This window comes from Lolium perenne, chromosome 5, assembly GCF_019359855.2.
Source record: "Lolium perenne isolate Kyuss_39 chromosome 5, Kyuss_2.0, whole genome shotgun sequence".
Taxonomy (NCBI): Eukaryota; Viridiplantae; Streptophyta; class Magnoliopsida; order Poales; family Poaceae; genus Lolium; species Lolium perenne.
In genome coordinates, this window is record NC_067248.2 from 113,070,556 (window position 1) to 113,142,644 (window position 72,089).

Below are 72,089 nucleotides of genomic sequence, written 5' to 3' on the forward strand. Positions count from 1 at the left end.
CTATTTGGTTTTGGCAAACTTAGCATTGGTCAATAGCAACAACACCCTGATGTTTAAATAAAAGAGAGAAATACACTTAGATATATTACTCTATTATCTCTATGCTTAGTATTCTAAAGTTAAAATTGCTTGTGCTTATGAGAAAGATGCATGATTGTTCTATCATATGTATATTTGTTTGTTTCCCTCAACCTTTATGCTTGCTATCAAACCTTGCTAGCCAAAGACCTGTATCGAGAGGGAATGCTTCTCATACATCCATAACCTTAGACCAAACCTATGCCATTTGTGTCCACCATACCTACCTACTACATGGTATTTTCTGCCATTCCAAGTAAATACTTCATGTGCTACCTTTAAATTATTCAAACTACTACTCCTTATTTGTGTCAATGTTCTATAGCTCATGAGGAAGTATGCGGTGTTTTATCTTTCAATCTTGTTGGGCGGACTTTCACCAATGGACTAGCGGCACATCCGCTTATCCAATAATTTTGCAATAAGAGCTGGCAACGGGGTTCCCAGCCCCAATTAATAACTTTCATTAATAATTCTCTTCACATGTTTTGCTCTGATTTATCAGTAAGCAACCTAATTTTGCAATAGACACTCCTCCATGGTATGTGAATGTTGGAAGGCACCCGAGGATTCGGTTAGCCATGGATTGAGAAAGCCAAGGTTGGGGGGTGTCATCCTTAATAAAACTAAAATACATGTGTAAACAAAAGAGAAGGGGGATGATCTACCTTGCTGGTAGAGATGCCGTCCCTCATGGGAGCCGCTCTTGGAAGGTTCGTTTGGCAAGGGGGTTAGACTGCCCGCTACCATTCGTTGACAACAACAAACACCGCTCAAAATCTTACTTTTATGCTCTTTATATGATTTCAAAACTTGAAAAGCTCTAGCACATGATTTAATCCCTGCTTCCCTCTGCGAAGGGCCTGTCTTTTACTTTTATGTTGAGTCAGTAAACCTATTTCTCTCTATCTCAAGCAAGCAATTTAGTTGTTGTGAACCAATCATTTATGCTATGATTCAGTTAATCATGTCTTTTATACTTTCTTGTTTAGTACCAATTTTATCTGAATGAATATGACTTTGAAGTTATCAATGATTATGAGGAGATTGTTATGCTTAAATATGGAAGCCCAGCTATAAATTCTAATATGAAAGCTTTGATTTAGTACAATCCGCTAGTAGTTCTCTGACCAAGAACAAAGTTTGCCATCACCAACTATGATTTCTTATGCACCTTTACTTGTGATTTCTCTTTACCTATTTCAAGATGAGTTATATGAGGAAGTTGTTTACTAGAATGTCTTGTGTGAATGAATATGATGCTTCTTGTCCGTATTTTATTTATCGACTCTTCACTCCATAAACATGTGGTCTTGTTCATCGAGCTCAGTTTCGCTTGGGGACAAGCGAGGTCTAAGCTTGGGGGGAGTTGATACGTCCAATTTGCATCACTATTTTGTATCATAATTTGCTGTTATTCATTGATATATTTCATATTGGGACACAATACTTATGTTATTTCATCTATTTTGCATGTTTCATCATCATTGGAGGATCAAGCACCGGAGCCAGGATTCTGCTGGAAAAAGCACCGTCAGAACGCAATATTTCGGAAGATCAACTGTGGAAGGAAATTTCACGTAAATTCCTATTTTTTCAGATGACGGAGGGAGCCAGAAGGGGAAGAAGAGGGGAGCCACTGTGGGCCCAGACCACAGGCCGGCGCGGCCCATGGCCTGGCCGCGCCACCCTGTGGTGTGGGGGGCCCACAGCCCCTTTCGCCTCCTTTTCTTCGCGTACTCCTTCGTCCCGAAAACCTAAGCCACAGAGAGGACCTCACGAAGGGTTACAGCCGCCTCTGCGGGGCGGAGAACACCAGAGAGAAAAGAGCTCTCCGGCGGGCAGGAATCCGCCGGGGAAATTCCCTCCCGGAGGGGGAAATCGACGCCATCGCCATCGTCATCGAGCGGGACATCATCTCCACCACCATCATCATCATCTCCACCATCTACACCGCCATCACCATCGCTGCACCTCGTCACCGCTGTAACAATTCGGGTTAAATCTTGATTGTATGATAGGGGAAACTCTCCCGGCATTATTCTCTACTTGTTATAGATGCTATTGAGTGAAACCATTGAACCAAGGTTTATGTTCAGATTGTTATTCATCATCATATCACCTCTGATTGTATTCCATATGATGTCTCGTGAGTAGTTCGTTTAGTTCTTGAGGACATGGGTGAAGTCTAAATGCTAGTAGTGAATTATGGTTGAGTAATATTCAATGTTATGATATTTAAGTTGTGGTGTCATTCTTCTAGTGGTGTCGTGTGAACGTCGACTACACGACACTTCACCATTTATGGGCCTAGGGGAGTGCATCTTGTATTCGGTTGCTAATTGCGGAGTTGCCGGAGTGACAGAAACCTAAGCTCCCGTTAGTATATCGATGCAAGAGGGATCGCAGGATCTCAGAGTTTAAGGATGTGGTTAGATTTATCTTAATTACTTTCTTGTAGTTGCGGATGCTTGCAAGGGGTATAATCACAAGTATGTATTAGTCCTAGGAAGGGCGGTGCATTAGCATAGGTTCACCCACACAACACTTATCAAAACAATGAAGATTATTAAACCACATGAAGCGAAAGTACTAGACTAAAATCCCCGTGTGTCCTCAAGAACGCTTGGTCATTATAAGTAAACAAACCGGCTTGTCCTTTGTGCTAAAAAGGATTGGGCCACTCGCTGCAATTATTTCTCTCGCATTTTACTTACTCGTACTTTATTCATCTGTTACATCAAAACTCCTTGAATACTTGTTTGTGAGCATTTACAGAGAATCCTTCATCGAAACTGCTGCCAACACCTTCTGCTCCTCGTTGGGATCGACATTCTTACTTATCGAAGATACTACGATACACCCCCTATACTTGTGGGTCATCACTGCACTCTGGCTCTAAATAAATACGCTGTAATTTGGATACCTGACAACTCTTTGCCGCGAGTATTTTGCAATTCATGGATGCGAGCCATCAAGGCCTCTGTCGAAGTTTTTTCTTCTTCGGTAGCCTCTACATCCCAAGAACGGCGGCGAAGGATTTTCTCGGCACCATCAAAAGGAGGGATGTTGTCTTCAGCACATCCATGGTTCTCCTCCTGAATGTACAACCACTTCTTGCGCCACCCTTGAACTGAGTCAGGAAGTTTGACGTCGAAGTAATTGACTGTGGGGCGAACAGAAATAACAACGCCGCCTATATTATAGGCGACATTGGGAGAGCCATTACGGCGACAAAAGAAAATGCGCTTCCATAATGCCCAGTTAGGCTGGACACCAAGGAAGGCCTCACAGAGGGTGATGAAAATGGAGATATGGAGGATTGAGTTGGGCGTAAGGTGGTGAAGTTGAAGACCGTAAACAAAAAGCAATCCACGGAGAAAAGGATGAATGGGGGCGGAAAGACCGCGGATGAGATGATCGACGAAACTTACCCGATACCCCATTGGAGGGGTTGGGTAGCTTTCTTCACTAGGGAAGCACACTGCCTTGGGTTTCTTGCTAATTCCCAGCTTCTTCAAGAGATTGATGTCCTGGTTGGTAATCTTGGACCTTTCCCATTCCGCGGTCCCCAGATATACGGCAGCCATTGATGATTCAGGCGTGCTGTGCTTGATCAACCGACGCGGTGGCATCAACAATGGCGCAGGAGTACAACTTGGAGAAGACGAGCTTAAGGAGTTGTGGGGCACATGAGAAGATTTTGCAGAGGAGAGTAGGAGAACGGCGCGAGCAGAAGTGCTCGAGGAAGAAGAAGGGGATCTTATATAGAGGTGCGGCGAAGCGTTGGACCGTTGGATGGAAAAAAGGTGCGGTAGATGATAACCACGTAGACACAAGGGTAAATAAGTATTTTAACACTGGAGAAGTTACGGAACGTGCGCCAGAAAAAGTGGAGAACGTGTGTCCCCCACTTGCACGACGTGTCAATCAGATGAGGAATTTGGACCCACAGGGCAGTGAGCGGAGCGGTTTTCGTATGCTTCCAATATAGAAATCGTGGCTACCATCAGCAATGACGTCATGGTGGTAAAAGAAAAATTCGACTAAGAAGCCGGGCGAGAATATCGACAACGTAAGATTATTTCGAGAGCTTTTGATCAAATACAAAGTTTTTGCCCAAACGCCCGGGGGATACTTTGGAAATATAGAAAACTTCGAGTATGACAAGATAGAAATGGCAAGAGCCTATGACCAAATGCAAGCATTTGTTCATAGCCTCGGGGGCTACTCCCATCGGGAGCGCTGGTCGCGCACCCGATAGATATGAAAATATCGAGAAGGATTACAAATATAGCAGCAGAGGATATAAATCTTTGGAGCCTACACCCAAGCACAAGTTCTTGGCTGTAGCCTCGGGGGCTACTCCCATCGGGAACGCTGTTTGCGTGCCCGATGAATTTTGATTAAAATAAAGAAACAGAAGTGAGCATATTCCGAGTTACACAGATAACTCTACATATACTCCCATCGGGAAGACAAAATAAGTCATCAAATATGACTCGATGAAATGTGCTATTCCAACAGCCGAAAAGCACTCGACAATATATTCTCAGAGCGCTAAGAGTCGCGAATAAATCTCTGAATGCCGCAAAACTTTGCGAAGGTAAGACCCCAGATCCGTTCTGAGCGGCGTGGCACCGTCTCTGACGGCGGACTGCTACTTTTTTCCGTATCAACAGATACGAAGAAAAATCCTAACGGACGCGTTAGGTACCCGATAAAATATGACTGTGACTCGAAAGAATGGTAAGACCTTAAGCGGCACCTGTCGAAGTTTACACCAGTATCCCGAGATCATGTCCAGGGACGTGATCTTGAAGTAGGTTTTTGCGGATTGCCACTAGAGCAGTTAACTAGTACCTGATCCGTCAGATGAACTAGCCCCAACTACGTACCGATATCCTTGTACAAAATAATATTTGCATATCGAAAGATTGTGTAATGAGTAAAATTGGAGATTTTCCCTGATTCTTCGATTCAAGAAAAATCTCGGGGGCTACTGACATAGGCATCCCCAATGGGCCTGCCAAAGATGGTACCCGGGGTTTACTAAAGGCCCAGGACTCGAAGAATAAGAAGACTCGGAAGCCTATTTAGTGTTAAGGAAAGATAGTTTGTATTAGGAAAGATAGAGATTTGTAATCTTACGGGTTGGGTACGAAACCCTCCCGAACTCTGTAACTTGTGTATTACGAAACCCTCGGCTCCACCCTCTATATAAGGGGGAGTCGAGGGACGAAGAAAGGATCGAATCTACTGTCAACAGAACCCTAGTTTTCATAATCGGCGAGTACTTTTCGGCTGAAACCTTCGAGATCTACTTGCCCTCTACTTCTAGCAAAACCCTAGTCTACAATCTGTAGGCATTGACAAATTAATCCTTTGTCAGGTTGACCAAGGTTGGTTTAGGAAAAGTCAAATCCAAAGGGGTAAAGTGGTGAAGATTTTATAAAATGGCCATATGACCATTATCATATGTAAGTTGAATTTGAATTCATCTCTGATTTGAATTGGGTTTCTTTGATTCAAATGGATGTGTTATTGATATATAAGTGTTTTACAAACAATGGCACAAGCCATGGTGGCCTTGGTTGAAGATTTGCAAAATGGGCCAACGTGTATGTGAGTGAAATTTGGAATTTTCTCACTATTTCATTTCTCTATTTGATTTGATTTTTCTTGACTCCAAAGTGATTCTTATTAGTTTAGGAACATTTCCAAACCATTGAAACATTCCAAAAGGTCTAGCTCAAAGATTTGCAAAAATGGCCATAACACATAAGAGGTGATAGGTCAATTTCCACTAATCTTGTAATTTATTCCCCTTGCTTTACTTGGGCATGGGTTAGGGTCCATTTAGGGTTAGATTAGGTTTAGAGATGGTTTCACACCATTTGGTCAAGGTATAAATACATAGGACAAGAATTGGGTATTATAGCTATGTGTCACATATGCCTCTATGCATATGTTGCATTTGATTTTTAATTTGACTTGGCTTGACCCAATTGGTGTTGTTGAGTGTTGAAATGGTATAGAGGAGTGATCCAACCATTCACAACATGTCTTAGGGTCAAGATTCTCAAATTCATAAATTTGCATTTTTCTCTCATATGCCTCTATGGCATTTTTAGTTTCTTTTTATTTTCTTTGGATTCAACTTGGATTTGGTTTGATAAGTACTAGGTAAGGTCTATGAAGGTTTTTTCCAAACCTCTCATCAAAGTAGAAAGGCCTAGGGTAAAGATTTACAAAAATAGCCATAGGCACATATACTTTGTTCTCATTTAATTTCCTTTTATTTTATTTTAACTTGGGTGATAAAAAGAGGGGTGAGGTTTAGGGTTTAAGATAATTTCAAAATACTTTAACAAGCAATCATGGCAATAGCACAAGAATTAAGCAAGATCACTATGTATCAAACTTAATTTAATGAAAGTTTTTGTTGGTTCCAAAATTTGGAACTAGGGAAATTCATTGGTTTGTTTTTGAAATTTTTGGGATGTTACAAACCCTTCCCCCTTAAACAAATCTCGTCCTGAGATTTTAAGAAAAGTTAGGTTCCTAAGAGAGATTGAGAAATTGGATTAACAGGAAAACATACGTGGCATGGTCTGAGGTGCTTCCTGAGCTTCAGTGGCAGTCATGTGGTAGAGACGGCCGTTGGTGTTGTTCTGGTTCCTTCTTCCTGCAAATAGGCGCTGTTGCTGAGCAGGTGCAGCGGTATTGGCGGCAATCTTGGCAAGCTTTTTGGGGCACTCATTTGAGTAGTGACCCACAACTCCACATTCATAGCAGTTTACAGTTGACTTGTCCTTCGGGGTGACGGGGATGGCATTGCTTCCAGTCCTCGGGCCAGTGTTGGTGTTGTTGTTGTTCCCATTGTTGATGTTGCTGTTGGGGTTGTTGTTGTTGTGGTGGCTGTTGTTGTTGTTGCCTTCGGGCTTCGGGGGTCCTCCGTTGTTGTTGGTGTAGTTGGGGCGATAATTCTGAGCAGGGGGCTTGTTGTGCCTTGGGGTGAATCCTCCAGAGGAGTTGTTGCGGTACTTCTGGGTACGGTGGGGTCCATTCTGGTTCATCATCCTACGCTTGCGGTTCTCATTGGCCTGATGCAGCTTTCCTTCCATCTGTATGGCTGAGTCCATGAGGGCTTCCAAGTCAGCGAATGGAATGTTCACTAACACAGTTTGCATCTCATCGTGCAGTCCGTTCAGAAATCTTTCCTTTCTCTTCTCATTGGTGTCGGTCTCATCCGGGGCGTACCTTGATAGAGTGAGAAACCTGTCGCGGTATTCCACCACGGACATCCTTCCTTGCTTGAGCTCGCGGAACTCGTCTCTCATCTTCTTGATCAGTCTTTGGGGCACATGGTACTTGCTGAACTTCAGCTTGAAGTCTTCCCATGTCGTCATCTGTCCCGCATTCATTGCACGGGCACTCGTCCACCAGGCTCTGGCAGGTCCTGATAGGTAGTGTGTGGCGAACAGTACTTTCTCTGCGGCTTCTACGCCCGCAACTTCCAGGTTGTTCTCCATTGTCTGGAGCCAGTCATCAGCGTCAAGGGGTTCTTCTGTCTTACTAAACATTGGGGGATTAGTTTTTTGGAAATTCTTCAGCTTCGATCCAGGGTGATCGTGGTTTCCCTGGCCTTGATTGTTCTGAGCTATCTGCTGTAGTGCAGATATATTGGCTTGGCGTTCAGCTCTCTCGGCTTCGCGGTCTTCCATCATCATCTGCAGCATTTGCATCATTGCATCTTGGGTGGCGCTGCGGGTTGGTGGGGCCATCTGAAGATTGAGGTAGATTATAAGATAAGAGGGATATTTCTATGGTTTGTTTGAGTTAAATTCAAAAAGTTTCAAAAGTTGAGTAGTGTTGAGGGGATAAAAACCAACAACACTTTTTCATTCATACCAATCATCACACATTACAAAGCTAACACACCGTTGGTTTTAAGAACCATTCATCGCTCTACGATACAAAGGGACAGATACAACTCACACCTACGATAGTGCTTTTGTGATACTACTCTTCATCTTCATGGGTGGTGTGCTTAGCGACCAGTGCGGGCGTTGTCTAACTCCTTGTGCGTCTTGTGTAGCAGGAAGTCCAGGCATGCGACATAGTAGTTCATCTCCGGGTGCGGTGGCATGGTTAGTGGTCTTCCCATGGGATCATGTATTGGGTAGTAGACAAAGCGAGTGTTCTTGATCTTGTTCTCATTTTGTCCGCACAGACGGGCAATTGCTTCTTGCATGGCTTTGGCTATTCCATCCTTCCAAGTGTTTCCCGTTACAGAAAACCATATGGTTTCCCATATTGGGGCTCCAAGCTTTCCTCTTAGATCTGCAGTAACTTCCCACCGAGGTGGTCCTCCCGATGGATGGTTGAGGGGTATTCCGAAGAACTCGGGATACGGGCGTCCTAAATATTCCACTAGTTGCTTCAAATCCTTCTCGAACATTAGGTTTCCTCCGTGGCCAAGCTGATAGGATTCACATTGGTATTCCATCTGTGAGCAATTTAAGATGAGTAAGTTAGAGAAGTGATCAAGTGTGCAAAATTTTATGTAGGATTACAAGGAAAAGTAGAGTATGGATCTCTTATTTTGGAAAAGATCTCAAGGATAAGAGTGAGAATAAGTTTTCATAAATATTCACTTCATTGGTTTTGAAACTAAGTTTTTCAGACGTCCATTCTAACTAGGGTCTCCTAAGGTCAACAATGGCTCTGATACCAACTTGTCAACACCTGGATTTTTAAGTCCAGATGCCTATTATGCCATTCATCGCACTCCCAGGAAGATTGTTGTTGCGAGACATAACAGTTGAATATCATAGAGTCATCATTTATTACAACACATAATCGTCTTACAAAGGGGAGATCACATGATCCAATATTACAATAGTAGTTGATCTATTGATCAACGAACATCACCAATAGCAGAAGCGAAGTAGTAGTGGACTATCTAATCCACATGCCAACGCTTGACGTCAGGAGCAGTCCTAGTTGTCGTAGACATCCTGTTGTCCATCCTCTTCGTACTGCTGTTCTCCTTCATAGTCTGGCCATTTGAATAGCCAGGGACAAAGCCATGAGTACTTTAAAGTACTCGCAAACTAATACTAGTGTAAGCACTATCAATTTTAGTAAGGGGATACTAATCTCTAGGTTTATTTGCATAAAGCCAAGTTTATTTCATAACCATTTAGTAAAGACTCTTCATTTGCTAAACTAACTCAAGTGGGAACATTAGTGTCATTCCCACAACTCTGTTGTGATTCAGTTCAAAGTCACCATTCACCTTTCAAATTCAAGTCACAAGTCACATGTCATATTTTTGAAAAGAGCCTGATGACGGAACAGTATGGCCTTTCCAATCGTCCATAACCGTGGACACGGCTATTCGAATAGTTCTACACTCTGCAGAGGTCGTACACTTGTGCCACAATATTTGCAATAATCCGTCAGGGTTAACTGGCCCTGATTTATCACACTCCGTGTGCGGACTACCAACCATAACTTTTCACTTACATACCCTAGTATAGGCACCTCTCCCCATGAGCTTGGCCTCCCAGTGAAGACAAACCGTCACACAGGAATCGCACAGGCTTGGGCTGGACATTCACCTCATTTCACGTCATTTCACATCAATTCAATTTCAATGGAGGCAGCCTCGGCATAACCCCTATGACGCTTGTTTAGAGGGAACCCATACTAGAGCACATAAATTTCTAGCTAAGCCCTTACCCATGTGGGGTATTCTAGGGGTACTTTCAAATTAGAATGGTATCGCATCCGAACCCAACCATCAGTTTTCGTAAAAATTCACCAAGTCATTCACAAGGCATATTCACCTTCAAAATCTTTCAATAGAATGATTCATCATTCCAAGGTTTTCAAAGTCATTTCATTTCACATGTTCCCATCTAGAGTAGTCAATTTTATTTGTTAGCACTAGCAACTAGTCATGAGGGGTGCTAACTAGCTTGTAATGCTCTAGGCTAAATTTGATAGTCTTGTACTACTCTATATCTAGACCCATTGAATCATGAATCAAAAAGTACTTTGATAAACAAAATTTAGTAAAGCTTGTAAAGTAAAAAACTTGGGATAGGAGCATTAAGCATAAAGTAAAAGTAATGAAAACTTGGGATAGGAGCATTAAGCATAAAGTAAAAGTAATGGTGCCTTGCTCTTGTAGAGCTTTGCCTTATTCTAGTTGCATTGGTAATAGCTTGCCTTGATTGGTGAGGTGATCAAAGTTTTCTTGCTCTTCCTCTTGGTAGAAGACCTCCTCCTCTTGATAGTCTCCGGTACTAGTGTCTATAAACGAGTACGAGGATACAATCACCAAACAATACTTAAGTACTCTTAATTAGCCTTAATGGCTCACTCAAATGATCTAGCATCACTACTTAACATTTATTCCCATATTATGCTAGGGTTTCCTTATTTGATATTAGGAAAATAATGTCCTCTCATTGAAAAGGTGGATTAGGGTTTCTCTGTAGTTTGAAGAAATAATTTCCTCTCATTGAATCTTATTAAGATTTAATCTTCTCAAATAACCATGTATGATCTCATGTTGACCCAGGTCAACACTTCACACCTATCATTTGAGAGAAATGATTTAAATGAGATTCATCATCTCATGTGATTTAAATAACCATTGTAATTTAAAAACTATTTTGGTTTAAATTCCACAAGTGAGCAAGTATGAGCCTAAGCAATAGAGGTCATCACATTACTTCATAACACTTGAGAAACTGATTTAAATGAGGTGCTACACCTCATAGATTTAAATTCCTAAAATTTGAAATAGTTTAAATGGACTAGTATTGACTACATAGCCAATATTTTGCTTCTAGCCCAGGATCATGTACAGAACCTATATCATATTTTTACATAGTAAATTAGAGTTGGTGAAATGTGAATTATAGCACTTGGATTCACTTAAAAATTCAAATTGGTTGATTTTTAAGATTTATTTGAATACTGAAAAGTATCTGTTTTGTTATTTTTGCTATTCAAAATCTTCACAAGTTATGGGGTTTAATCCAGTGGAGTTTGCTAGATCAATTCATAAGGATTCTAGAACATTTTGAATCACCAAAATTGGACTTGTAGATTTGAAACTATTTGAAATATAGCAAGGATCAGTATTGAAATCCAACTGAAATAATTTGTTCGAATTTGAATTAACGGGCTTAGGCGGGAAGGTAAACGGGCCAGAATGAGGGGAATGGGACTGGGCTGGCCCAACTAGCGCGCCTCGCACGCAGCGGGCCGCCTGACGGTGGCCCCCACTTGTCAGTGGGTCTTAACAGCGAAACGGTATAATCTACTGGGAGCCGCAGGATCATATCCCGATCCAACGACGCAGGTGCATCGTCGTCAACGACGAGAGGCAGCACTGGCCGTGGCGTGAGTAGGGGGTCGGAGGCCTACCGGAGCTCCGGCGAGGATCGAGGGTGGTCGCAGACGAACGAGGAGTCGACGGCGAGGTCAGCGATGGTCGAGGGAGTGCTTGAGGTGGACGGAATCGCCGTCTTGATCTGGCCACGGGAGCGACGGTCTCCGGCTAAATTCCGGCGAAGGAAGGCTCAATCGAGGAGGGGAATGGGTATTGGCGAGCGAGAAGAAGGAAGGGAGTGCGATGGTGTGCTGAAATCATCCAGGGGAAGCCGGCATTTATAGGGGCGAGTGGTGGCCGAGGGTGCGGGTCAGGGTCGACGACGGCGATGGCGTTACGGGCTGCGAAGGGGCAAGGCGAGGTGCGCAGGAGGTAGGCGACGTCTAGGTGAAGCTAGTGAGCGTGATGGCACGGTGGATGATGGTCTGAGGCGTGCAGGGGAGGTCATTGGCTTTGCAGTACCGGCGCGGCGATCCTTTGATCATGGCGATGGCGACTGGTCCTCTGCCGGCAAGTGAGCATGTCTAGCGTGTAGCTGTAGTGGTGCGGGTGTGTGATGCAGAAATATAGAGATAGGGGAGGACTGAGGCGACCGTGCGACGGCGTGCTCCGGCGCGTCCAGGGTGGTGATGGTGCACGCTCTAGCATGTCGTGGCCGTCCTGGGCGCGTCTGGGCGCGAGGGGTTCTGGCCAATGCCAGCCTCTCGTGAGCTAGGGCCGTGCATAGGCGTGTTCAGGGATGTACCAAGAAGCTACTGGACATGATTAAAGTGCAAGAAGAGGAGCAGAGAGGGAGAGGGCATGTTGATGTCTTTGGGCTCGGCATGGTGAGGTTTTTGATCATGGCTTCACTTTAAGCAGGGCTGCAGGGCTTAGGATGATGCAGAGGAGGTACAGGAACAACAATGATCAAAGATCAAAAGGGATTTAGGCAAAAATCTAGTGGTTAAAAGGATGTATTGCATTTTCCAAATTGTGCCTGCAAGGTGTTTGAGGAAATGGCCGCATGAAACTTTTATTTGAATTTTAAAAATCTTTTTGGTGGATCTCAAACATATAATTAATGTGATAGAATGGTGGTGGTGGTCAATTTGGTGAAGATTTGTGAGATTTCAAAATGAGGGTTATCTTCTCTTTATTTCAATGTCACATCTTGTCTCATTTATTCTGGTCAACCTAGTCAAAGTCAGCACTGGTGGTCAACAGAAAAGTTGTTCACCTTGACATGGTCTTGGATGACATGGCAAGGGTTGATCAAGGTTGGTTTAGGAAAAGTCAAATCCAAAGGGGTAAAGTGGTGAAGATTTTATAAAATGGCCATATGACCATTATCATATGTAAGTTGAATTTGAATTCATCTTTGATTTGAATTGGGTTTCTTTGATTCAAATGGATATGTTATTGATATATAAGTGTTTTACAAACAATGGCACAAGCCATGGTGGCCTTGGTTGAAGATTTGCAAAATGGGCCAAAGTGTATGTGAGTGAAATTTGGAATTTTCTCACTATTTCATTTCTCTCTATTTGATTTGATTTTTCTTGACTCCAAAGTGATTCTTATTAGTTTAGGAACATTTCCAAACCATTGAAACCATTCCAAAAGGTCTAGCTCAAAGATTTGCAAAAATGGCCATAACACATAAGAGGTGATAGGTCAATTTCCACTAATCTTGTAATTTATTCCCCTTGCTTTACTTGGGCATGGGTTAGGGTCCATTTAGGGTTAGATTAGGTTTAGAGATGGTTTCACACCATTTGGTCAAGGTATAAATGCATAGGACAAGAATTGGGTATTATAGCTATGTGTCACATATGCCTCTATGCATATGTTGCATTTGATTTTTAATTTGACTTGGCTTGACCCAATTGGTGTTGTTGAGTGTTGAAATGGTATGAGGAGTGATCCAACCATTCACAACATGTCTTAGGGTCAAGATTCTCAAATTCATAAATTTGCATTTTTCTCTCATATGCCTCTATGGCATTTTTAGTTTCTTTTTATTTTCTTTGGATTCAACTTGGATTTGGTTTGATAAGTACTAGGTAAGGTCTATGAAGGTTTTTTCCAAACCTCTCATCAAAGTAGAAAGGCCTAGGGTAAAGATTTACAAAATAGCCATAGGCACATATACTTTGTTCTCATTTAATTTTCTTTTATTTTATTTTAACTTGGGTGATAAAAAGAGTGGTGAGGTTTAGGGTTTAAGATCATTTCAAAATACTTTAACAAGCAATCATGGCAATAGCACAAGAATTAAGCAAGATCACTATGTATCAAGCTTAATTTAATGAAAGTTTTTGTTGGTTCCAAAATTTGGAACTAGGAAAATTCATTGGTTTGTTTTTGAAATTTTTGGGATGTTACACAACGCAACCAAAAGTCCAAACTGATGGAAATGATAGACAATCTACTTATACACGTCAACAGTGTCGTCCTTTGTTTGCCACGACATGTCAAATGAAGATTAAAGTCCTAATGTTTTGACTATGATCAAGATGTAACATGTGAAAATGATGACCATTTGTCACACATGAAAGCATAAGCGGACCTATCTGTTCTAAAGCCTGGGCATAGAGCAAGGCTGTAGTGTAGGAGAACATTAGGAGAACTTACATGTTTCTTGCATTACATATCTAATCCATGGTACTATCATCATAACATCAACTTGTGGATAATACATACATAGAAGGATGGCAAAAATATTATGTTTTTCTTCGATTACATGACCATGATAAACGTATCCGCATCAACATACATGATAATCAATATATTAGATGATGGGCGGTAAAATGACGTCAAAAGTATAGTTCCATTGAGAAGGTAGTCTAAGAAGAGAGTGACACACACCAAAACAACAAGGCAATTACAAGCTCAGAAGGCATGTCCCAGGGCCAGCCCATATCGGTGGCAACAAAGAACGCAAGGCGACAATCTTCGACGAGGAGTTGCAAATAGCCGCAACAGCCCTCCTTAACGGTTGTGACGCCGATCGCGGTGATGTTAAAGAGGACACCGACAATTGGACGATTTGGTTGCTCCGAAACACGATTGTGTTGTTGTGGCCAAAGGTCACCGTTACCGCCATTGTTAAGGCCATGGCGAGAGCCGAGATAGTAGGATGGCATGCTGCTTTTAGATTCGATTGTGTTGTTGTGACAAGAGGTAGTCATAGCACCAAGGCATGGGCCGAGGGCAATTGTGTTGTTTGTGGCAAGAGGTAGTCAGGGCATCTCCAACGCGGCGACCCATCCCGCGGCGACCCATCCCGCGCCCGCGCGTTAGGATGGGTCGAGGCGGACAAAATCCCGGCCCAACGCGGGGACGCACCGTAAAAGCGGACGGCCGCGGCATCCGGAACGACGCAAACCCGGCCCAAATCTGGGCTAGGTTTGCGTGGCCGCAGATGGCACGCGGCGTCCGCTCGCGTCCGGGCGCTTGTCGCCTCGTCTCCCTTGGGACCACCTGTCGGTGACCCGGAAGCCTATTAAATGGGGACTGGAGGGGATCTGGCCATCCACTCCAGTCCCCACTCCACTCCCGTAGCGAAACCGCCGCCATGGCCCCGAAGCGAGTGTTCGCTCCCGGAGCCAACGACGACGAGGCGAGCAGCAGCCGGCGTCCGCCGTCGGCGCTGCGGGACGGCGGGAACCGCGGCGGCCTCCACATCGGAGAGGCCGCCGCGGCGGCGCGGCATTGCCGCAACCGCCGCCGCCGCTGCTCGAGCCCAAGCCCGAGTCCTCAGGAGGACCCCGACTTCCGCGCCGCGCTGCTCATCTCGGCGGCGGAGGAGGACGAGAAATGGCCGCACCTCCGGGCGGCCATTCGAACCTCCAGATGGAGGAAGCGGCCCGGAAGGCGGTGGAGGAAGCCGAGGCACAGGAGGCTGTACGCCCAGGGCCCGCCGGGCGCGACGGGAGGAGGAGGAAGCGGCGCGGCGGAGAGGAGGCCGAGCGCCGCGCGGAGGAGCAGCGGCGGCAGAGTCTCGGCGCCGCGCGCGGAGGAGGAGCGGCGCCGAAGGCTGTGCGCCGCGCGCACGGCGGGGAGAGAGCGCCTCGGGGAGGAGGCGGCGCTCCATGCGCCGCCGCTACCTCGGGTGGCTCCGGACCCCCACTCGGCCTGGGAGGAGGCCTGTGGTCTCCGTGGCCGGAGTCCCGGCGCGATCGAGCCACAACAGTGCCTCGCCGCCCGGGGACGTCGTCGACGCTGACGACGCCCACACGGCCTAGGCGGCGCACCGGCGGCCACCGCGGCGACCAAACCCTAGCTTAGGGTTTTTAAATTTAAAACCCATATAGAGGGGCCTCTTTTGTTAGTTATTTGCCCAAAATAGGGCATATGTTTAATCAAATATAGTTTAAATTTTCATTTTCATTTTGTTTTTGGTTTTTTCGATTTTGCGCTACGTCCGCGCGTTGGGCGCAGCGTGCGACCCAAACGGACACGCGGACGCGGGCCGCTGTCTGCGACCCAAACGAACACGCGGACGCGGGCCGCTGTCCGGGTATCTGTTCGGCCACCCAAACGGTCTAAAACGGACGGAGCGGCGTCCGTTTGGGTCGCCCGGTTGGAGATGCCCTCATAGCACTAAGAGGCGGGCTGAGGGCGCACACGGTACGGCAAAGGGTGTTGGTGCGCGCAGAGGCACTGACACCACAGAGGTCCCAAGCAGCAACTTGTACGTGCGCACAAGAAGCTCGTCGCCAATAACAAGACAGCAACCCCTTTAACAAGTTCGAGTACTATATACTGCACATCACCAGTAACTAGGACAACAACCCGTTTAACAAGTTTGAGTATTACTCCCTCTGATCGGAAAAGATCGACACGGAGATAACACAACAATAGCCTATAAGTAGACACACTCCCGCGTCAATTAAAACCAACCAGAGGTAGTATATTGCACCTCCTCGACAAGTTTGACAGTTGTATAAGCATTTCACAGTTTTTCTTCAAAGAACTCTGGCACCAGAACTCCAGATGGCAGAAAATCGAACATCTCAGATACTATATCAAAAACCCATATTTATAAACACACAGATCTGAACGTGGTACATGATAATCTGTTAAACTGTCATCCTTAAATTGGATGCAACAATTCAGCACGGGAAGTCTAGACAGAGCCGCATGGATGCTCACTTCCTACTTCTGTTTCAAAAAGAACTGCAGAAAAACGAAAAAAAATATAAGAACCTAAGTGCACCAGCACTTCCGCTAAACTCCTCAGCTACCACAGATGTATACACTATGAGAGCAGCTCCAGGGAAGAAATGAGTAGGCAAAAGGAAGGGGTTTGACTGAGTCAGCAAAGGGATCACAACCTACTGAGTAGATCTGAAACCCTAATCAGGAACTAGCATTTATCCATTTTGGAAGCCTCATTTCCCCTGCAATGACATATTTGATCTGATACCACTCCCTCCATCCATATGCAGCGGGAATTTAATCACATTTGATGTTTCTGTAGATTCTCCTCACAAAAAGAGTTGACCCTAGATAGCCAATAGCACCTGAGTCACCAAAATAAATGTCAGGACATCAAACTGATGGTAAATAGAGCAATGCACCAGTCATTTAGTAGTAACAAGAAATTACCGCAAAGTATGCCTAGACCAAGACAGAACATCATTGTGTAGCCAAAGTAGAAACTTGTCTGGAAAAAGCCAGACATCTTTGTCTTCACATGATAGTAGTAGATGGAGTACAGATACACATATAGCGCTGTAGATGCAGCAGAGAAAAATGAAGTCCATTGCCAATGGTAGTTCTCGGCGTTCAGCAAGAAATAAGTACCAACAATCGTGACACAGATTGTAACTATCAGAAGAATGACAAAGACTAGCAACATGAAGCCGTAGACATAATACACCTGCCAAGAACACAAGAACAATGCATAATCAGATGCTCATATAATGAAAATTAAGTGCAAGGATAATAGTACCACTTCCATACTATAATATGTGGCTATACATGATTTCAATTATTAAAAAGCAGTATTTAGTGCAAAATGTCAAAAATGATCTCCTAGTTTACCTTGTAGTTCCAGAATGATGTGAACACAAAGTACATCTCAATGAAGATGCTACCAAAGGGAAGAAGCCCACCCATCAATGAGATGACAGAAGGTGTAAGGTACCACTTCCTCTCAGGAATAGGGCGTGGAATAGTCTTTACTCGGCAGGGATTGTTAGGAGCCCCACTCCAGTTTCTACCAACGACCGTACCCAAAAGCACCAGGGGAAAAGAGATGAAAGCCCAAAGGACAAACATGACAACCATTGTACCAAATGGTATTGCTGCTAATGATCCATAGAAGATTGCAATTGTATTCAGTGCAAAGCCAATTGTGAAGTGCAAGAACGGAAAGAGGGATGCTGTAAGGATCATAGCCTTTATCCAGTTTTTACCTGCCATGTAACCAAGTAATGCGTTCAATAAACAGGAAGTCGTAAGTGAAAATCCATTAGATATACATAAACTCAAGCATTTTTGACAAAAGAGTATGACAACATGATGAAACTAGAAAGAAAGAAAGAAACATTCAGAAGAAAGCCGAACTGTTCAAAGAGGTACTATAATAGTCTAAGAAAATACAATCCATGCAACTTGTCAAGAAGCGAACCATACCACCATTCCTCGAGTAGAGACCAGCACTAACATATCCAGAAATGAAAGATGTAAGAGCATAGCACACAATGAAGGTTGTGATGATAGCCCCTCGCCTGAGAAACATAACACGGCATGTTAAGTTAGAGAAAAGGAATTGCATGCTCAAACATGTATGGAAGAACCACACGCCGTGCTAAGACAATTAAGTTCTTTTGGAACACACGGGTTTTCAAAATTTTAGACTATTAGTTTTTTTGTACCCTACCTCCATGGGATTTGCGCATTGCAACAACATAATACTGCCACTCCAATTAGTAAAACGTTTTGGATCCATTAGCATATCCTTTATACAGGACCAGTTCTAACACTCATGTCCTCAGTTATCTTAGCATCCTAACTTAAACTTGAATTTTACCTTTTACTGAAGATCAAACCATTTACAACACTTACGTGCTGCCACAGGCCCAAAAAATAACTTTCAGCGCTTATTTGGTTGTATAAAATAATAAATACTTAACTAGCGTTAATCGCTATTCTGAAGTTAAGTGAAAAGCAAGGACAAGAAATCCTCCCACTATCAGATGCCTGACGATGCACACTAATACTTCAGTGAGTACTTTATTCTATGTTTCTGTGGAGTAGTCCAGAACACTGAATGCGGGTTTTTAGATGCTAAAGGAGGAGCAAAAGACAAAATAGTGAAGATTATCTTGAACAAGTGTGATTGCAATAGTGAAGGGTAAGATTAGTGTTATGCATGTGAAAGGAGGTGAGAAGTATATGTATGATTTTGAGCATACCCAACATATAACATGCCAACAATGGCCAATACAATCACAAGAAGGATAAGAGCTGCCAGCTGAGTGCCGATACCAACAAGAGCAGAAAGAAATGTCAAGCTTCTAGGAGGACGAAATACATCACCATGGACAAGTTTCCATCCAGATTCCTCATTAACATCCCTCTCCTATCAAAACAAAGCCATGACTTGAGGCAGCAATTGAGTGGCAGCGGATGAAAGAATTAATTTTCTTGAACTATTCAAGCATAACAAAATAGGCACCAGAATTCATATGCTCACCAGTGACTCCAGATCATCATCATCACGAGCATATTTTGCATAATCATTTCTCAGTGTTCGCATCAATATCATTGAAACCAAACCAGTGAGAAAAATAACCATCATGAAAGAATTGAAAATGGAGAACCAGTGAATCTGAACATGAAAAAATTGAAAGAATTTAGAACCTTCCAATGGTTAGTTAAAATGGAAGATCTTTCCTGGAATATAATTCAGATGCTCCCTATTGTTGGAATTGAAAATTTATTCCCAGAATATAAGCAGGCAGAGGGCTGTGCATATTCACTTCTTTTTCAAAAAAAAAATCATCATCATTTACCTGGTGTTCAAAGAAAGGATAATCGAGGTAAACTTCAAAACGGCGTGCAAATGAGACATCAGTTGGTACCCACTTCACTGAATATGTCATGTCCAACTTTTTAGCAGCTTCAAGGAGCTTAGGCGACTCTTGAGTAAGATTGACATGAATTATCTACGAAAATCAAATCAGATCATAACTTAAATAATTCTGTCCAAGTTATGTGCCGAATTAATAACAGAAAACAAATCAGACCCGCTTATATAATCAATGCAAAATACATACTCTGTTATCATTGTATTTGACAAGAATGTTCTTGTGGGTGTAAAGATAGTGCTTGTTTTCACTGTTTTTGTCAGTCTCACCAACAAAGCCTGTCAACGCACATACAAATTTCTTGTCAGGCACAAGACAAAACGAGAAAAAATAACAAAGAAAATATCAAGTTGTAGAAACATACCCCAAAGAGGCAGATCATCTAAATGAACGACGCCGCAAGCAATGAAAAAAAGTTCAGAAAGTACATGTTAGAAACAAAAAAAAATTGCCCAAATCATGGTAATACAACACAATTTAACAGATCACGTATAGATCCACGCACCTATGAAAAATTCAAACCAGTACGAGCTTTCAATGGCATCAGAAAATTGTTGAATCTTTTTGGAATCCAGTTCAAGTGTGCAAATGGAGCGCTTTTCCACATTTTCTACAGTGAAGACAACATTTTTATAATTAGTAAGACAGGCAAATGCATACACAGAGAGAAATGCATACTGCATGAAAATAGTAAATAAATAAAGACAAGGACGGTATGAAGATAAATTGAGCATACTCAAGAACTTTATGTCAAGCTGACTATCAATCAGCTCATTTCCGCCCAGGACCTCTCCAAGACCGCCCCATTTATGTCCAGGGTTCTCGGACGGGTGACAAAATGGAAGGCTGTGATAATTGTAAGTTTCTTGAGGATTATTGTAAGGCCCAACTTTGTTCACCCATAGCGTTACTGAATCTCCCTCTTTGAACTGCATGAAAGAAAGATAAAGCAGGTGAGAACTACTAACCTCACAAAATGCTCATATCACATTATATTAAGCATAACTAATATGGAAAAGAAAACAACATTGAAGATAATGAGTAAAGCGACTGTATGATGTAAATCTGCAAGCATTACTAATTTGCAGTGCTTATTAGGCATGGTGGGATTGATCATGGCTAAGGCTAAGGTATGGAAACAAGCAAGGGATTTCATTTGCCATTACTCGGTTCTGACATGTGACATCAAAAATTGCAAAGTTACGAAAGCATGTTCTTAATTTTCATATATGCACTCAAGTTTGATAATAACTACGACAGTTCACCCACTGATGCTCCAGTCAAGCAAGTCCTAAGAATAGTCAATACTGCATCATCTCGTTATTTCCCCCATTCCACCTCCCTAACATATGTTTAACTTCTTTGAAGCACCGATATGGGAGACTCAGCCTTGCCTAGGACGCGAGGGGTATAGGGAGACACATATCCCTGGGTATCCCCTCTTTTTTTATTTAAAATAATGGGATGCAGTTTGGATAAACGGAAGATATGGCTGGGCAACAGTGACCCCTTTAATAAAGGTCCATGTAAGGTCCGGTTTCAGAAAGGCCTAGTGTAAGGTTGCCTCCAGCAGCTGGCCTCCAGGCGCAGGCCACCGTATCCTCCTAGTCCGGCGGCCAGTGCCATCCTCATCTTCCTCAGCGTAATTGGCAGGAAGGTATCATCATCCCCATCTTACTCCCGTAGTGGCCCTGTGCCTGGAGAAGAAGCGATGACAGCCGGGACTGCAAGGCGGCCAGGACATTCTCATTTCTCTCCTCCTCTCCCATGCCTAATCTAGGTTCTACACTTCTATTCCCCAGTCCCCACACCCCTAAGCCAAGTCATCCGACCATCTTCATGGCACGGTTACCTAGGTTGTTCAAGGCTACATGTCAGTGAGTCATGGAGTAGCATTCTCACGGACATATGGGTTATCATGCTAAATGACAATGAGGTATGCAGTGGTATTTTTGAAAAGCCAATCTTTGTGGTGATAGCTATCCCGTGATCAAATTTTAACCAATTTGCAACTTCCCTCTAAAAAAATAAATATACGACCATTCAGTAGTGCAATTTACTTCCAATGATGTTCAAATAAGAATGCACAAAGTCCGCGAATCAGCAATTCAGAATCACCCATGATTAAGACCGTTGTTAATGAATTATTATAATTATCCTAGTTGCATGGACAACTGAATGTCCCATACTTTCATCTACTTGACCAAATTGTAGAGCGTAATGACACATGCATCAAAGATTCAAAGCTAAAATTCGAAATAGCATGATACTACAATTTATTTGACAGTTCTCCTAGTGACCCAAATCAAATCAATTCATTATCCGCCACAAAGAAATAAATGAACAAAAAACCAATGCAAGGATCAATCTGAAAAGATATTATGTCACTCATACATTATCACCTGCTATTCTCAACCACCAAATGTACACATGCGTATGCAAGAAAAGCTCCACACCATTTGTATGCAAGACAGGACCAGCTGCTAGCAGCTCCCTATGAACCAAATAGCAATACTATCATGAATCGAAAAGGTAGAAACCACAATGCAGCCTTTATTATTCCCTCGGTAACATACACTAGAGCTTCAAAGTATCAGAGTCGTGTGCCGGTGGGATCCCTTCACCTGGTCAGCGACGAGATTTCGTTCATGATCTGAAGCTATGGCTTGATCTCAAACCATGGCTCCGGTACGGCGTCAATTGTGCGTGACTCGATCACGCCGACCAAGCGCACCCATGCCTTCGTTGGATTCACCGGTGCCACTCCATCGCTGCCATTCGGGGTAGGCGCCACATACACCCATCCCACTTGGAACACAGTAACCGTGGAGCCTACATAACATAATTTCGACCACCGGAAACTAAACTATGATGAAGCTTTCGTCCCAGAGTCCTAACATGTCCATTTCCTACACTCCCACAGTCCCACATCAACTCGTGCTTCGCGAGCAACCTCCAAGCGATTCTCCGTCGTTGAACAGCAAGACTCTCGCGTGACACAACCGAACTGCGCTAGTAACTAGAACAGCGGGACGCGACAGCCGGAGAAACCACGGCGAGATCGCGCGGAGGGGCGCGCAGATCTGACGCCGCGGAATAGGGGCAACTAGAGAGATCCAACCGAGGGGGGCGACAAAGGTTTTAGATCCAGGGGGAGATGGCGAGGAGCGGGACTTGGGTAGGGCACAGCGTACCTTGTGGTCGGACTCTGAGGCGGAAGCGCGGCGCGGTGAAGCGGCGGAGAGGACGGCGGCGAGCGCGAGGAGGAGGAGGAGGCGGGTGCGGCCGCCGCCGCCGCCGCGGGAGGAGGGGAGCATTCCGACGGCGGCGAGATCTGGGGAGGAAGGGTAGGCTTGGGTTGGGTCCGGTTGGGCCGAGAAACTCACGACCCGATTTCACTGCGGTTTTGGACGGTCTCTCATTTATCAATGGTATCCATTCACCGTTGACTTTTATTTACTGAAGAAATCGGTCTAACGTCAGGCCAAATCAGTGATCACCAGGTACAACAGTAAAAAGTTGGAGGAAGTGGGATCACAATTGCTTGGACAAAATTTTCCAAGATTACGAAACCAATGCAAGACCATCTCCATTTAGAGAACAGACTAGAAGGACCTTGCGCGCTCTGCTGCGCTGTTTTCTGCTATTAACCTCTACTACTTTTTACATGATGTGTATTTTCTGCTATTAGCGTCTACTACTTTTTGTTTGATGTGTATGCCTTCGGCTTCACGATGAATTTTTGCTGGGTTCCGCTGAAAAAGGTTTTCTTTCCTTGGGCAATAGAGTAGCTCATGTGGTACACGCAAAGAGAGAAGTACTAATGCCATTTTATATTATTATGCATGGATACTTACACGCTCAAAATATAGAAAATACATAAATTCACCTTCAAAATGTTACCATTGATAAGATAAATCATTTGCAGTGTCATGTGAAATGTTACTATAAGAAAAACATATTGATTGGTTGAAATCGGCACCATCGTTAATAATGAATCGTCTGACGTAGCAAACACGTCGTTGTCTTCCTTACCATTGCAAAATAGCATAGATATAAGAGTGAAGAATTAGACTATCTATACTTTTATGTGAACTTGTGCCCTCTCCTATGTGCTGCAAGATCCTGAAGTTTAGCTGAAGTAATTACTTACCCTGATTAGGCACACAAATAAACAAAGTGTGTTGATAATATGAATGGTAGAGCACCTAAAAATAGTGTGAAAAGCATGAGTACACAAGATGCAAAATAGCCCAACCTTAATTTGTTTGCTGTCGTTGCAGCATTTCACCTGTTACAAATAAAGGCAAACAACAACTTCAAAAATATTTTATGACAGCTCAATTTGAGGACATACTTATTGTCATGCTTTTTGCCAAATTAAGAAATATGCATATATAAGCTACCTGACCTATTCCTTGCTGGATATTTATTACGCATGAGCTTATATTACTGAAATAAGGAAGAAATGAAAATCTTCAAAAGTCATTACAATGTGCTAACTACTGTTTGTGCATTCAGCAGTTGGTAGATATCCTCTTCCGCATATACATATCCAACTATTAAGACCTGAGCTTGATAGCAGCCTTTAGACTCCACTTCTTGTGTGGCCTACATTCTTTTAGAAGAACTACAAAGGTGATCAAACTCATCCACATTTGTAGCTAGCATCTTTAATGTCTAAGAAAAACAACCTTTCTTTAATGGAGTACTTTTTAATACTGCAGTAGGCCCACAAAAAGATGCTGGTGCTCCATATTTCGGTAACTAATTATAAACCTGCCACCTAGTAAATGAATCCAAACAATTGAACCAGATAATAAAGACAATGATAACAACATAGGCACTATAATAGGACCATTTTCCTTTCATTCATACATATCACCTAAAAGCTTACTATGGAACAGGAGAATCACCTTGCTGAGAAGTACCAGTGACTCGTGCAAAAGAATGGTTCTTCATCTATTCGCAATCTATAGAAGGATTTCAAATATGAACAAAGGGTTATAGAAAATAACAATTATTAAGGTGAAAATAACTAACAAGACAACAACGGCATACACAACACCAAGAAGATTATAGTTCATACAAACCAACAAATTTTTAAGCTCAAATGATACCAAAAAGATATATTAGGGAGTTATAACAGCTAGATACTGACAGTTCAACAGTTGGACTGCTTCATCAACTAAAAGATACCTTCAAAAGGACAATCGACCTGAGAACAAATGAAAGGGCCAACTTTGTAAAGTAAACGAAAAAAAAAGTAGCAACGTGTCAATATTAGGAAATATCTTCTAATATAACAGAAGTTACAACCAAAACAGGAATAGTCTGCGGATAACAACCTAGGGTCAATCACTCCATAGAAGACTCCATTCGTTTTAATCTTCCACTACAACCAAAACTTAAGTAAAACAGAAGCTAATTTTTTTAATGCTCCTGTCTTAGAAACACCTATGTAGAGTTTGGTAATAAATATCTAAAAATATATTTTTTATTAAAATGAAAGTAAAGTCATGAAAAATGTTGCGGATACAAAACTACAAATATCAAGTTCAAGTACCTAGCTGAAAATGCTTGATTTAGCATCAAAGGGTGTAACTTTGGCAGTGAGTTAGTTTTCCCTTCTACCACAGGGAGATTGCCATGTGCTTGATTCTATAGCTTCTCTAGATGAGAATCTTGTGAAGCGATTCATCTTTCCTGTCGCCTGTCGGCAATATTATCATAACCGAAGGATGTGCAAGAATTAATCTTTGAACAAAACTATAATACTAATATAAAAATTAGACCTTCATCCTCTTATTTAAAAAAAAACATGATTAGAAGGAAGTCCTGCAATAACATTCATCAGCCGTGTCTGGACAGATATATTTTGTACTAACTTATGAGTGGGTTTCTGTATTTCCATATGAGATGAAATCCACTGGAGCATTCTAATACATTATCATAAGCTAAAAGGACACGTTCAACCGTCAAGGCCTTATATTGAATATTCTGCGCTATATAAAACTTGGTGTTGCTACCATTGTTGTCCTTCCAGTTATTTTTCCGCGTGTCGAAAATAGCTATTGTAGGTCAACATGAGTTGTGCTATTTTACTCTCTTTCTCCTTGTGCAAATTGATCTCAATGTTAAAGATTAGCACATGGTGTTTTTCATCTAAAAATCCAAATTTCACCAAACTCTTATTTCCTAAGTTATTGGATATGGTGAGCAGATTGGTCCCGTTCATCTGCATGAGAGAAACTATATTTGATCACAAAGTGGAAAGTAAGAAGCTAAGAGCAAAAGTGGAGCATAATACACTAACATGCAAGAATACTCAGATGTTCAGAGCGGCGTGTGATTATTCAGAGAGCAATGTTCAAATAAACATTCTTGAAAACCTGTAGAAAGAGAAAATACAAAAATTGAAGTCTGCAAATATTAATGCTGAATGGAAAATTAAATTGATGAATCACATATCTGCATAGTTGGTATCACTGTCCGCATCTCATACAAACAGGAAAAAAAGCAAGCCTCTTATGAACTATCTATATTGTTCAAGGCAGAGCTAAACTGCTGAAAATCAAATCATGTGAATAATATCTTACTGCGATATGAGAAAATTAAATCAATGAATCTCGTAGCTGCATAGTTAGCATCATTGTCAAAGCAAAGAAAAGTTACTTTCTTAAAAAATTTACGGATCATAGCTGGGATGAAATTTTCACTGCACATAGATGTTCTAGCTTCAGCCACAGGGCGACTAACTTAAAGGGCATTAGATGCACAGTAATTTACAGCAGAACAAACAATCCTCTTCTAGTTTCCCTGTTTGCTGAGCACTTCGTTGTCACACCCTATATGGGTCAGGCTACACTAATAGTTGTTGTAGAATAATCGTGTTGTCCTGGGAATTAATTAGAGAGAAAAACCTCAGTGGACAATATCCAATGACCTGAAAGAAGAAAGTGGTAGGAGTGCAGCGTCGCGTGCATGGCGGCGAATTGGATCGAGTCGCCGCTGACGCCGGCGAACGGCTGGACGACCGTGCTGCGCGGCCGGCCTGCACGGCGGCGATGGTCTCTGTGGTGGCGGAGTAGCAGCCCTCGGTGTCCATGTCGCATGGACCCGCCTCCGCGAGGATCAGGGGCTCCAGCAGCAGCACGGTCTTGGACAGCCTCGCATACGACCCGGGCCGACCAGACTCGGCTCCGTCAGCATCGCCTCCGCAACCTAGACATCCAGGGCTAGTCCGCCTCGAGCATGGGCCAGCAAGCCCTAGCTGCGGGTGCGGGTGCTGGCTGTGGCGGTCCGCCCCGCCGGAATCCGCATTAGGACATGGTGGCGTGAGGCGCTCGGACTCACCGGCGGAGGGACCAAGCAGCCGCTGATTCGCCGGCCGCGGGGTGCTGGCTTGATGCAGGGCAGCGGCATTATGGGGATCAGGGGAGGGGAGGAGGCCGATGGGAGTATCCCAGGTCGCACCTTCGCAATTCCCTTTGACCGCGTGAGTGGGCCAAAAATGCTTATTAGGAAACACGTATACACAGCAGGAACCGACGATGGCTGTAGGCCCAATGATAGCGACACCTCAATTCACCACAGACGCCGGGAACCCTGGGAGCTTAGAGCTCTTAGGGATTGTCCGTCTGGTGGCAAGGCGTGCGGGAGTGCACGCTGCCCACCCGGGTTCGAACCTTGGTTGACGGATGTTTAGGAGTTTTCTTCTATAAAAATACCAACGGGTGCTAGTGACCGGGTTGGTCTCATTCTTTTAAAAGACCATCTCCATTTATCAAACCGCGACCGCCAAAAGCGTTGGATAGTTTAGGGATGCCGCACCATGGTGCCCGGCCACGTCCCTCAAATACGAAATAAATACTTTATTCATGATTTTGGAGATGTATTGTCGCTTTTACATGAAAAAACATTGAAATGACCGACGAAGAACATCTGGAAACCTTGGCAGCCACCAAGAGAGGGCATAGAAACCTATACTAGAGGTTCAGGTGATCATCCCTTCTTCGTTGTCGTCGTCTCAGTTGTCGATGTGGTAGTGCATACGGCAAGACCCGTCGTCGAACACCTGATCATCTCGTCGTCGCCTTCGTAGAGGAAATTCACCAAGCATCAAACCTTTAAGTTGTGGGCGCGGGCGAACTTCTTCCAACCGTGTGGAGGTACATCTTCCCTTGTCCGTCAAACAAGACCTCCACGAGAAGGGCGGAGTTGAATGTACCAACCTTAATGCACATGCATCAGGGTCAAAAAAAATTATTTAGGGATGATTACCATCTAATATGGGCTAGTGCATTAGGGTAGGACACATGTAGTGCATCAGAGTCCATGTCCATGTCCAATGCACCCAACAAACCGTTGTCACTAGCTCGCTGCCGCATGCAGTCTACCCATGCAAGCACAAATAATGTCTGCTCTCGCACGGCTAGGTTAGATCGATCGATCATTTTTTAATGGGGGGAGAGGAGGCAACGACGAGTCGCACTCATTCGCAGCGGCACAACCAACCGACTGGACTAGAACTCCAACAGCACCACGTAGGGGTAAGCAGCGCAAGCAGTAGGCCCACAACGATCCCCCAACAAGCATACGCGAGCAGGCACCGTGCAACTCTTCCGATCAGGTGTTCTCCTATTTCGCCTAGTATCTGTTTCGGTAGCCTATTCTTGTGGCCGGTACTCTGAGCTTGATCAATCAAAAATTCTATAGATTCAACTCCTCTTGCCGGTAATTCCCTAACTTTTCTCTATTCTACTTGCGAAAATTGGGCTAGTAGATAAAATCTTGTGAAAATTGTGTCTAGGGTTTATGCAAGGTCTAGGGTCTGTTTGGATTGTCGCCGTGCACCGCCCAGCCAATTTTTGGCGTTGACCATGGGTGTGGGTGTCCGTGAGCGTTTGGATTTACTCTTAATTTTCATATCCGTGCCATTTTTTGGCCATCACGTTCACTTCTTCCGCCAATTCATGGGTGAACCGATGGCGGTGGAAACCAGCGCCAACTAATTGGTACCCCGTGTTTGGGGGCACATGTGGGCATCATCCAAAAGCCCCTAGTATATGTATCATATCCAGATGTTCTTAGACAAATTTTCAAGTCTGATTTGTATATTTTATAATTTTATCAAACGTGGGTGCATTATGGACAAGTTTATTATCAAAGGAAAAGAGAGTAGCCATTATGATTTTTTACTACTATTTCTTTTGTATTTTTAAGTTTTCTCTTATTATGTTAAATTAACTATGTAGTAACCATAGTTTTATATAGTAGATTGTTGCATGAAACTTTTGTGCCATAGTAAAGTGGTGCATCAGAGTGACTCGAGCTGCACCTCCACCCCTAACCACACCCACCGGCAAAAGTTGCAGCTTGCTTCCCGCAGGTTCACCCCGGCCGATTCCTGGCCGGCGAGAAATTTCGCGAGCTTGTCTAGGGCTTCCTCTTGTCGAAAGGGTAGTCGTTGATGAGGACGACGAACTCGAAGTACTTGTCATAGAGGCACTCTATCTCCTCTTCCTCGGGCGACGACGAGTGCACAGTATGGGCACCCGACCACGACGGCCGCGTCCGCGACCAGTTGAACCAGCCATGGAGCGTGTGACGAGACAGTTGGGTGGCGCCGTGGTGGCAATAGGGTTGTGGATGTGTGGCGCTAGGGTTGTGTGTGAAGGGCGATGAGCAAGCACCCCATTTTATACGCCAGAAGTAGGCGAGTGATGTGGCGCGCATTAATGTTGGCATGCAGGATAAGGCGCAACAAGACATCTCCCTGCACGTCTGGGGAAACTGTAACGTGGCTATGCGGAAATTTATTTCCCTTGGCCAGAGGTAGGCGACGGTGTGCAGCAACCCTGTGTGGATGATAACATTGGGGCTCCAAGTGCAGAGTGTTGTGTCAGCAGAATATTTTCCCCACAAGGGTGACTCGAGGGTTTATATCGAACTCTTGGCGAATGACGTAAAGAGATGTCTCTCACTCCCTTCTTCTAGCCATCCTGCAAAATAAAATAAATCCTTGTCTTCCCAACTCCAGCGTGTGATTGTCAAGCACAAGGTTTCGTGTAAGTAAAAGTAAATAAAGTAGCAACTAAAATAAAGTTACTAAACAACTGAAATAAACTAAGTAAAAGCGGTAAAGGTTTGTTTGTTTTGGGATTTTAAGTGCAAATAAGAAAGAAAAGTATTTTTGTATTTTCGGGTTAAACTAGTGTTGCAAATAAAAAGTAAGATAAAAGTGATGGAAAGGTGTTTCTTATGATTAAAAATGGAATGGGATTCATGGGTTCACTTGACTATTCTCTCTTTTAAGTTGTAGTGGATGATAACAATTCATCAATGAGATACGAAGACAATAACTCTAACATATATAAGATACACATTCATATAGGCATCACGTCCTAACATAGAGATGATGCAATACATCTGGCTTACACTTCACAATATAGGAATAACTTCAAGCAATCTTGTATTAAGAATTAACAGAATATAGCTATAAGAACGTTGGCATGATGTTTAAATATCAAATATGCTACCTTGAACAAACAAGATCATTACTTTTGTCACGTAATGAACATAGCACATGCATTCACTTTATCCCTAGTGAGATAGCAAAAGAAAATACAAAGCCATAATATATCATGAAATTTGTTGTCACTATTCAATCACTAAAACCATACTATTTCATCTAACACACTACACATCACCCCACACACGTTCTTCCATACAAGCTGGATCAAAACCAATACTTAAAAACGGGTACATAATATGTATATATCAATACATCTTACACAAGGTATAACAAAATATCATAGTATCACATCATAGAATAAAGATCCACCACATAGGGATTACAAATATGACCTTTCATGTTAGGCAGCTCATATGGTACTAAGAACTATGAAGAACAGAGAAATATATCAAGATACTGCCACAAAACCGTTATCCAAAGGTGAAATACTCCCCCTTGATCATGGTGATGATGAATAAGACGTTGGAGAAGATGGAGATCCCTCCGGTGGCGGCTTCGGCGGAGTTTCCCCCTCCAATCTTTGCTGATGCAACCTCTGTTTTCGTGTTTCTGTGTTTCTGTGGCACTCCCCTCCCGAAAACTCTTCGGGACCATATATATAGTAGTTTTAGGTCAAAATACGTCGGTGGGCGAAAGAATCAAGCGATTTGGACGATCGACGGCTAATAAAGCCTAGGTGGAGCGCCCTACATGTATGGGTGCGCCACGTGGTCTCTTTTGGGCCTCATGTCTCTCCAAGTGTGCTTCCAGGGTCCAGGTTGTTTCTCCCGATGAAAAAATGACCCTCCAAAAATGCTAACTTAATCTGACTCCGTATATGTATCCGAAAGTGATAAAATACATAAAATAAGAAATTCCTGTTATGCGGAGTTATAAATCAAATAAAGGGGATCATTGGTAAGTCCCCGTAAATCAATGTAAAACATGGTGTTATTATGATCATATATGTTGCAAAAATGTGGGAATTCATTCTAATAAAAAACAAAGTTCATGTACACGTTTTATATGCATCAACATCCCCAAACTTAACATATGTTCGTCACAAGCATAAAGGTGATAAAACTAACATGAACTTTGGAATTTATTATGTAGCTTCTAAGTAATCATGTAAAGTTTTAGAAGATTCAGTCAATAAAGAATGACAATAAGTACCATTACTCATAAATTGATAACTCTTACGTTCTACAAAGCATGCGTAATAGTAAATAGCATTGTAAGAAAATGAATGATAAGTATTATGAATCATAAAGCATGCTTGGGAATATCCTATAGAGATTGTTTGGAAGACTCTTTGTCCTCTCTTTTGTTTCTTTTTTATACTCTTAACTTTTGACCATAAGAAAGTAAGTAGGAAATATATGTGCTAGACCTTCAACAAAATAAAAAGAAAAGAGAGCATAAAACAAGTTTTAAGATGTGCAACTGTTATCACCAGAATCTGACCAAGCCAGAGGTGGGCCGCGATCAAGGTAGACGTGAAGTTGTACGTGGAAGAAATATGTGAATCGGCCTTATTTACCAAGTTTGGGCTAGCTAGCCCGTGTATCTTAGTTTAGAAATTAGAGTTTGTCTCGTGCACGGTTTAGTGCACGCCCACATTAGAAAGTCCCCTGGACTATAAATATGTACCTAGGGTTTATGGAATAAACAACAACCAACGTTCAACACAAACCAATCTCGGCGCATCGCCAACTCCTTCGTCTCGAGGGTTCCTCCGGCAAGCACCATGCTGCCTAGATCGCATCTCGCGATCTAGGCAGCACGAGCCTGCCTAGTTGTTCATGCGTTGCTCGTACTGAAGCCTTTTTGATGGCGAGCAACGTAGTTATCGTAGACGCGTTAGGGTTAGCATCGTTCTTAGCATCATATGCTCGCGTAGTGCAACCCTTGCGCGTCTAGCCGTCCTTGTGCCTCATCATGGGTGCAGGGGCGGCACCCCGCTTGATCTTTATTTAGTAGATCTGATTCGTTACGGTCGCTCCTTGATTCATCAAGGATTAGTTTAATATCTGCAATAGTTAGGCCTTACAAAGGGTTGGAGGATCCAGCGGCATGCAGGGTGTAGTTTGCTGCCCCTAGACAGGACGTTCCGAGGATCAACCTAGTGTTGGTTTTTAGGCCTTGTCTAGGGCTGGCTTACGTTTACCGTGCGTGAGCGCGAGGCCCAATCGTGAGTAGGATGATCCGATTATGCGGTGAAAACCCTAGATCGTCGTGGATCTCATACGCTTTATCTTGATCAAGCAGGACCACCATATATTCGGCCACCTTGGACGAATCATGGGTGGATCGGCTCCATGAGCCGATTCACAGGACAACCTGAGAGCCGATCGAGGCTCGTATTTAACGTGTACGTGTGTGCCCTGCAGGAAACTAAGCGAGGCATCATCCACACCTTCCTGACCAGGTATAGGTCAGGTGGCACGCCCTTGCAACCCGCATCGGCGCGCGACCAGGAGGCTTTGCGGGCCGTCGCTCTGAGGGACTGGGGCCAGCCGCAGCCCTAGTCGTTCCCGGCTCTACGGTGTTGGCCAGTCACTGCCCGCCGGTGGGTTTCTGACGTCAACACATTCTGGCACGCTCGGTGGGACACATCTTCAACGACAATCTTCAACGACAACCATCTCGCCATCCACATCAGAGATGGCGAAAGACACCATACCATCTTCATCAGAAGTGGCAGAAGAAACTCCGGTCACGTACGGGGATCTCACTGGCGAGCTCAAGAAGAAGTACGACGAGATCAAGTCTGCCCTCGAAGCCGACCTAATCGGCTCTTTCCACAGGACCCGCTCCCATGGCATCAGATGGAAGGGGTTCACACCTGAAGGCGCGCTTGATGGAGTGGACCTGTCCACCCCGTCCGAAGAACGCACCAGGTCGCTGCGTCAGGAGATCAACTTCATGGTGGCTCATTCGCTGCACCGCCATTCTGAGAGCCTGGTGAATACGTTGGAGCGCGTTGCGCTGCGCGTGATCCAGGAGATCATGAGCCATCAGTACTCTCCGTCAGGACCAGCCCTAGGGACTCACCAAGGGGAAGCGCTGCTCCATTCCCGTCCACCGCTGCCATTCGCGTTGGCAGCGCCCGAAGCGCCGAACTCATCGGCTTTTGTCGTCTACAAGATTGGTGGTGACCCCAGTGACTACCAGTTCCTACAGGACGCGCCCAAAGAGATCCCGCACGGGTACGCATGCGCATACGTGCCAGACTGCAGCACCTGGGCACCCTCGAACCAGGTTGCTATAGCAGGGACTTCTGGGGCAACAGGAGGAACGTCGGAGGCAGACCCTGAGAAGCAAACGTGGCTAGCTAAATACGCCACCCCGACGAAGCTCCCGAGCCCAGCTCTGCGGTTGGCTCGTAACACGAGAAACAGGCATGGCTGGTTAAGTACGCCACTCCGACGAATCTTCAGGGTTCGGCACCTGCAGCCATCACCGCGGATCAAATTTGTACGATCCTGAAAGATCAGTTCGGCATGATGCCGAAAAGAAAGGCGATCGGCTATACCAAGCCGTACCCCAACGAGTACGAATTGATCCCGCTACCACCCAAGTATCGGCTCCCGGACTTCACAAAGTTCAGCGGATCAGATGGCTCCAGCTCCATCGAGCACGTGAGCCGATATTTGGCGCAGCTGGGCATGATCTCAGCGTCAGACGAGCTGCGCGTGAGGTACTTCTCGCAGTCCCTCACAGGATCGGCTTTCGGATGGTACACGTCTCTGCCGCCGAACTCAATCCGGACTGAAGCAGTGGAAGAACGGTTCCATGAGCAATACCACTCGTAGGCTTCCGAGGCCGGCATTGCCGATCTAGCACAAGTACGACGAAGCGCGGAGAAACAGTGTCGAATACATCCAAACTTCAGACGGTTAGGAACCGATGCTATTCGGTTCACGTAGCGAAAAAGAAGCGATCGAATTGGCGGTGGTGGGTCTATCATCATCGATCAAGGAAGTGGCCTCCTGCGGACTATCCTTCATTAGCACACATGGTGCGAAGTTGTCGACATATGAGCAACGCCACCCGGATATCTACCAAGATAAATTCAAGCGCGTGGTTACCATGGTTGACGCAGCGAAGATGAAGGTCCTACGGGAGAGCGAGAGGTCGCAGTAGCTGAGTGGACTCGAGCTGCAGGCCCAGTAACCTGCAAATGGGTAAAGCCACCAGGGCCTCCAAGAGGGTTCGACTTCGACGTGACGAAAACCGAGCAGATTTTCGACCTCTTACTCGCGGAGAAGCACATAAAGGTACCCGAAGGCCACAAGTTTCCTACGGTGCAAGAGCTGAACGGAAAGCCATACTGCAAGTGGCATAACACATTCACCCACACCACCAACGACTGCAGGGTGTGGCGTCAGCAGATCCAAGTGGCGATAGAAAATGGGCGACTAATTTTTAACCAGTATGCCATGAAGGTCGACACACACCCCTTCCCCGCCGTCAACATGGTGGAGTTTACCCACCTTGGAGGGTGCCAGCCTGATTTTTCAGCCAACATCAGCATGGTAGAGCTTGGACACCGCTCTGAGAAGGACGGGGATGAGGACAGCTGCTCTCAGAGCAAGGACACTGAGGGGGCCGCTCCATGCGATCGGCTCCGTCAAGATGGCAAGCGCTACGTCACAGAGGGGGAAGTGAAGAACATAAGATACCAGCGACCCCTCTCTGATCACCTCCTCAACAAGTATGTTAGTCGATATGACCAACGCCGGCGATACAACGACAATGATGAAAAAGGTCGTCTGACCAGAAACGACGGAAGACATCGCCGGCATAATCATGATGAGGAGCGACAGGAGCGCCACGGCAGGGAGCAGGACGATACGGACAGGCATTGGCACTGCCCCTTCTTCAGACACTGCTGGGATTCAGGAATGAGCCGATTACCAACAATCGGCAACTGCCCAGAATGCAACCGGAAGAAGAAGGAGACAGCCAGCGTATCTGTGTTCGAGCGCTTAGGGCCTCTCCCACCGCAAAACAGGCATGCTGAGACCCCTCTGTTGGAAGATCTCGATGATTCAGAAGACGAAGGGGAATACGAAGAAGACAGGTGCCACCGTCCAAGGTGGTGCCCTGACGGTCTCAGCCATACACAAAAACGCAGGGTTCAGCGATTGCGCGGTCTGGAGGAAGCCGAAAGGATGTACTTGCATACGCTGAGGAAGGCACGACCTGATCTGGCTGCGAAAGTCCAGAGGACCCTGGATGAGGAGGGACTGCCGCAAAGAAAAGAGTGGCGCCCCAAGCAAAAGAGAGCCGATGATGACACATCGGCTGGCACAAACATGGTGTTCATTCGTCCGGCGGAGTGTAGTGCTCCACGATTACACAGTGCACCCGACATGGATAACAGCAAGCGCACCAACGTGCTAAGGTCAGAGATTGGGCTGGTTTTATCCGCCGACATGGACGAGTAGCAAGACTACGTCAATAAGCAACATGGCGAGGCCGATCCTTGCGATCGGCCCTCCGAAACTGATGAAGGGATATTACAAAACCTTCACCGAGCAAGCAACATGGAGGCCGATTCCAGCAATCGGCCCAAATTATCCTCACCATCCATTCTGCCTGGGATCAACGTTTGACCCAACAGGGACTACCTGAAGAGCCGATACCATCAATTCTCTTGACAGAATCGGCTCGGGGGGCACCTAGATGGATAAAACACGAGGATATGAAATAATACTGAGTATGGGGGCCGATACACAAATCGGCCTAAAATTTTTAAACATTTTACAGCCGATGCAAGGGCATCGACTTCAGAATTGAGAAGCAGCCGATGCACGGCCATCGACTCAAGAAGATCAATGTTACGATCAGAGGACCAATGAAGCACGAGGGGGGATGTTAATGGAAGAACCCCTCAATGGAGTAATTCCTCTCTTCAAGAGCAGCCTGGACGTGCAGAAAGGGGCCGATTCGACCAGCAGGGCGCTAAGAGAAGACTGGAGAAACTCGGGGGGCAGCCCACCTTGGAGGCTCTCTGCAAGCCGATTTACGTGCAAATCGGCTGGCTCTGCATGATCAAACCCAGGCTAATGTGGCTAAGTCTCGCCTCGAGTAAGGCTCGGGGGGCAGCAGGCCTGGTGGATGCTCTGTTTTTGCTCTGTTTAAAAGCCGATTGGGATATCAACGGCTGGCCCTTCATTGCAACCTTCTTCACAAATGATGATTATTGAAGAACATTATTAGGTTTGGTTGGGAAAGTTCAAAGGTTTCCCTGAAGATACTGCATTTTCTGCCAAATTTAGAAAATCATCGGTTGGAGAAGGGAAGGGCAAATCTTGAAGGACCGATACGGTGCTATCGGCTCATTACGCATTGGCAAGGGAACGAATCGGCTAGGTCAGTGGAAGAGGAGATCGGCAAAATCAAATGGGGAAAAGTTCTTCATTAATAAGAAAGATTTCTTACATAGTAGAGCTGATTGCCTTAAAAAGGGGATGCATTGCCCCGCCTACTTCTACGGATCCTATGCTACGGGCCCTATCTATGGACCGTTGCTGCCCTCGTCATCGCCGTCATCGCCGCTATCGGCGCTGCTCCCGGCCGACTCGTCATCGCTGCTCCAGCGGCCGCCGGCGGGACCTTCATTGTCCTCGTCTGCCTCGTCGTCGTCGTCGTCGCTGTCGAAGTCACTCAGGTTCCCCGGCCAGGGGCAATGGCGCTTGGCCGGCGGCTCGTCGGGGGAGCTGTCGTCGTCAGCATCCTCCTCTTCGTTCTCCTTCACCTCCTCGGAGGTGGCCCCATCCCAGGGGAAGCGATCATCATCGCTTTCTTCCACCGCTTCCTTGTCGGCGAGGAAGCGGAGATCGCTCTCCCCATCAGTCAGGGACTTGTCGTCCTCTGACCAGATGGAGAAGTCATGATCTGACTCCTCCCCGGCCGCAATGGCACGGCGGATGTTGGCCGCATGGACCTCCGCCGGGTTGTGCTCCGGCGTCGGCTCGCGAGATGACGAAGACTGGGTGGAAAGATCCGATGAGGCAGAGGAGGAAGAGGACATGGTGTCACAGGAGGGTTTTTGGGATGCTAATGCGAAGGGGATGCTGAGGAAGAAGACTGTTTGCTGCGGTTAGATAAAAAAGGGGCATAGTAAAAATTCAATGCCACAGCAGTTTCCGAGAAATTGGTGCCGAAACCGTCAAATCGTGCAGAGAAGTTGAGGAGGCAAGTTATCATGATGAAGGACTCTGCGACGGTTCTGCTCTGCCACGACATGACCCTACGAGAGAATAGCATAATGATTTTGGAAATGTCATTTCCAAAACCAGGGGGGCATGTGTTATCACCAGAATCTGACCAAGCCAGAGGTGGGCCGCGATCAAGGTAGACGTGAAGTTGTACGTGGAAGAAATATGTGAATCGGCCTTATTTACCAAGTTTGGGCTAGCTAGCCCGTGTATCTTAGTTTAGAAATTAGAGTTTGTCTCGTGCACGGTTTAGTGCACGCCCACATTAGAAAGTCCCCTGGACTATAAATATGTACCTAGGGTTTATGGAATAAACAACAACCAACGTTCAACACAAACCAATCTCGGCGCATCGCCAACTCCTTCGTCTCGAGGGTTCCTCCGGCAAGCACCATGCTGCCTAGATCGCATCTCGCGATCTAGGCAGCACGAGCCTGCCTAGTTGTTCATGCGTTGCTCGTACTGAAGCCTTTTTGATGGCGAGCAACGTAGTTATCGTAGACGCGTTAGGGTTAGCATCGTTCTTAGCATCATATGCTCGCGTAGTGCAACCCTTGCGCGTCTAGCCGTCCTTGTGCCTCATCATGGGTGCAGGGGCGGCACCCCGCTTGATCTTTATTTAATAGATCTGATTCGTTACGGTCGCTCCTTGATTCATCAAGGATTAGTTTAATATCTGCAATAGTTAGGCCTTACAAAGGGTTGGAGGATCCAGCGGCATGCAGGGTGTAGTTTGCTGCCCCTAGACAGGACGTTCCGAGGATCAACCTAGTGTTGGTTTTTAGGCCTTGTCTAGGGCTGGCTTACGTTTACCGTGCGTGAGCGCGAGGCCCAATCGTGAGTAGGATGATCCGATTATGCGGTGAAAACCCTAGATCGTCGTGGATCTCATACGCTTTATCTTGATCAAGCAGGACCACCATATATTCGGCCACCTTGGACGAATCATGGGTGGATCGGCTCCATGAGCCGATTCACAGGACAACCTGAGAGCCGATCGAGGCTCGTATTTAACGTGTACGTGTGTGCCCTGCAGGAAACTAAGCGAGGCATCATCCACACCTTCCTGACCAGGTATAGGTCAGGTGGCATGCCCTTGCAACCCGCATCGGCGCGCGACCAGGAGGCTTTGCGGGCCGTCGCTCTGAGGGACTGGGGCCAGCCGCAGCCCTAGTCGTTCCCGGCTCTACGGTGTTGGCCAGTCACTGCCCGCCGGTGGGTTTTTGACGTCAACACCAGGCGTGCCAGAATGTGTTGACGTCAGAAACCCACCGGCGGGCAGTGACTGGCCAACACCGTAGAGCCGGGAACGACTAGGGCTGCGGCTGGCCCCAGTCCCTCAGAGCGACGGCCCGCAAAGCCTCAGTACGAGCAACGCATGAACAACTAGGCAGGCTCGTGCTGCCTAGATCGCGAGATGCGATCTAGGCAGCATGGTGCTTACCGGAGGAACCCTCGAGACGAAGGAGTTGGCGATGCGCCGAGATTGGTTTGTGTTGAACGTTGGTTGTTGAAGATGTGTCCCACCGGGCGTGCCAGAATGTGTTGACGTCAGAAACCCACCGGCGGGCAGTGACTGGCCAACACCGTAGAGCCGGGAACGACTAGGGCTGCGGCTGGCCCCAGTCCCTCAGAGCGACGGCCCGCAAAGCCTCCTGGTCGCGCGCCGATGCGGGTTGCAAGGGCGTGCCACCTGACCTATACCTGGTCAGGAAGGTGTGGATGATGCCTCGCTTAGTTTCCTGCAGGGCACACACGTACACGTTAAATACGAGCCTCGATCGGCTCTCAGGTTGTCCTGTGAATCGGCTCATGGAGCCGATCCACCCATGATTCGTCCAAGGTGGCCGAATATATGGTGGTCCTGCTTGATCAAGATAAAGCGTATGAGATCCACGACGATCTAGGGTTTTCACCGCATAATCGGATCATCCTACTCACGATTGGGCCTCGCGCTCACGCACGGTAAACGTAAGCCAGCCCTAGACAAGGCCTAAAAACCAACACTAGGTTGATCCTCGGAACGTCCTGTCTAGGGGCAGCAAACTACACCCTGCATGCCGCTGGATCCTCCAACCCTTTGTAAGGCCTAACTATTGCAGATATTAAACTAATCCTTGATGAATCAAGGAGCGACCGTAACGAATCAGATCTACTAAATAAAGATCAAGCGGGGTGCCGCCCCTGCACCCATGATGAGGCACAAGGACGGCTAGACGCGCAAGGGTTGCACTACGCGAGCATATGATGCTAAGAACGATGCTAACCCTAACGCGTCTACGATAACTACGTTGCTCGCCATCAAAAAGGCTTCAGTACGAGCAACGCATGAACAACTAGGCAGGCTCGTGCTGCCTAGATCGCGAGATGCGATCTAGGCAGCATGGTGCTTGCCGGAGGAACCCTCGAGACGAAGGAGTTGGCGATGCGCCGAGATTGGTTTGTGTTGAACGTTGGTTGAACTTATGTCAACTATATATAATCATAAGGATGGGGTACCATGTATCTCATTGTTTTAGAGACACCTAAGATTCATGTGTTTGACCTCTTATAAGTAAGTATTGCCTCATGCCCCAACACTTAGAAGACCACACTTCGTATTACTCAGCTTTAGATTATTACAGACCTTTCACATATTTGTTTTAACCAATAATAACACAAAGGGGTACCTCCATGTGCATCATCTCTAACTTTTTTCTCATGCATAATTTTTTTTTCTTTTCTGACTTCTTTTTTTCAGATGTAAATTATTATTTTTTCATTGCTTCCTATTTTGAGGATGCTCGTGCCGAAACTTTCACCATGTAAACATGGCTTCTAGTTAGTAGCCCAATGCACTTCTCTAACAAACATGCACATTCTAGTCCTTATTGTGATAATACACCTTCATTTCGTCTGAGGTGTCCGCCAGTAACTAGGTACATGATGATCAACTTAAATGTAAGTGCAATGTTGAAAGGGTGTTCCCCATGCCAGCACGGTTCCAACCTAGCTCATTACTCATAATCAGTCAAACCCATGACATGCATAGTGGTGTTTTTCCTTCCACACCTTGCTTTCCTATGAGCTTTAAATTACACAAAAAGAAATATTCTGAAATGGTTGGAGGCATAACACACATACTATACTTGGAATAGCAGGTGCTATATAGGTAGATATGATAGACTTTTGAGTTTGAGTGGATTTTGAAACAAGACTATGCTTGTGTGAGAATTCATTTCTTTTGGCTAACAAAAGATCTAGAAGTATGCAATAGTATTCATCATCAAACAATGATACTTCAAAATAAACATCTATACATACTAGTGAGAAGTAGCATTGAATAAGGCCCAAAGCACATCATCACTCAATAAAGCATTTGAAACTAGTAATACTATACACAGTATAAATTTTAGCTTTGCATTTTGCATCCCTCTTCAAATTTTAATAGCATGCAACTTATTTTAAATGAAGAACTCATGAAAAGATAGTTGGGTCCAGTAGATCAATCATATGCATGAAAAGTATTAAATATGATGGTCTTATTAAAGAAAAACAAAACTAGACACAAAACAAAACAAAGACGCTTCAAGTTTTAGCGAGAATTCTATGTTGCTCAAAAAATAAAGTTTAGAAGTGTGCAAACTGAGAGATTTAATATGAGTCCAGTGGGGTGCCTTGGGAATCCCCAAGCTTATGGTTTTCACCATTCTTGGATTGATCTTGGTGTGATATTCTTCCATGTCCTGTGAAAAAACTCAACACAAAACTTTCTTCCCACTATTTTCTATGGGGTGACATTAGTGGTAAAAAGATATGATGTTTGCTGCTATTTTTTTCATAAATAAAATTATATCTTCATGAACCAGAGAGCACATAATGTTCTACTCATTCTGATATATCAAAAGTTTCAAGCAAAAATCATTTTGATACTCAAAAGAATGGATCTAACATTAAGAAACATAATTTGTTCAGAATTTTTGCTGCAGCAAAACTGAATTATTTCGACCACTTAGACATGTCAGAAATTTTAGCAAATTTGTGTTCATATAGATGATGAAAGTCTACAACTACTGTGAATTTATCAAGATTTAGGAGTTACCAAAAAATCAAAAAAATCGTGCACTAAAAGGTGCAGCGAAGAACCAACAACTCTATATTTTGTTTGCAACTTTTATCATCTAAATGGGTTAAAACTTGGTACTTTATTTATAAACCAGGGAGTAAAAAACTAACATGCTACAACAATCATGTAGAAATAAAATCAAAAATCAAAATATCTTAGGTTGCCGCGCATAAAGCGCTTTCTTTATAGCCATATAGCTAGGCTTACTTACTTGGATCAAGCAGTATGGAGATTATTTGGTAGCTTAAATGATGCTACATGTAAGGGTATTTTACCCTTATCCTTTATTTTGGTAACAATGACACCGTTGCTAGAGTAATCGGACTAATACATGTTTATAAGATTATTCACATGTATTAGCCAAATAGGCATAATGGTGTATAAATGGAACAAGAAGGTAAAGGGAGCCCCCCCCCCCACTTCTACAAAAATGAAGAAAGGCTTTTCAGCCTCAGGCCGGTCTGTGGTCCGGTTGGACCGGCCGTGGCACCGGAAGGCCCGGCGCCGACCGGCCCCTAGACCGGTGCCATCCGGGCACAATCCAGTAACTCAGACATCTTCGCCCGGTGCTGGCCCGGCGCACGGTCCGGTTTGGACCGGCCGGTCCGGCCTCACGCCCGGTCACGCCGGCCTGAGGACCGGCCTCCCCTCCTGCTCCGGTGACATCTGGGGGGCATGTACTGTAAGCCCTCGATCTGCCCCGGTCACGGCCCGGCTTGGACCGGATGGTCCGGCCTACGGCCCGGTTGGACCGGCCCCTGCGCCGGATGGCCCGGCCCCAGGCCCGGCTGACCGGCTCCCTCGATTGTTTGCTGAGTTGGACAGGTTACAACGGCTGGATTTCGAGGGACCATATAAATACCCCTTCACCTAGCTCAGAACACTTATGCACTACATTACAAACTGTTCTTGAGCTCTCTTTCTCGTACTTCATTGATAGAAACACCAAAAGCCTCAGATCTTCCTCCTCCTCCACCCAAACTCGAATCCCTACGGGGGAAAGATAGAGGAGGCCTTGATATATAGTTTCACCGAGCCAAATCTTGTCCCCCTTGTATTCATCAAGATACCTGCTCTCTAGGGTTCCTTTGAAACCCCAGGTGGGCAAAAGAAGTCTGGAAGCATCCGGGCTGTGGATTTGATCCTGACAAGATTGTGAAGGTTTGGAGGCTACCTCAAAGTCTACCACAAGTGAGAAGAGCTATTCCTTCGTGGGATAGGCTCAGGAGAAGAAGGTGGGCCTTCGTGGCGCTGGGGAATCCTTCATGGGACCCCCACCTCTCCAAACGTGACGTACCTTCTTGCAAAGGAAGGGGAACACGGGAATAAACCTTCGTCTCCGCGTGCTATCGGTTATTTCTAACCGAACTCTTACTTGTGATATATCTGCCTGTGAGAGCCTTCGTGCTCGAGTTAGTTGTATCATCATATAGGGTGCCTCACCTAGTTTTCATTAGGCTCATATTTATATTCCGCAAAGCCTAATATTGCAAAGAAAGAATTAAAATTTGTAGAAACCTATTCACCCCCTCTAGGTTTACCATCTCTGAACTTTCAATTGGTATCAGAGCCTGGACTCTTTTTAAGGGCCTTACAGCCTTAAGAGTGAGATAGATAAACTATTCGAGGGTTTGGATGAAAATTCTAACCTTTCGGTTAAGGAGATGAAATCCAGGTTCTTAGCATATGAGGCTGAGAAAAAGAAGAAGGAGGATGAAGTCTAAAGCCAAATGGCACAAATGAGTGGCATGCTTAAAAACCTGACTAGTGGGACTTCTAGTGGGGCTTCGGTCACTCCGGAAACCTTCCATGAAGTCAATCATGAATATCCCAAAAACACTTCACCCATGCCTCATATAAACCATAGTGGGAATGTTCCCCATTTTGATGGAACTCACTTTTCCTTTTGGAAATCCTCTATGGAGTCTCATATTCGCAGCTGCAGTGTGGATATGTGGGAGATCATCGTGGATGGATACCGGAAGCCACAAGATCCCATCAGGCTAACCTCCACCGAGTTCTACAACCGACATCTCAATGCCTCTGCATGTGACAAGATTAGAAGTGGCATCAATCGCAAGCTCCTCGATCAAGTCAATGATATAGACTCTGCAAAAGAGCTTTGAGATCGGATTGTAGTACTACAAGAGGGAACAAATCTGATCCAGAAGGCTCTCTATGAGTCAACAAAGACGGAGGCAACCTTGTTTATGATTAGAGAAGGAGAATCCTTGGTTGATGCTTATGGAAGGTTTGGTGCTCTTCGAGTAAAGGTCAAGGGCCTTGGATGTGAAAAATACAATGGTGGCTTTGAAATGAATGAAGAATTCATAAACTCCAAGGTCATTGCCATGATTGCTGTCAAACAGAAGGACACCAACCTTGCACTCAACTTACAGATTCTCACCAAGCAAGGAAATTTGAATGCAGATGATCGTGTCTCCTATGTGGCTGCCAATGACAACATGGCCAAGGCAGGAGAGAAACTCATGTCAATGAATCGTGCCGATGGATCCTCACACAACCTTGCTTTGAAGGCTATAGCTGACCAAGAAAGAGAAGAACTTTATGAGCTCAAAGAGGCAGAAATGACTTCAACAAGTGACATGCAAACAGATGTTGCTTTCCTTATCAAGAAGTACGTGAACAGGTACAATGCCTCCTCCAAAGAAAAGAAGAGAACAAGCTACAACTGTGATGAATACAGTCACTTTGCAAATGAGTGCCCTTATGAGAAAAGGGTAGACAAGCCAAAGTTTGTCAAATGTGTCAAACCAAGATTAAAGCCAAAACCAATCAATGAACGATACAAGAAGAACAAGGGAAGAGCTTTTGTTGGGGCTGAGTACATTACTGATGAAGAGGGAGAAGATGAGGAAAAGGAGGCAGGAGTGGCTGGTTTGGCTTTCTCCAAACCCGGATCACTCTTCACATATGATTACTCCAAGGACTACCCCACGGAGTCATCAACGCCAAATGATATTTGTTCTTCCTTCATGGCAAGAACAACATATGATGATGACTCCAATGACATTCCTCCCTCTACGATCATCGGATCTTGTCTTATGGCAAGAGAAGCAAAGGTAATGGAACCCCCACCTTCTTTATCTAGCATTCTTGATGATGAAAATGATAGTCAAGAAGTTGCTATGCTTAAAGAACTGTTATGTGAGAGATGCACTCTTCGTGGTGATGCTCTTGTCAAATTCGATTACTTGATGGACACACTCAAAGAAAGAAATGAGTCCATTGAGGAAATGGAATATCATATGAACGATGAGAGACGGAGATTCAATCTCCTAAGACAATAGTTGAAAAACGAAAGGTGCATATCTCAAGGTCTTAAGCAACTAATTAAACCTTTGAACTAGATAAAGCTAAGGACCAAGAAACTATTGAAAGGGCTCAATTAATGGCCCAAGAGCTAGATGCTTCAAAGAAGGAGCTTGAAGTTGCTCATGCTTCTCTCACTAAGGATCTTGAACACCTTGAAAAGGCTAACAAGCTTGTTAAGGATGAGCTCAAGAAACTTGGAGAGAACCATGACCTACTCCAAGACACCTATAAGAAGGCTCTTGGATCATTGAATGATCCCATTGCTAAAAATGTTACAAGTTACTCCACTTCATTTACTTGTGAGCATGCTAAACTTGTTGAGGAACATGTTTGCTTGAAAGAAGAGCTTTCTATATATGTTGAGACCAATGCATATCTTGAATCTTTGGTAACCAAATATGGTCTCAACTATTATCCTAATGACTCGGCTTGTGAACAAGCAACTATTCTTGAGGAAAATGCTAGGTTGACAAAGGAACTAGCCAAGTTCACCACCGCCAAGAATAAGATGGGATTGGATGACCTCTTGAGTAAGCAAAGGTCAAACAATCAAAAGTTTGGACTTGGGTATGTTCCCAAACCTTACAAGAAGAAGAACTACAAGAAGGAGAAGCCCGCTCAGGAGAAGAACAAGAAGGTCACTAGTAATGGCAAAAGCCTCAAAGGGCAAAGCCACTAGTGGAGACCGCGCGGGACCTAACAATCACTATGATTTATTTGTTGATTATTATGGTGATGTTTATGCTAAATATGTTGGCCCTCGTAATGGATATGCTTATAGAGGGTACTCAATTTGGGTACCAAAAGATCTTTTTGCCATTACAAAGGAACCCATTAATCAATGGGTTCCTAAAACCTCTACTTGATTTTGTAGGGGTATTCCTTCGATGGTCCAAAATGGGTGTTTGATAGTGGATGCACCAATCATATGACCGGAGGAAGAGGTGTGCTTGACCAATTCATATACGATATTAACAAGAAGTCAAGCATTACCTTTGGTGACAACTCAAAGGGAAAGGTACTTGGGTATGGCATGGTGGCAATCTCTAAGGACTTGTGCCTTGATACGATCATGCTTGCTGAATCCCTTGGTTATAATTTGCTTTCTATATATCATCTTGCAGATGCCGGCTATAATTCATATTTTACTAAATATTGTGTGAAAGTCTTTAGGAGTGATAATCTCAAATTGGTCCTTGTTGGATATGTGGAGAACAACCTTTATGTGGTTGACCTCTCGAAAGAGATCCCATCACTTCCCACATGTGTTATCACCAGAATTTGACCAAACCAGAGGTGGGCCGCGATCAAGACGGATTTGAAGATATACATATAGAAGAGATATGTGAATCGGCCTTGTTTACCAGGTTTGGGCTAGTTAGCCCGTGTATCTGTATAGTAGGTTATGTAGAAGTTAGAATTTATCTCGTGCACGGTTTGGTGCACGCCCACGTTAGAAAGTCCGCTGGACTATAAATATGTATCTAGGGTTTATGGAATAAACAACAACCAACGTTCAACACAAACCAATCTCGGCGCATCGCCAACCCCTTCGTCTCGAGGGTTTCTCCGGTAAGCACCATGCTGCCTAGATCGCATCTTGCGATCTAGGCAGCACGAGCCTGCCTACGTTGTTCATACGTTGCTCGTACTGAAGCCTTTTTGATGGCGAGCAACGTAGTTATCATAGATGTGTTAGGGTTAGCATTGTTCTTAGTATCATATGCTGTCGTAGTGCAACCCTTGCGCATCTAGCCGTCCTTGTAACTCATCATGGGTGCAGGGGCGGCACCCCGCTTGATCTTTATTTAGTAGATCTGATCCGTTATGGTTGCTCCTTGGTTCATCAAGGATTAGTTTAACATCTGCAATAGTTAGGCCTTACAAAGGGTTGGAGGATCCAGCGGCGCGTAGGGTGTAGTTTGCTGGCCCTAGACAGGACGTTCCGAGGATCAACCTCGTGTTGGTTTTTAGGCCTTGTCTAGGATTGGTTTACGATCACCGTGCGCGAGCGCGAGGCCCAATCGTGAGTAGGATGATCCGATTATGCGGTGAAAACCCTAAATCGTCGTGGATCTCATATGCTTTATCTTGATCAAGCAGGACCACCATATATTCGGCCACCTTGGACGAATCATGGGTGGATCGGCTCCATGAGCCGATTCACAAGATAACCTGAGAGCCGATCGAGGCTCGTATTTAACGTGTACGTGTGTGCCCTGCAGGAAACTAAGCGAGGCATCATCCACACCTTCCTGACCAGGTATAGGTCAGGTGGCACGCCCTTGCAATTTGCATCGGCGCGCGACCAGGAGGCTTTGCGGGCCGTCGCTCTGAGGGACTGGGGCCAGCCGCAGCCCTAGTTGTTCCCGGCTCTACGGTGTTGACCAGTCGCTGCCCGCCGGTGGGTTTCTGACGTCAACACATTCTGGCACGCCCGGTGGGACCATCTTCAACATCCACGACACCCACCACATCGCCATCTACATCTGAGATGGCGGAAAGCATTCCGGTCAAATACGAGGACCTGGCTGACAAGCTCAAGAAGAAGCATAACAAGGTCAAGGCGGTCCTCGGAACCGAACTCGTCGGCTCCTGTGGGAAGACCCGTTCGCACGGCATCAAGCTCGACGGAGACACACGTCCGTTGCCTGATGTCAACACGGTCGATCTCAGCCACTCCATAAGAGAACCAGGGTTCTCTTTCGATGCCAATATGGCAGGGTTCGTGATTCGCCATGACGCGGACAAAGCAGAGAGCAGCCACTCTCGTGGCAAAGAGAAAGAGGAGGTCGTTCCACGTGACCGTCCCCAAGACGACGATAAACGATACCTGGCTGAGGAGGAAGTGAGAAACATACGGCGTCCACGCCCATTATCCGAGCACCTCCTCAGCAACTATGAACAGCAGTACGACCGACGTCGCCGTTACGATAACGACGATGAAGGATATCGTCGGTCTGATGCAAACAGGAGGTATCGTCAGAACGGCGGCCACAACGACGGGTACGAACGTCGCGCCAGAGGGAGGTCTAAGGAGCAAGACAACGTGGATAGGCACTGGGACTGCCCCTTCTTCAGACACTGCTGGGATTCCGGAATGAGCCGATTACCAACGATCGGCAATTGCCCAGAATGTAAACAAAAGAAGAAGGGTACAACTAAGGTGTCCGTGTTCGAGCGTCTAGGGCCTCTCCCGCCTTGGAGCAAGCGTGCTGAGTCCGTTCAGATGGAAGGTCGCGAGGAACTAGAGGACGATGATGAAGAGGATAAGTATCATCGGCCGAGATGGTGTCCTGATGGGCTCAGCCACTCCCAAAAACGAAGGGTTCAGCGACTACGTGCGTTGGAAGAAGCCGAAAGGTTATATCTGCACACGTTGAGGAAGGCACGGCCTGACCTGGCCGCCGAAATTCAGCGAACCCTGGATGAAGAAGGTCGGCCACAAAGGAAAGAGTGGCGCCCTAAGCAAAGGAAAGCCGATGATGAAACATCGGCTGGCACAAACATGGTCTTCATCCTTCCAGCGGAATTTAGCGCTCCAAGGTTATATGAAGCACCTGTGGCGCAATTGGATTGCGGCCCACGGCCGGTCATCTTCGAGAAGCCACGAGAAAGGAGTTACAGGCATCTGAAGGCCCTGTACTTGCGAGGTTACATCAATGGGCAGCTTGTCAACAAGATGTTGGTGGACACCAGAGCGGCAGTCAACATCATGCCATACTCCATGCTACGTCGGTTGGGACGCTCCAGCTCGGATTTGATCAAAACCAATGTAACACTGAGCGATTTCAACGGCCAAGCATCTGACGCACAAGGTGTTCTAAACGTGGATCTGACCGTAGGAAGGAAGACTGTCCCTACGACGTTCTTTATTGTCGACAGCAAAAGCACCTATGCTGTACTGTTAGGGAGGGATTGGATCCACGCCAACTGTTGCATCCCATCCACGATGCACCAATGCCTAATACAGTGGGATGGAGATGAAGTGGAAGTCGTCCACGCCGATGATTCAGCCGAGATTTCAACAGCCGGCATGGGCATTTGGGAGACATCAGGTCAAGAACCACTCTCGGGCATCAATTTGGACGACTGCGAACGCATCGAGGTGACAAGGAACGGGGTAAGGCTGGTTCTATCCACCGGACTGACCGTGTAACAAGAACAACATCGGTGGACAAATGTGGTAAGGCTGATCCTTGTGATCGGCCCCAAAAATTTGTGGAGGAACATTACAAAACCTTCATCGAACAGGCAACGGGAGGCCGATTCCAGCAATCGGTCAAAAGTATCCTCACCATCCACTCTACCTGGGATCGACGTTTGACCCAACAGGGACTACCTAAAGAGCCGATACCATCAATTCTCTTGACAGAATCGGCTCGGGGGGCACCTAGATGGATAGAACACAAGGATACAGAGTGTGAAGCAGTTCAAGATGTACTCTCTGATAAAATGGGGGCCGATACATAAGCAAATCGGCTGTAAAAAATTGAATTTTTTTTAGCACAGCCGATGCGCAGACATCGACTTAAGGATACGAAAAAGCCGATGCATGGCCATCGACTCAAGGAATACAACTGTTGCAAATGGAAGCCCAGGGCCACTTTAGTTGGCAGGTTCGGTAGGGTGGGCAGGAACATCAGTGTTGGCGTCCAGGGCCACTTTTGGTTCATTAGAGCCACTAGTAGTTTGCAAGACGAAGGACCGCAGCCCCGGCCAGCAACAAGAAACAACGTGAACATGCAGATCGGGCTAGGATCATGAGAACAGCCAATGATCAACCAATTGGCTGCGGAACTCTCATCAGGGCGGCGACCCGCATTGAACCAAAAAAGCTCGGGGGGACAACTCACCCTGAAGGTTCGCTGCTTTTAAAAGCCGATCTGGTTAGAATCGGTTGATTGCTGCATTACAACTTGGGGACTCACAAAAGAGTTGGAGAGCCACTACATTTGGGGCTTCTTAGTTCAAGGGGGTGGTTGATCTTTCTAAGCCTTGTTTGGTGCATCGGCTGTTTGGGTAGAAGTTTTTCTGCTACATTGATAAAAGCTGAAGAGGCTCGGGGGTCAGCTTGCCCTGGAATATCCCTACCATGAGAAGCCGATTTCATTGGAATCGGCTGGTTCTGCAGTATAACGTGGAAGCCAATGCGGACGTATCTGGTTGGTTCATTACTATTCTCGCCTTGACTGAGGCTCGGGGGGCAGATCGCCCTGAAGGGTTTTTCGTTCCAAGGAGCCAATCTTGTTGGAATCGGCTGTATCACAGTTTGGGTAAAAGATGGCGAACCACTAATTCGAAGAGAAAGCCGTCATAATTGACAGGCTTTGGACCAGTTTGTTGCTGCAAAGAACAGAGCGTCGCAAGAAAAATCGTAAGCAGTCAAGATTTGCAGCAGTGGTCCTAAAATTCTCCTGAAGGCGTTAACTCTGGATTCTTGCCGATTTAAGCTAACATTGAGCTCAGGGGGTTTGGATTTCTGAGGTTTAAGGTTTGCGCGACTACGGTTTGGTCCTGTTCGACGGGAATCTTGGATCTGAATTGATCTATCTCGAAATTTCTCATAAGAGTCCGGTGCGTGGCCATCGGCTCATGGAGCATGGATCAGGATAGCAGTCGGCAAAGCTAGATGAGGAAGAACTGGCTAAATTAGCATACAAGGAATCGGCAAGATCAAATTAAGTAGAGTTCTTCATTGATAGCCAGATTCTTACATAAAGAGCTAAAATTGCCCTCAAAAGGAGTTGCTAGGGGATACAGTGCCCTATCTACTACTGCTGATCCTAGTCTAAGGATCCCATCTACGGGCCATTGCTGCCCTCATCGTCGCCGTCATCACCGCTGTCGGCGCTGCTCCCTGCCGACTCTTTGTCGCTGCTCCAGCGGTCTCCGGCGGGGCCTTCGTTGTCTTCATCCTCCTCGTCAGCGTCGTCGTCGCTGTCGAAGTCGCTAAGGTTCCCCGGCCAGGGGCAAAATCGCTTGGCCGGGGGCTCGTCGGAGAAGCTGTTCTCCTCCTCCTCCTCCTCCTCCTCCTCCTCCTCGGAGGTGGTGAAGTCCGCCCAGGAGAGGCGATCGTCGTCGCTCTCCTCCTCCTGGCCCCCGTCAGCAAGGAGGAGGGGGTCACTCTCCCCGTCGGTCAGGGATTTGTCATCCTCTGACCAGACAGAGAAGTCGTGGTCCTTTTGGTCCCACGCCGTTGGGGCAAGAATGTCGTACGCCGCCAGCGTACCCCACTCAGGCGTCGACTCTCGGATGGGAGAGGACGCATAGGAAGGATCCGATGAGGAGGAAGACGAAGAAGACGAAGACATGGTGGCAGAGGAGGGTTTTTTGAAGGCTAATGCGAAGGGGATGAGGAAGAGAACTGTTTGATGCGGTTAAATAAAGGGGATATCTTGGAGATTTAATGTTCAAATAGTTCCCGAGGACGTGGTGCCGAAACTGTCAAATCGTGCAGAGGGGTTGGGAAGGCAAGTTGTCATGATGAAGGACTCTGCGACGGTTCTGCTCTGCCACGACATGACCCGACGAAGGAAAAGCGTAATGATTTTGGAAATGTCATTTCCAAAACCAGGGGGGCATGTGTTATCACCAGAATTTGACCAAACCAGAGGTGGGCCGCGATCAAGACGTATTTGAAGATATACATATAGAAGAGATATGTGAATCGGCCTTGTTTACCAGGTTTGGGCTAGTTAGCCCGTGTATCTGTATAGTAGGTTATGTAGAAGTTAGAATTTATCTCGTGCACGGTTTGGTGCACGCCCACGTTAGAAAGTCCGCTGGACTATAAATATGTATCTAGGGTTTATGGAATAAACAACAACCAACGTTCAACACAAACCAATCTCGGCGCATCGCCAACCCCTTCGTCTCGAGGGTTTCTCCGGTAAGCACCATGCTGCCTAGATCGCATCTTGCGATCTAGGCAGCACGAGCCTGCCTACGTTGTTCATACGTTGCTCGTACTGAAGCCTTTTTGATGGCGAGCAACGTAGTTATCATAGATGTGTTAGGGTTAGCATTGTTCTTAGTATCATATGCTGTCGTAGTGCAACCCTTGCGCATCTAGCCGTCCTTGTACCTCATCATGGGTGCAGGGGCGGCACCCCGCTTGATCTTTATTTAGTAGATCTGATCCGTTACGGTTGCTCCTTGGTTCATCAAGGATTAGTTTAACATCTGCAATAGTTAGGCCTTACAAAGGGTTGGAGGATCCAGCGGCGCGTAGGGTGTAGTTTGCTGGCCCTAGACAGGACGTTCCGAGGATCAACCTCGTGTTGGTTTTTAGGCCTTGTCTAGGATTGGTTTACGATCACCGTGCGCGAGCGCGAGGCCCAATCGTGAGTAGGATGATCCGATTATGCGGTGAAAACCCTAAATCGTCGTGGATCTCATATGCTTTATCTTGATCAAGCAGGACCACCATATATTCGGCCACCTTGGACGAATCATGGGTGGATCGGCTCCATGAGCCGATTCACAGGATAACCTGAGAGCCGATCGAGGCTCGTATTTAACGTGTACGTGTGTGCCCTGCAGGAAACTAAGCGAGGCATCATCCACACCTTCCTGACCAGGTATAGGTCAGGTGGCACGCCCTTGCAATTTGCATCGGCGCGCGACCAGGAGGCTTTGCGGGCCGTCGCTCTGAGGGACTGGGGCCAGCCGCAGCCCTAGTTGTTCCCGGCTCTACGGTGTTGACCAGTCGCTGCCCGCCGGTGGGTTTCTGACGTCAACAACATGTCTAATGGCCAAACATGACGAAGGATGGCTGTGGCATCGCCGCCTTGGTCATGTCAATATGAGAAATCTTAAGCAACTCCTAAAGGGTGAGTGCTGTGCGTGGAGGCAACAACTTCCTTGTGACGGTAAAGCACACGTCCGTTGGGAACCCCAAGAGGAAGGTATGATGAGCACAACAACAAGTTTTCCCTCAGAAAGAAACCAAGGTTTATCGAACCAGTAGGAGATGAAGGCCACATGAAGGTTGTTGGTGGAGGAGTGTAGTGCGGCGCAACACCAGTGATTCCGGCGCCAACGTGGAACCTGCACAACACAATCAAAATACTTTGCCCCAACTTAACAGTGAGGTTGTCAATCTCACCGGCTTGCTGAAAACAAAGGATTAAACGTATGGTGTGGAGAATGATGTTTGCTTGCAGAAAACAACAGAGAACAGTGATTGTAGTAGATTGTATTTCAGATGTAAAAGAATAGGACCGGGGTCCACAGTTCACTAGTGGTGTCTCTCCAATAAGATAAATAGCATGTTGGGTGAACAAATTACAGGTGGGCAATTGACAAATAGAGATTCATATACATATCATGATGAGTACTATGAGATTTACCATGTTCAAATTCTTGATAATGATCCTGCTCCAATTACTATTAATGAGAAGAGTTTTTCTTATGTCAAAAATAATGATACTTTTATGCATATGAACCACGATAAGAATGTTTTAAGTGATGGTTATATTGTGGATTTCATCAATGATGCTACTGAAAGTTATTATGAGAGAGGTAAACATGGTTACATGCATCTTAATAATATTAAGTTTCCCCTCTTTAAGTTGAGAATCTCGAAGTTACTCGTGTTTTATCTTCCTATGCTTGTCACTTTGTTCTTCATGAATTTATTTGTGTACAAGATTCCTTTTCATAGGAAGTGGGTTAGGGTTAAATGTGTTTTGAATTTGCTTCTTGATGTTCTCTTTTGCTTCAAATCTTATTTCTCGCGAGAGCATCATCATTAAAATTGCTGAGCCCATCTTAATGGCTATAAAGAAAGAACTTCTTGGGAGATAACCCATGTTTTTATTTTGCTACTGTTTTGTTGTGTCTTGGAAGTTGATACTACTGTAGCAACCTCTCCTTATCATGTTTTATTGCCAAGTAAAGTCTCTATGGTAAAGTTGATGCTAGATTTGGATTGCTGCGCATAAACAGAATTGCTGTCTGTCACGAATTTGCGCAGAACTCTCTGTAAAAAAATCAAATAAAATCTGCCAATTTACGTGCGTGATCCTCAGATATGTACGCAACTTTCATTAGTTTTGAGTTTTTTCATCTGAGCAAGTTAAGTGCCTCTGTAAAATTCGTCTTTACGGACTGTTCTGTTTTGACAGATTCTGCCTTTTATTCCGCATTGCCGCTTTTGCTATGTTGAATGGGTTTCTTTGTTCCATTAACTTTCAGAAGCTTTGTGCAATGTCCAGAAGTGTTAAGAATGATTGTGTCATCTCTGAACATGTGAATTTTTGATTATGCACTAACCCTCTAATGAGTTTGCTTGAAGTTTGGTGTGGAGGAAGTTTTCAAGGGTCAAGAGAAGAGGATGATATACTATGATCAAGAAGAGTGAACGGTCTAAGCTTGGGGATGCCCCGGTGGTTCATCCCTGCATATTTTAAGAAGACTCAAGCATCTAAGCTTGGGGATGTGTAATATCCCAGGTATTGGGGTTACAAAAATAGAGGAAACAGAAGTGTGCATTGCATTCATGCATAGAAAATCTGGGGAATTTTCGCGCTTTAAAGTAAAACAGTCACAGTAACTGAAGTTTCACTTGACCTTGGTGGAATTGAAGTAGCTCATCAAGTCAAGCGCTATAAACCTCAATGTGACTCTGTTAAAACCTTGTTGTGGGTAAAGATGATTTGATCTAAGGGGTTAGATCAAATGGAACTAAACTCAACACAACCACATATTAATCAAGGATCAATTGCTTGATCTTATAAAAGACTATAAGATGGTAATCCTTGCCATACCAGGTGAACACCTATTCAACTACAACTCAAGTAACAATAAAATGGAGAAACTATTCTTGACTTATCTTCTCCATGCCTTAAAACTAATCCATGAACCTCATGGTATTCATTTTACCCCATTCTTGGAAACACAACAAGGAGATCAACTCTAGAAATATATATCCTTCTCTATTCCATGCTATTATACATCAAATCTAAACGGGTGAGAGTCCTATTTTATTTAGGGAAGCAATGACAAACCTTGAGGCAAATCTTGAATATAAATATCCATATGATCACAACATTATCTTCAAGAGGAACCCTAGAGTATTATTCAAGCCTTCCCAAATGAAAGAGACCATTTATTCTAAACCTAGCTTTACCTATTAATGAACAAAGGACAACCTTTGAACTAAAGTATTAGGTTGTAAACCATTTCCCTTGGAGTGGTGAGATAACCTAATATCACATGAAATAATACCATATCCATGAATTGCTAAAGTAAGGAGGAGATTAACCCAATCAAGATAGCCAAGTGGAGTTTTAGACTTAATACCTAATGAGATATTGTGAGTACACCATAAACCTTAGAATAACCATTCCTTTATAAGAGAGCCCAAGCTATGGTGTTACACTCAAGTAGTTGAGGCAACACTTGAATGTGAGGGAGAGAACTATCCATATACCAGAAGATTATATCATCATTCCCTGGAAAGAACCCTAAGTAATATCTCAGGCATTCTCCTGGGATATAAACTAATGAGGCAACCATAGTAGTCCCATTCAAGAAGCTAAATTAGAAGTGCTATACTTAGTTGATCAAGACAATACTTAATCTTGGGAGTGAGAAACTTAATTCTTGAGAGATAACTTAGGAAGCCAAACATTGATCATTATAAATTGAGTGATGATCATAAACCCTAAGAACTTGGGGTAGAGAGATTAAGAACAAGTTGATTATGCCTAATCCATGATCATGCTCTTGAGGTATGTGAGGATAAGTTAAACCCTAATAGGAAAGTAGATATCATTCACCACATGAAATCATAGGGAGGTAACTAGTAAGCAATCCTAAGCTTATATCCCAACCTTAACTTGTGATTCACTTGGTGATCATAAGTAGAATCCTACCACATTTATATTCCATTTATTCCTCAATTAAAGAACCAAAGAAAAACCTTATAGTCAAACTCTATACTTTATATGGTGAGAAACTATCCATCCATATGACCAAAGTTAACTATAAAAAGAACTATAACTACTATAGTTACTTTAATGATTAAGTGAGGATAATAATAGAAGTTAATTGGTAGAAGATAAAACCAATTCTCAAATCCTTAGTAGTTAGAGGAGCACATGAAATATTAAACAAGTAATTATTTTATCATGGTTAGGGGAGATTAAACCCTAGCACATGCAATATGTTGTCATCTCATCTCTACAACTAAGAATTAAATCTCAACCCTAGTTTGTGTATCACTTGGGTGATCACAAATAAAACCCAAACCACAATTAAGATTCAACCCATGTGTCATTAGGTAAATAGCATTTGAACCCTAGGTTTGCACATCAAATAGATCTTATGCTTCAATTCTTGAACATAAGAAAAACCTTGTGCTACATTGTATGGTTAAAAAAACCATATGTGTAGTGATCAACTACTTATCATTATAACCAAGACCAAACCTTAATGAGAGTAGCATCTACTTTAGGTATTCCAAGGTATTATTAACATAAGGTATTAGTATTAACCTTGAAATGGGGTTGTAATCAAACCTACAAGACCTTAATAAATAAGTACTCACATAAAATCGTATGCAAGTAACCAAATTTCCAAATATGAGATCAAGTCCTTAGAAATAATTTAGCACATGAAATCATGCCTTAAATCACTTCTTATTAGAAGTCCATAAGTGAATGTTATTTTGAAATTGTTTCTTGCAAAGGAATACTAAATAAAAATCTACATGTCTCTATCTAAGAAAAATATCATTTAGAAAACAATTTGAATATTTCTATAGTTAATATTCAAATTCATGTCCATATGGAAATTTAATCCACTTACCAATACTAATAAATGAACCAATGTTATAGTATCACATTAAATTTGCAAATACGCCACTCAAAACTTTGCAGTACCTTGGACTAATCCTTGAATGAATCAAATGAGCAAAACCTGCAAGATAGAAAATAATTCAAATCGGATTCAAATTGAAAAAAAAATACAAAACAGAAAACAAAAATAAAAGAAAATCAGAAAAGAAATAAGAAAGAGGAGAGGGCTTACCTGGCCATTGAACAGCCCAACAGCAGCTCTTCCACCCGTCCGAAAACACCCAGGAGCAGCCCACCAGCAGCCCACCGCGCGGCCCACATACCCCTTCGTCCCAAAATATCGGGGACGAACTCATCCTCATCCTCTCCGTGTGCTGGAGGCCACCGCGACGCCGTGCTCGCCTTCTCTCTCGCGCTGGCAGCCTCCCCTTGCTCCATTTCGTGACGAGGCGCGTCCTGGCGACATATAAAAGCTACACGACGAACCCTAGCTCTGATTTTCTTCCTCCTCTTCTCCAATTTTCCCCCACACCGAACCCTGGCCGCGCTGGTGACTCCTACCGCCGGCGATTGAAGCCTTCCCTAGCCAAGCCGAGTACACCACCGTGACCACCGTCCTCGGCAAGCTTCGCCCACGAGAGGAATTGGCCCGGGGTGATCTCAGCTATGCGAATTTCGTCGATTTCGTCTGCAGCAACCCGCCGGAATCCACGACCGTGAGCTCGTCTCCGGCCATCCCTGCCTCCGCCGACCACCTCTAACAACTCAGGGTGAGATTGCGCATCGATTGAGCCCTTATTCACTGCCTAGCATGCATCCTAGCTCCAATTTGATACTTCACCGTAGTTCGCCGCCGCGGAGACACTCGCCGGAGTGATCTCCGGTGACCATTAGCCTACGGCGCCGCCACCATAAGGTTCACCATGTCACGGCGAGTCGATTGAGCCCAATCGCGCGTCCGCGGGAGCACCAGAGCGCCGTCGCCGTCGACGACTGGATCGCCGGCAGTGAGCTCCTGGCCATGTCATCAATTTTGACTTCGGTCAAACACCAGGTGGCAGCCAGCGTGGCTTAGCCCCACCAGTCAGTGACTGTGTGGGTAGAGTCACCGGGTGCACTTAGTTATTTTGTTTAAATTTAATTCCAGAAAATTGCTGCAACTTCAAATAAATCTAGAAAATTCATATTAGCTCAGAAAAATATAAATAAGATATCGAAATTCTTATAAAAATAAACTCTATCCAATAAAAATATAATATGAAATTTTTATTTTTAATAAAAATTTAATTATTTAACCATTATTAATTAAGCCTTTTCTTTTTATTCATAATTGAATTAAATTCAATAATTAGGAAAAAATCTCCAAATTAAATAAAACCAGTTAATAAATCAAGAAAACATTAAAACTAATTTCCTTTATTTATTTATTTTGTTAAATCCTTATTAAAAGGATTTAAACCCTAGTTAATAATTACCTTAATTGTTGAATTCTTTAAAATAATAAAAAGAACCAATCCGATATTATTTTCATCCCAAAGTTATTAATAACTTCAACTTTATTAATGAAGTTATTAACCCAAGAATTATAGAGTAATTAGGAAACCCTAGTTCCATTCTAAACAAAGTGATAACCTCAGAAATTTACGTGGAACCCTAAAACCCTAACTCCACTATTTCTTGTGAACCTTAAATTATTTTCAAAACCTAAACCTTAGGTTAGAACGTGTGACCAGGATACTTTAATTTCATTCATAGCTCCATAGTATCAACTAAACAATTGCCATATCTTCATAAAATAATAGAGACCCATCTTTAACACATTGGTATTACATGTGTTCATACCTAGATGATCTAATAGGGTTAACCAAGTGTAAACCCTAGATCCTATTACCAAAACCATCATCTTTATTAACCCTACTTAGCATCACACCATTGTGATGAACCCTATTAGCAACCATACCTACTATTTTGCATTACATAACCCTGTTCCACTAAACCCTACTAGTACTAGATACTTATAAAATCATAATATCCAGGAGCCACCTATGCCCTATTCAAGTGAACCCAGTAGTAAAACCTAGACAACCTCAACCTTAACTGTAATACTTCTTATTCCTTAAGAAGTATGTTCTTCAAAAGTTATTCTTTTGAAGAAAATATGAAGTAGTCAACAACCCTGCCTAATAGGATCTATAAACCCTAACTATCTATCACCAATAAAATATAACCAACTTTGATAGCACCTATGTATAACTAGTTGCTTAAGATGCTTAGGCTTAACTCAACCCTACAAGCCCTAGCTATTGATGAGTCCAACAATGTTGAGATCCATCTAATCATTACTCCAGAAGCTTGTTGAAACCATAGTAAACCATAGAACCCCACAAACCTAATTATCATACTTGTTCTTTATCAAAGAACATGTTCTTCAAAAGTCATTCTTTTGAAGTATATGATAAGAAATCATTAACCATGCCATATAGTACTAAGACCAACCACTGTTCATTACATGTTAGGATTATACCAAATCCTATTGTTGTGTGCCATTAATATTATTATTATGTTGTATTGCATTACTTATGATACAAAGTAACCAACTCTTAATAAGAACCTTGTTGTTGAATCACTCTAAAAGTGCAACACATCTAAACAAATCATCACAACTCACTAATCCTAAATCATCGGGGTTAGGTCACGCTTAGAACGATTGCATCTCATACTTATGCATTATTGCATACTTGCCAATATTTTAAACATCGTCCTTACCGGACGATGATGCTATTTCAGAATTTGGAGTTATTGCGCATCGAAGACCTTGTCTGCATAATCTTGCAGCCAAGAAAGGCAAGTTCATCGCTTGCTCATGTCATTTGAGTATTTTTACCAAATTACTTGCAAAGTACTATGTTTATCACTATTGCATAAAAAGCAAAACCACTATTTTCATAACTATGAATATGACTATGTGGTGGGCAATGGAACCATGGATTGTTTTGATATGGTGGAGGTTCCATTGCAAGGGTTTATATCCATCTAGGATTAAACAACAAATGTCGTCCAGTGATTCTTGTGCCGTAATACCCGTGTTAACCATAAGATCTGGAGTGGGACGGAGTAGTCAAAAGTGTTTCCACCTCTCGTTCATCAACGGATGCGCTTTACCGTAGTACACTTGTGATCCAAGGGGGCAAGCTGGTGAGGCTGGGGAGTCCTAAGTCCCCACGGCATAGTCCGTAGTACACTTGTCGCCCGAAGGAGCAAGCGGTGAGGCTGGGGAGTCCTAAGTCCCCACGGTATTGCGGTCTAGGATGGGTTGCAGCTACCGGCGAAGGAGTGTATGGTAGAGCCCATCACTGATGTCGTGGTCGGGGTCCACCTTGAAATCTACAGGAATAATGGGACCGGCGTGGACCCAGGGTCGGGGCATGCAACAACGGGTGGGTGTTCGAGGTAGCGGAGGAACATGATTGACTAGGACCTTATACCGGGCCTCACACCAAAGGAAGTGTGGACGGGTCGCCCCCGGTTGGCACCAAGGTTAAGATCTCTTATGGGTAAAGCAACACACCTCTGCAGAGTGTAACGAACTGTGACCAGTCACTCCCTGTTCCGGGATATGGAACTGCGAACGCTGCCGGAAAGGAACTCCATGAAGTTCTAGTCAACCGGTGAAGGCTGACGGACATAGCTCTTCAGAATAAAAGCAACCTTTTGAAGAAATGATTACAAAAACCTGCATTGCCTATGACTTTCTGGTCTATGGCTGTAGCTAGTGCATTAAACATCTCTTTCCTAAAATGAACTTGTTGAGTACGCTCGTACTCATCCCACTCTTAAATCCCCTGCTTAGGTATGGAGGCATCAACGGAGGATCTACAGTGCAACTCGAAGGCCGAAGAGTCAACAACTACTTCAGGAGACAGGACCATGTCAGGAGAGTCAGATACCATGTTCAATAAGGAGAAAACCTAGATTAGCAATAGAAAGGAACTATCTTCCTAAACCTAGCTCCTATTTAGCTAGAATCTATTCTTAGCCTCTATAGCTAGTTAAATACTCTACAAGTAGAGTTCGTGATTGGATTAGACTACGAGTCGTTCTTCTGGAGTTTATTTGCAGTTTTACCTCATTGTAAAGTAGGAGGCTGTGAGGATCTTATGTAACAGAGTCTATGTGTAATTCTATAGACATGCCTTGGACCCGCATATGTTTCTGTTGTACCACTCTGAGCGATGTAATACTAGTGGAACGGTGTTTCATTGGTGTTATGTCAGACTTGCATACTACACCATGCAGTGGTATGCCGGGTCACCACAGGATGCCCAAGGTATCCCCTTCTTCATCGACAACTTATCAGGTCACTTCTAGTGAAACTATATTTTTATTCTGCCACATTTTATGTACTTTACTTGGAGCGTCTGTGTGCTTTTATTTTCATTTTGTTATTTTCATTCTCTGAATAAATTCATGCTCATGTGGGAGAGAGACACGCTCCGCTTTTTCATATGAACACTAGTGTTCTTCATTCTTACTTTTAATGTTCAATGGCGAAAGTTGATCGCTTCACTTGTTGTTATTTTGGTTGGAATCAGAAAATGCTTCATATGGTTTGGAATAACTTGAAACCTGGCAATTGTTTTGAGCTCTCATAGATCATGTTTAAGCTCTTGCATCATGTAGTTTAATCTATTAGTGGAGAACTACCGTAGAACTTGTTAAAATTTGGTTTGCATGATTGGTCTCTCTAAGTCTAGATATTTTCTAGTAAAGTGTTTGAACAACAACGAAGACAGTGTAGAGTCTTATAATGCTTGCAATATGTTCTTGTGTAAGTTTTGCTGTACCGGTTCATACTTGTGTTTGCTTCAAACAACCTTGCTAGCCCAAACCTTGTACTGAGAGGAAATGCTTCTCGTGCATCCAAACACCTTGAGCCAAAACCCATGCCATTTGTGTCCACCATATCTACCTACTATGTGGTATTTTTCTGCCATTCCAAAGTAAATTACTTGAGCGCTACCTTTAAAATTTCATTCCTTTATCTTTGTAATATATAGCTCATGGGACAAATAGCTTAAAAACTATTGTGGTGATGAATATGTAGTTATGTGTCTTAGTTCTTATAAGTTGCTTGTTGAGCGGTAACCATGTTTCTGGGGACGCCATCAACTTTTTACTTTGTTGGATATCATGTGAGATGTTATGCATGTTCGTCTTGTCTGAAGTAAGTGTGATTTCATGATCAAATGGTTTGAGTATGCATGTGTTAGAGAGGAACATTGGGTCGCTAACCAAAGCCATGTATCATGGTGGAAGTTTCAGTTTGGACATACAACCTCAATCTCTTATGAGAATATTATCTGTTGTTGAATGCTTAAGCATTAAAAGAGGAGTCCATTATCTGTTGTCTATGTTGTCCCGGTATGGATGTCTAAGTTGAGAATAATCAAAAGCGAGAAATCCAATGTGTGCTTTCTCCTTAGACCTTTGTACAGGCGGCATAGAGGTACCCCTTTGTGACACTTGGTTGAAACATATGTCATGCAATGATAATCCGTGTTATCCGAGCTGATTAGGACAAGGTGCGAGCACTATTAGTACTCTACGCATGAGACTTGCCACTTGTAGGAAGTATTATGCATAGCACATATGAATTATTACTACCGTTGATAAAATTGTTTCTATGTTTTCAAAACAAAAGCTCTAGCACAAAAATAGTAATCCATGCTTCCCTCTGCGAAGGGCCATTCTTTCACTTTATGTTGAGTCAGTCTACCCACTTCTTTCTATCTTAGAAGCAAACACTTGTGTTAACTGTGTGCATTGATTCTTACATGTTTACCTATTGCACCTGTTATACTACTCTATGTTGACAAATATCCATGATATATACATGTTACAAGTTGAAAGGAATTGCTGAAACTTAATCATCCTTTGTGTTGATTCAATGCATTCTACTTTGAATCTATTGCTTATGAGTTAGCTCTTATGCAAGTCTTGTTGATGCTTGTCTTGAAAGTACTATTCATGAAAAGTTTTGCTATATGATTCAATTGTTTAGTCATTATCTTTTGTTAGCAATCTTTTGCTTCAGATCACTCCATTCATCTCATGTGTTTTACAATAATGTTGATCAAGATTGTGTTGGTAGCATGTCACTTTAGAAATTATTTGTGTTATCGTTTACCTACTCGAGGGCGAGTAGGAACTAAGCTTGGGGATGCTTGATACGTCTCAAACGTATCTATAATTTCTGATGTTCCATGCTTGTTTTATGACAATACCTACATGTTTTGTTCACTCTTTATATCGTTTTGATGCATTTTCCGGAACTAACCTATTGACGAGATACCGAAGTGCCAGTTCCTGTTTTCTGCTGTTTTTGGTTTCAGAAATCCTAGTAAGGAAATATTCTCAGAATTGGACGAAATCAACGCCCAGCATCTTATAATTCCACGAAGCCTCCAGAACACCGGAGAGGGGCCAGATGAGAGCCTAAGGGGGCCACACGCCAGGGCGGCGCGGCCAAGGCCCTGGGCGCGCCCCCTAGTGTCTGGGGGCCCCAGGTCCCCTCCGACTCCGACTCTTCACCTATAAGAAGCTCCCTGACCTAAATCTTCGATACGGAAAAACCACGATACGAGAAAAGTTCCAGAGCCGCCGCCATCGCGAAACTCCAATTCGGGGGACAGAAGTCTCTGTTCCGGCACGCCGCCGGGACGGGGAATTGCCCCCGGAAGCCATCTCCATCGACACCACCTCCATCTCCATCAACGCTGCTGCTCCCATGATGAGGAGGGAGTAGTTCTCCCCCGAGGCTAAGGGCTGTACCGGTAGCTATGTGGTTAATCTCTCTCTCTGTACTCCAATACAATGATCTCATGAATTGCTTTGCATGATTGAGATCCATATGATGAGCTTTGTATCGCTATTAGTCTATGTGCTACTCTGGTGATGTTATTAAAGTAGTCTATTCCTCCTCCATGGTGTAACGGTGACAGTGTGTGCATCGTGTAGTTCTTGTCGTAGGCTATGATCATAATCTCTTGTAGGTTATGGAGTTAATTATCACTATGATAGTATTGATGTGATCTATTCCCCCTTTCATAGTGTAATGGCGACAGTGTGTATGCTATGTTAGTTCTCGGTTTAAATTGCAAAGATCTATTATGCTCTAAGGTTACTTAAATATGAATGCTGAATGTTGTGGCGCTTGTTAACTCCGGCTTGAGGGAGCTCTTGTAGCCCTACACAATGAATGGTGTTTGTCATCCAACAAAAGAGTATATATAGCACAAGTGAGGAGAAGTTACTTATTTATTATGTGATCAATGTTGAGAGTGTCCACTAGTGAAAGTATGATCCCTAGGCCTTGTTTCCAATACTGCAAACACCGCTTACTTAATGTTCTACTACATGTTTACTCGCTGCCATATTTATTTCAGATTGTTATTACCACTTATATTCATCTATACCACCTGTGTTTTACTATCTCTTCGCCGAACTAGTGCACCTATACATCTGACAAGTGTATTAGGTGTGTTGGGGACACAAGAGACTTCTTGTATCTTAAATTGCAGGGTTGCTTGAGAGGACTATCTTTGACCTCTACCTCCCTGAGTTCGATAAACCTTGGGTGATTCACTTAAGGGAAACTTGCTGCTGTTCTACAAACCTCTGCTCTTGGAGGCCCAACACTGTCTACAAGAATAGAAGCACCCGTAGACATCACCGCCTCGTGGCCCCCCCTCCGTATCTCCTTCGGTGTTCTGGAAGGCTCCGTGGAAAATAAGACCGTGGGCTTTTGTTTCGTCCAATTCCGAGAATATTTCCCGTGTAGGATTTCTGAAACCAAAAACAACAGAAAACAGGAACTGGCGCTTCGGCATCTTGTTAATAGGTTAGTGCCGGAAAATGCATCAAAACATCATAAAGTGTGAACAAAACATGTAGGTATTGTCATAAGACTAGCATGGAACATAAGAAATTATAGATACGTTGGAGACGTATCAAGCATCCCCAAGCTTAGTTCCTACTCGCCCTCGAGTAGGTAAACGATAAAAACAATAATTTCTGAAGTGACATGCTACCAACATAATCTTGATCAACATAATTGTAAAGCATATGAGATGAATGAAGTGATTCGGAGCAATAGATTGCTAACAAAAAGATAATGACTAAACAACTGAATCATATAGCAAAAACTTTTCATGAATAGTACTTTCAAGACAAGTATCAAAAAGACTTGCATAAGAGCTAACTCATAAAGCAATAGATTCAAAGTAAGAGGTTTCGAAGCAACACAAAGGATGATTAAGTTTCAGCAATTGCTTTCAACTTGTAACATGTATATCTCATGGATAATTGTCAACATAAAGTAATATAACAAGTGCAATAAGTAAACATGTAAGAATCAGTGCACACAGTTGACACAAGTGTTTGCTTCTAAGATAGAAAGAAGTAGGTAAACTGACTCAACATAAAGTAAAAGAAAGGCCCTTCACAGAGGGAAGCAGGGATTACTCATGTGCTAGAGCTTTTTATTTTGAAAACATGGAAACAATTTTGTCAACGGTAGTAATAATTCATATGTGTTATGCATAAAACTTCCTACAAGTTGCAAGCCTCATGCATCAAATACCAATAGTGCCCGCACCTTGTCCTAATTAGCTCGGATTTCCATGGATTATCATTGCATTACATATGTTTCAACCAAGTGTCACAAAGGGGTACCTCTATGCCGCCTGTACAAAGGTCCAAGGAGATAGATCGCATTTGATTTCTCAGTTTTGATAAATCTCAACTTGAGGACATCCATACCGGGACAACATAGAAAACAGATAATGGACTCCTCTTTTTAATGCTTAAGCATTCAACAACAAATAGAATTCTCATAAGAGATTCTGAGGATTAATGTCCAAACTGAAACTTCCACCATGATACATGGCTTTGGTTGGCGGCCCAATGTTCTTCTCTAACAATATGCATACTCAAACCATTCAATCATGATAAATCACCCTTACTTCAGACAAGAATACATGCATAGCAACTCACATGATATTCAACAAAGGTATAAAAATTTGATGGCGTCCCCAGAAACATGGTTACCACTCAACAAGCAACTTATAAGAACTAAGATACATAGCAACATATTCATCACTACAATAGTTTTTAAGCTATTTTTCCATGAGCTATGTATTGTAAAGACAAGGAATGAAATTTTAAAGGTAGCACGCAAGCAATTTACTTTGGAATGGCAGAAAAAATACCACATATAGGTAGTTATGGTGGACACAAATGGCATAGGTTTTGGCTCAAGGTTTTTGGATGCACGAGAAGCATTTCCTCTCAGTACAAGGCTTTGGCTAGCAAGGTTGTTTGAAGCAAACACAAGTATGAACAGGTACAACAAAACTTACACAAGAACATATTGCAAGCATTATAAGACTCTACACTGTCTTCCTTGTTGTTCAAACACTTTTACCAGAAAATATCTAGACCTTAGAGAGACCAATCATGCAAACCAAATTTCAACAAGCTCTACGGTAGTTCTCCACTAATAGATTTAAACTACATGATGCAAGAGCTTAAATATGATCTATGAGAGCTCAAAACAATTGCCAAGTATCAAATTATTCAAGATAATATACCATTTACCACATGAAGCATTTTCTGATTCCAACCAAATAGCAATCAACGAAGCGGTTTTCAGCCTTCGCCATGAACATTAAAGCAAAACTAAGAACACAAGTGTTCAAATGAAAAAGCGGAGCGTGTCTCTCTCCAATACAAGGATTGCTGGGATCCAAATTTATTCAAACATAAACAAAAATAAAAACAAACAGACGCTCCAAGTAAAGAACATAGGATGTGACGGAATAAAAATATAGTTTCACTAGAAGTGACCTGCTAAGTTGTTGATGAAGAAGGGGATGCCTTGGGCATCCCCAAGCTTAGATGCTTGAGTCTTCTTAAAATATGCAGGGATGAACCACGGGGGCATCCCCAAGCTTAGACTTTTCACTCTTCTTGATCGTATTATATCATCCTCCTCTCTTGACCCTTGAAAACGTCCTCCACACCAAACTTAAAGCAAACTCATTAGAGGGTTAGTGCATAATCAAAAATTCACATGTTAAGAGAGGATACAATCATTCTTAACACTTCTGGACATTACCCAAGGCTACTGAAAGTTAATGGAACAAAGAAATCCACTCAACACAGTAAAAGAGGTAATGCGAAATAAAAAGGCAGAATCTGTCAAAACAGAACAGTCCGTAAAGACGATTTTTTCTGAGGCACTTAAATTACTCAGATGAAAAACTCAAAACTAATGAAAGTTGCGTACATATCTGAGGATCATGCATGAATTTTCGCTGATTTTTCTGATTCTTCTACAGATATAAAAACGCGAATTCGTGACAGACAGCAAATCTGTTTCTGCGCAGAAATCCAAATCTAGTATCAACCTTCTATTAGAGACTTTACTTGGCACAATAACATGATAAGAAAATGTTGCTACAGTAGTAAAAACTTCCAAGACTCAACAAAATAGTAGAAAAAATAAAAACAACATGGGTTATCTCCCAAGAAGTGCTTTTCTTTAACGCCTTTCAGCTAGGCGCAGAAAGTGCAAATCAAGTATTATCAAGAGAAGAAGCATCAACATCATAATTTTCCTTACAAACACAACTTGTTGCAGAGGATACCTTAGCTGTTCTATTATCTAAATTTCCCATGGTGGTACTAGGGGTTTTATCAATTTTAGGCTTATAATAATTCTTTGGTTTAGGCACCTTAGAGACATACATGAATTTTTGCTCTTTACCCACATAAGCTTTCTCCTTAAACTTAAGAGAAGAAAAAGTTGAACCCAAGGTTTCCATAGATTGTTCAAGTTCACTAATCCTATTGGTTTGATTATCATGGATAGCACAAGTTTCTAAGATAGCAATTCTTTCATTAATTCCTCCTAGGGATTTATCAAGTTTATCAGTGTTATCAAGTAATATTCCCAATTTAGTCTCAACACTTGGAAGATTTTTCTCTATGGCTTCCAACTTTTTCATGAAATCCTCAAGAGAGATTTCAATTTTAACTTCATTAACAGGTGGTATTCCAACTAGACTCTCAATGATGCAACTAGCTTCTAAAGCAGGAGTACCTTGGAAATTACCCCCTGAAAGAGTATCAAGAACATACCTATTCCAGCTAGATATACCAACATAAAAGTTCCTAAGGAGGATAATAGTGGAGTGTTTCTTAATGCACCTATGATGAGCATTACTAATTCTGTACCAAGCATCTTTAAAACTTTCTCCCCCTTGTTGCTTAAAAGAACGAACTTCAACTTCAGGATTACTCATTTTAGCAGTAATAAAAGTAAACTAAGCAAAAAAAATAAAATAAAGTAAAAACAAGTAACTTTTTTTTTGTTTTTGATATAAGAAAGCAAACAAGACAGAAAATAAAATAAAGTAAAGCAAGACAATAAACAAAGTAAAGAGATTGGATGTGAGAGACTCCCCTTGCAGCGTGTCTTGATCTCCCCGGCAACGCCACCAGAAAAAGAGTTGCTGTGCGTGGAGGCAACAACTTCCTTGTGACGGTAAAGCACACGTCCGTTGGGAACCCCAAGAGGAAGGTATGATGAGCACATCAGCAAGTTTTCCCTCAGAAAGAAACCAAGGTTTATCGAACCAGTAGGAGATGAAGGCCACGTGAAGGTTGTTGGTGGAGGAGTGTAGTGCGGCGCAACGCCATTGATTCCGGCGCCAACGTGGAACCTGCACAACACAATCAAAATACTTTGCCCCAACTTAACAGTGAGGTTGTCAATCTCACCGGCTTGCTGAAAACAAAGGATTAAACGTATGGTGTGGAGAATGATGTTTGGTTGCAGAAAACAACAGAGAACAGTGATTGCAGTAGAATGTATTTCAGATGTAAAAGAATAGGACCGGGGTCCACAGTTCACTAGTGGTGTCTCTCCAATAAGATAAATAGCATGTTGGGTGAACAAATTACAGGTGGGAAATTGACAAATAGAGATTCATATACATATCATGATGAATACTATGAGATTTAATCAGGGCATTACGACAAAGAACATAGACCGCCATCCAGCATGCATCTATGCCTAAAAAGTCCACCTTCAGGTTAGCATCCGCACCCCCTCCAGTATTAAGTTGCAAACAACAGACAATTGCATTAAGTATGATGCGTAATGTAATGTCAACACCCGAATTTTTAAGTCCGGATGCCTATTATGTCATACATCGCAATCCCAGGAATATTGTTGTTGCGAGGCATAATAGTTAAGTATCATAGTCATCATTCATTACAAACCATAAAGTCTTACAATTTGGAATCACATGATCCATATTACACAAATAGTTGATCTATTGATCAACGAACAAACATAAGTTCATAGCGGAAGCGTAAAGATAAATGGACTCTATAGTCCACAGGCCAACGCTTGACGTTAGCAGACTCCTAGTTGTTGTAGACGTCCTGCTGACCGTCCTCCTCGTACTGCTGCTCCTCTTCATAGTCTGGCCATTTGAATAGCCAGGGACACAGCCGTGAGTACTTTACGTACTCGCAAACTAATACTAGTGTAACTGCTAGCAATTCTAGTAAGGGGGTGCTAAGCTCTAGTTTCTTTGCATAAAGCCAATTTTAGTTTGCAAGTATTGCTAAAGACTTATCCATGTGCTAACTAACTCAAGTGGGAACATTAGTGTCATTCCCACAACTCTGTTGTGATTCAAGTCAAATTCACCATTCATGTATCAATCTTTTCAAGATCTAACACTGGAAACTGTATGGCCTTTCCAACCGTCCGTAACCGTGGACACGGCTATTCGAATAGGTTTACACTCTGCAGAGGTTGCACACTTGTGCCACAACATTTGATTTCATCCGTCGGGATTACCCCGAATCATCGTAACACAGTACGCGGATCATCAACCATAACCTTTCATTTACTAACCCTAGTATGAGCACCTCTCCCCATGAGCTTGGCCTCCCAGTGAAGACCAACTGTCAACCTGGGAACTGCACAGGGCTTGGCCGTACAATTCACTTCAGTTCACATCATTTCTCAACAACGGAGGCAGCCTCGGCATAACCCCTATGATGTGTGTTTAGAGGGAACTCATACTAAGATACATAAACTTCTAGTTAAGCCCTTACCCATAATCAGGTATTGTGGGGGTACTCAATAATTGGAAAGGTATCGCATCCAAACCAATATTAGTTTTAATCAAAAATCACTATCTTCTCTTGGTCATATTCACCTTCAAAATTCATTTCATAGTTTTCATCATCATCATTTCACCACACCTGTTCCCATCTAGAGTAGTCATTTTTAATTTAGCACTAGCATCTAGGTATGAGGGGTGCTAAGTACTTTGCTTTGCTTCTAGGCTAACTTTGATACTCTTGTACTAATCTAACATTAACCCCATTGAATCATGAATCAAAAAGTACTTTGATAAAACAACGGTAAATAAAGATTGGAGATAAAACTGGGAAGTAGGCTCATAAACATAAAGTAAATGGGTAATGCTTTGCTCATGATGAGCTTGGCACTTTGCAAGAGTATTATCTTGCGTTGGTTGGGGAATTGATCAAAGTGGTCTTCTTCTCCTTGGAAGTAGACCTCCTCCTCCTCCTGATACTCCTCGGTACTAGCGTCTAAAATACGAATACGGGGTACACAATCATCACACCAAACTTATTTACTAAACTAAGCACACACATGATTTACACAACTTAACTAGCATCACACATTACTATTAAGTTGGTGGATGTGTTTGTCTCCTTTAAGAAAAATAATTTCCTCTCATATTAACTTGAGTGCATGTTATTTTTATTTATTTAGAGAAATAATTTCCTCTCATTATTCTATTAAGATTTAATTTCTCTCATGAATAATATATGACCTAGGTTGACCAAAGTCAACCTCTTCATACTTATCATTTAAGAAAATGATTTAAATGAGGTGTAGCACCTCATACAATTTAATCTTAGCATGGTAAATATTTAATATCATCAACAAACCATATGAGACCTATATGACCAGAGTATCTACCTCATCTTGGATTGTTCATGACGAGATTTAAATGAGAGATATAATCCCATATGATTTATTAATATTTTTGGACCATATCTTTGACTAGAATTAGCCATATAGCCCTTTAATTAAACTAGGCCATGATCATTCAAAGTAAGCATGGCATACTTTTGCAAAAACAATTAGTACAAGTGTAATGTGATTTATAGGAGTTGGAATTAACTTAAAAGCATTTTTGGTTGATTTTTAATAATTACTCTAAGGCAGAAAAGTCCCTGCCTTGTTTATTTTCTCACTTTAATTCTATAATATATCTAGAGTTCAAACCAGTGGCATTGTGTAGATTAAATCCTAAGCTTTCCAAATATATAAAATTTGTAAAATTTGGTTTGGTGGATTTTATCCTATTTAATTTTGAATACAGCACCAGAGAGTATTTAACTAAATTCGAAAATTCAATTTTGAATTTAGTGGGCTTAGGCGGGAAGGCTACTGGGCTAAACAGGGGAAAGGAAAAATGGGCCGGCCCAGTACCGCGTCCAGCACAGCGGGCCAACTGACAGCGTGGGGGCCACGCGTCAGCGGGACTTAACAGGCGAAGCGGTACGCGCCTGTCTGCGTCGTAGGATTAGGCGAGGATCGGACGGACGACGAGCGTCGTCGTCTCCGACGAGAGATGGCTACTGGCGCGGCGACGGTGGGGGGTCGGAGACTCACCGGCGGCGCGGCGATGGTTGGAGAGGGGTTGCGGCGAGGTTGTCGATGATGGTGAAGCAGATGGAAGCAGCGGCGGCGCCTGGGGTGTACTGCAACGGCGGCGCCCTTCTCAGCACCTCCGCGGGCACCGAGCTCCAAATTCCGGCGAGGCAGCGGCGAATGTGGAGAAGGGAGAGGCTAGAGAGGCTCAGAGGTGAGAGGGAAGACTGATGGTGTGCTGGAATTGAGACGGGAGGGGCTGCTTTTATAGCCTCCTCGAGCATCTACGGGAGGTCACGGGTGACGACGGCAAGGTCCTGCTGCAGGCGATCAACAGCGTGGGCGAGGTCATGGCATCACTCAGGAGGTCACAGCGAGCGTCACGGTGCTCTCGGAATAGCAGAAGGTGGTCAAGCACAGTGGGGAGGGTCATGCGTCCGTGGGTACTGTGGCGGTCGTAGTCGTCCTCCGCGACGGTGACAGGGCGCTGGCGAGCTCGTGGTGATGTCTGGCGGCGTCCTGGTGCTGAGGCGGAGCTACGCACGGGCGCTGATGGCGAGGCGGGGTCAGAGTTGACGGGTCTATGTGGCGCTCTGGCGCGCTCTGGCGTCGCGACCATGCACGGCATGGCGTCGCTGGAGCGTGCTGGGCGCGCCTGTGCTGGCGTGTGCAAGCGTTCTCTTGGTCAAGGGAGGGCACGAGCCGATGCAGGGGAGTGGGGTGAGCGTCCAGGACATGACGG

At 44.0% G+C, this 72,089-nt stretch overlaps 1 protein-coding gene across 1 annotated transcript; it reads right to left on the minus strand.

Annotated features, from left to right (window-relative positions):
* Window positions 1-16,537: 16,537 nt before the first annotated feature.
* On the minus strand, window positions 16,538-22,950 carry LOC127299673 (transmembrane 9 superfamily member 1). Its single transcript, XM_051329683.2, has 12 exons — window positions 22,773-22,950; window positions 20,315-20,507; window positions 20,084-20,188; window positions 19,943-19,960; window positions 19,768-19,856; window positions 19,504-19,656; window positions 19,185-19,319; window positions 18,904-19,070; window positions 18,122-18,216; window positions 17,528-17,901; window positions 17,090-17,363; window positions 16,538-17,004 (listed from the first exon to the last, which is right to left on the minus strand). The coding sequence occupies exons 1-12, from the start codon at window positions 22,893-22,895 to the stop codon at window positions 16,937-16,939; spliced, it is 1,794 nt and encodes a 597-aa protein (XP_051185643.1). The 5' UTR covers window positions 22,896-22,950; the 3' UTR covers window positions 16,538-16,936.
* Window positions 22,951-72,089: the final 49,139 nt, after the last annotated feature.

Coding starts and splice junctions, on each gene's coding strand:
- LOC127299673 (XM_051329683.2), bottom strand. CDS start 22,895: ATGCTCCCCTCCTCCCGCGGCGGCGGCGGCGGCCGCACCCGCCTCCTC. Junction 19,657..19,767: donor TCAAATACAATGATAACAGA/GTATGTATTTTG, acceptor TGATTTTCGTAG/ATAATTCATGTCAATCTTAC. Junction 17,005..17,089: donor TGGTCTAGGCATACTTTGCG/GTAATTTCTTGT, acceptor TTGGTGACTCAG/GTGCTATTGGCTATCTAGGG.